The sequence below is a fragment of the Rhagoletis zephyria genome, unplaced genomic scaffold, assembly GCF_001687245.7.
Source record: "Rhagoletis zephyria isolate East Lansing unplaced genomic scaffold, Rhagoletis_zephyria_1.1 Rzeph_scaffold_02855, whole genome shotgun sequence".
Taxonomy (NCBI): Eukaryota; Metazoa; Arthropoda; class Insecta; order Diptera; family Tephritidae; genus Rhagoletis; species Rhagoletis zephyria.
The window spans coordinates 1-61,330 of NW_016159939.1; the positions used below are offsets into that span (position 1 = coordinate 1).

The following is a 61,330-nucleotide window of genomic DNA, read 5'->3' on the forward strand; positions in this document are numbered from 1 at the left end:
GAGGAAGAGGGAGGCCCCCACTGCGATGGAAAGATCAGGTGGAGAAGGACTTGGCTTCACTTGGCGTTTCCAATTGGCGTCAGTTGGCACAGAGGAGAAACGACTGGCGTGCTTTGCATTACTCGGCCAAAATCGCTTATGCAGTTGCAGCGCCAAAAAGAAGAAGAATAAGTTATTGTTACGAGTTGACCAATTTGAGTGGCGTTTGCTTAACGGTGCATTGTTGCGCGCTTGGTTTTGCTTCGTATTTTTGTTGGTAATTACGAATTACGAAGGCGAATGCAAATAGAAACACAAACACGCAGACGAGTACGAAGACCAGCTCATGACGAATACGTCGACGAAGATCAAGACGAATTCGATGACATATTTATTAAGAAGAACACGAGGACAAAGATGAAGACCAAGACGTAGATAAATACGAAGATGAATGGCAAATACTAAGATGAGTGTGAAAACGAAGACAAATACGAAGACGGTGATTAAAACGATTTCGAAGACAAATACCGAGATTAAAGCGAAGACGAACACGAAGACCATGATGAGTACGGCGACGATCTAAAGACGAATATATGGACAGTGACGAATATGAATGCGAATACGAAGTCGAATACAAATAAGTTGCTTCGGACTTCTATTGCTGTTATTTATGTTTCTGTTTCTTTAAGGACTATAGAATACTACGTTCTTTGGCGCCTTAAAAACAACATTTCTAAAAATTTTAGTTAGTTGAAAACTTAAAGGTTCAGGATTTTGTTATACAAAAACGTCTAATGGGATAATCGTGTTGTAGTCACACGATTGGTACAATGCTGCGAACTTCTATGGAAAAATTTGAACAAATTGTTTTTCGTGATTGCTATAAAAAAAAATTTTGGGCAAATGCCCAATCGTGTGACACTGCCTTAACTCGTTAAAACGCTTTGCATTTTTTTCGCTAGCTGTTCTTGTTCTCGAGATATTAGAATTTGTCTAATCTTCGGGGATAACGAAGTAGCCGTTGTACCGTAAATTTTCGGCGCTATGTCGCCATGGTCAATAACTTTTTTTGCCTGAAATTAAAGATTTTGATCTGTACGAAATGTTGCTAAAACGAGTCGTTGAACACAAGCGAAGTTGTGAGATTCGGTGATACACTATCCAGTGCTTTAACCCCTTCGGCTTTCTTTTTACGATACTATGCGAAACACCGTCTTTATGCATAGAAATTTCAAGATTTTGGAGCAATTGGAGGAAATGATACCCCAAATTATGACCGAGATATTGCCAGAATTTCGTGCAAACGTTATCGAAAATTACCAAAAAAAAGTATTGGAAGTCCTACAAATAGTCCCGTGAGAGCATTTGAATCAAATTGTATTCCACGTATGATTGCACAGTCCTTCCTTTTTATGAATTAATTATACTACCTCAAGGAGAAAATTGTTCACCCAATTACTGCCGGTGTTGAATGAAAGTTGAAATTGAGGAGCATCAACAGTTCCATCGTAGATTCCGTGAACTGCTACCAAGCGCAGAAAAGCTTACAAATTTTTTTTTTTAATGCTACGCACTGTTTTAAAGTGAAAAAGAACGAAGAACAAAGAAATAAGAAAAAATAAAAATTAATCCCAGAATTAAAAAAATTTCGTAATCATTAAAAAACAAAATTCTTAGCACAGTCAGTTTCATCTTTTATCTTAGTCTTTGATTAACTTTAATCAATTAATTTACCCTTTGATGTCATAGTTTTGCCGTCATTACAAAAACTTAGTAATGAAGCAATCGCTGCGTGCAGCTCAAATATTTTATTCAAATCGCATTTTATCAATTTATTGGGTAACTAGTTCCCTTTCTTTAAAATGTGTATGTATGTACGTTAGGGCGGTCCAAATATGCATGAGAAAAAGTAAAGTCGGAATTTTTATGCTCTTACTTCCTTATTTAGGATTGTTCTATGTTGAAAAAATATATCCCTTATTTGTATTTTGAAATCAAAAAATATTTAGAGGTCGCTCAAAGCGCTCAAAGTTTTCCATGTATTTTGTATGGGAAAAACAACTTTTCGTAGAAATGGTATGGGATTCTTGAAAATCAATATTTTTCGATCGGAAGACTCTGCTTCTCTGCAAGAGAGGGGAGCATTTAAATTACTTTTTAGTTTTTTTGATCATCCTAATGTGCGTACGTAGATACATACATATGTACATATTTGTTTATGTAAAATCAGACCTAATCGAAGCAGCAATAAATTTCCCTGAACATCACTTAACGCCCAGCGAATGTGTAATTACAAACAAATATGTTGCATTTACAAGAACAGCAAAGACATATGTGCACTGTCTGCAATTTGATAAACGAAAGTAGAAAATATTTGAGGAAATCAAAGAAGCAAAGCGATAAAGCAAAACTTTGGCTGGATCAGCAGTAGCAGCAGCACCACCTCCTGCAGTTTGGCTGCCAATTTGTTTTATACCAATTTATGTTGGCCATACGATTGATGGGTATGCTCTTACATGCGAATGCATTTTAATGGCAATCGTACAATATTATTGGCCTATAAGTAACACTTTGACTGCCCCATGGGTGGTGTTTTTGCCCTTTCCTTATAGGCACTTATGTATGTAGCCACAAACGTTCAATGTAAACAAGTTTGCTTTTCTTGATTTAGAACACTTGTTTGGTTTGGTGTTTCTACAAGGATGTACGCCAAGCGTCAAATCTCTTAACACCTCTTTACAAGCTTGAATGCGATGTTGGTATTAGTGATTTTGTTTATGTAAGCGACCAAATTGGCGGTATACAAACAAAATGGAAAAGTGCACAGAAAATGCTCCTCGAAAGTTTCCTCCAAACAAGAGGTACACAGTGGGTCGTCGATGATTCTACAGTGGTCCAGGAAATAATAGGACTGCGATGATTTGACTATTTTGCTTTTGTTAAATTAAAATTTATTGTTTTTTGTACAAAAATTATAAAAATTCTACAAGTTTTCACAATAATTTCAAACATTTTCATCAAAATCTTGAGCGTGAGTTACGATCGTTTTCCAATGCTTGGCTATCACTGCAGGCAGTGATTTTAGGTCCGCGCCACCTTTCGCCAATATTCCAGTTTACTATTTTGTATACTGCAAGGTCTTCTGTTTGAAAAACTGTTCCCATTATACTCAAAACAACAAAGCATCTGAAGTTACATCCAGATCCAGTTCTATTTGCGGTCCTGGAACCGTCGGTGTATACGGATTTTTACCGAGTTCTCCAAGATAGTATCTGGATCTTTCTAATCATTCCTTGTAGAAAAGTTAACAACGTACTCTTTTCCGAAAGGGAGTCTAGGGTGGGATCTTGTTTTTTATTAGGAGCAAAAAAAATGCATTCGACCTTCCGTGTCATTGCTTCTTCTTGGCTAAATGCAGGGCTGGCAATTTTAACAAAGCTCTAAAAACCGCTTCTGAAGCTTCCAGCCCCACTTCCATCTTTGTCACAAGTTTGTGTAGAGCTGATTCACAGAAGTTTCCACTGTGGTGTGTTTGTAGAGGGCACTGAGAAAGCAACATGTTTCAGTAGATTAAAAAAACGCCATTAAAGTCGTCAAAAGAGGCTACAGAAAACCTCTTCACTCCTCAGTCACCTCCCGTTATTTTATAACACTCTGCTTCTTATTTGTTACTACAAACGTTTGTCAGCTTGGGTCGGGACCAAAAACCTTCGCCAATAGCCCCTCTCCTTTGCGGATTTGCACCAGTTGTTCACCCCAAGTGCAGACAGGTCCGTCTGCACTTTTTCCTTCCATTTTCTTCCTGCGCTACCTGGATTTCGTTATCCTTACATGGGTGCCAATTTCGCTAGAGCCTACATACCCATGCGTACAACATGCCAAAGCCAGCGCAATCGCTGTGTTTATATGCGCTTAACTACGTCCAGAGGGTAAATTCTGGTTCTGCATTATTGTGAAGTGATAAAAATGATATGTTTACAACACATTTTTTCGGTGTTAATTTTATATCTTTCACTTCTACTTCACGATACCGCAGAACGCAGAACGGGAATTGACCCTCAGGTCATTAAAAAGCTCATACAGTTGGTCATTCCATCTTCTTCTCGTTTTTAATGCATTGTGTCACGATTTTTCGTCATCCCTTGTCAAATTTGGTTAGGAGATAAACCGGTTTCGGCATTATGCCATCTTTAGTGTAAGTTTTATCTCATTTTTGTTCGTCGTCGTTCACGTTTCGGTGCTATATAGGCCTGGTATGTTGAGAGTTTCGTAGAGCGTATAGCCTTTGTTCGTCCATGGAGATCACGCTAACATTATTGGTGGTGTTTATGCTGGATTCTAGGTAAACAAAGCTCTTCACTACTTAACATTATAACTGCCAACAGTGACGTATGTCCCAATACGCAAAGACTTTTTATGTGTTGCTAGGAGTTACTTTGTCTTGTCCTCGTTCACCCTTAGACGTGCGCTGACGTCCCTGGGATTCAGGCCGATTATGTCTCTGGCTTGTTACATATACTTTATCCGTAGAAATCTCTATAATAGCTTAATTATGACATACGAGTTTGCCGCTTATAGTTATTCCTTATTACTTTCTAATCTCTTTCTATATATCTTGTTTACTATTTCATGGTACATGGTACCCTCACAAAAGCCAGTGTTGAGTGTCATGTATGGTCTCACTGATAACTTTACGATTCTCCATAAGAGTCGTAAAAGTCTTCAGAGAAGAGTCTCGTTAGAGTATAGCGATGGACAGTTTTACTTACAGTGAAGTACAAATTTCTTAACTCCTACGCAATTGAAAATTTTTGTTTGTCTTATTTGCTCATAATTCCCACTCCAATGTGGTTTGTGTAACCTAGTATTTGGTTTTACATACCACACCTAAATAGTTGATTTCTATTTGATACTCTTGCCACCGATTTGTATAAATTTGTTGTGTGCTCCTCGTCTGCATGTCAATCTCATATTGACAACTCCGCTTAATATTTGTACATATGCAGTAGTATTTGGTCTTTTGTTTATTTATAAATTGTGCCGTTCAAATAGAATTTATTTCTAGTCACCTTCAAGGCATATTGGCGTTATGGGGACGTCTAACAAAACTCGAACGAAAAACACTAAAAAAAAAAAATAAGTTTAGGATTTTAGTTGATTTCTATGAACGAAATTGAATGTTACGCATCATTGCGTGCATTGAACTCGCAGACAGACTGTTGATCTACATTCTACCATTTGAATGCGCAACAGTGTATACGTCGAATATGACATTCCCATAATAGTCATCTCGGTTGGCGAAAAAAGCACATACATATGTAATACATATTGTAATAAAAATATATGTATGCACATACATAGTACATATGTATGGGATCAAAGGCTTGGCTGGAGGCTGCATTACCCACTGACTTTTAACAGCTCTTTACAAGCGTCATCCGTCGTGGTTGGGCTTCACTTGACAATTAGGTAATTGTGGGTGTTGGTTCTGAGTTGTATATGGTCATTTGAAATGAACTTTCAATCATTTATTTTTGCAAGAAATCTGGAGCGTATAAATTTAATTTACACAGATTTCCCTGTTTGGTATTTAATTCGGTAATTAAAAAATATGAATTTCTGCCATTTATGATCACTTTCATATTTAATAGCCTCATTCGCCATTTTTAGGAATCCGAATTTCATTGCAGTCGTGCGTTATATGCTACGTATAAAATTAAGAGTTTTTTTGTGAGAATGTACAAAAAATTATCGACGAATTTAAAGAAAGCTGCCTTTTCCTACTATGGATGAAAAGTAAATTTTCATCCTGTACCACCCTAATGCCAGTTAAATAAATCTCTCCAAAAATCATTAAACTATTGGAAATATTTGGATTAGGGTCATAACAGTTATAAGTTATATTGGAAAAACGTGGTTCCATAACAGTTATTAGATGAGCAATTTTTTATTTCGCCGATAAGAGTTATAACCCAACGTTTACTTTTTCGTTGCCTGATAACTGTTGTGCAGGAAAAATATGATTTACGTCACCATAAGAGTTATTTGCCAACGTTTATTTTTTACGTTGCTTGATAACAGTTATTTCCCTAAGTATATTTTTTACGTCGCTTGATAACAGTTATTACCCAACGTTTATCTTTACGTTGTCTGATAACTTTTATTTTCATCTTCTTCTTATTTATCTTCTTCTACATCTCCATTTTCGTCAATATTCCTATCTTACAACGTTCATCTGACAACGTAAAAAATAAACGTTGGGCAATAACTGTTATTAAGCAACGTAAAAGATAAACGTTGGGCAATAACTATTATCAGACAACGTAAAAAATTGGTTTATAATAACTCTTATCGGCGAAATAAAATAATATTTTTTATCTAATAACTGTTATAAAACAACGTTTTCGTTGAATTTCAGAACGTTTTCAATTTGTAAATTCGAGATAACAGCTACTTTTGGCAATTGGCATTTATTCAAAGCCAATATCGAATTTGCCGAACTTAGAGGAGGTCGCCTTTTAATTTTTTTGTCATATCATCGGAATTTACGGTCGGGTCTTAAAGAAGTACATACGATGTTCTTTTCTCAAGGAGAAAATATTTTTGTTCCAAAGTTCATAGACGTCAAGTAAAAAGTTGAAAATTTAGAAGCAATTTTCCAGAATTTTTATAATTTTTGCACAAAGTTTGAAATATAAATTTATATGGTTTTTGTTAGATAATGAAGTATACTTTTATAAAAAAATAAGAAATATTAAATAGCAAGAGAACAAGTAATTTTTAGCAAAAAAAAAAAACCGACTTAAAAAAATATATACATATCTCTATATATTTCATGATCCAATGGTCGGATCTAAACCAGATTAGTATGGGACCACCTCTGAGACACTATCTTTCCGATGCAAAAAGAATTATCAAAATCGATCGACGTGGTCCAAAGTTATGCGGTAACATACATAAAAAAAAATTATCCGACGAATTGATAGGAAGCACTCCAAATTTTTTCGCTCCTTCACTGCAAGGAGCCTAACCTTCCTCCCTACAAAATCCTCGGCAACAATTTTACTAAAAGGACGAAAGCTGCGTATTCTCGTCGATGGCAAACCAATTCCGACGGTGAATAACCGGAAAATTGTTGGATCAAGCTCTCGTTCCCGGCGCATACAACCGAAATTGCCAACAAAGTACAGAGCCGTAGCAAAGTCCTCAATTCCCCAATTCGGCAGTACTTGGCCAAAGGCAAATACATACAGGGCAATTGGCCGTCCGGTTCTAAATTATGCAGCGCCTGTGTGCTCGCCGGGGACAATTGGTTCGCAGTGGACGAAACTACAGACATGCTACAATATAACACCCCGGACAACCAGGGGATGCCTTCTGATGTCGCCAGAATATCACATCCACAGTGAAGCCGAAATTCTCCCAGTAAGGGGACAACATCATTCTCAGCGTGCAGTTTCTAGTAGGGTGCTACAGATTTCAGCACTCGAACTTGCTTGAGCTAATGGACCAGGTCCAGCACTACGCACAGCACCCCTGGGACTGGGACTGTACAGACAGGCTATTAACGGCATTTACAAACTCCAGTCGAGTGAATGCCGTCATCAGGGCCAATCACCACCTGTGAACGAGAGTGAGCTTCAACTGCCACGAGATACCCGCGTAATTCTGGCCCAACTCGCCTCCCAACATCAAAAATGAGTGTCCAGCATGTGCAGATTCTCCTCATGACACCAACCACCTCTTCACATGCCCACTCCATCCAACTCAACTAACATCCCTCTCCCTCTGGTTCTACCTCATCGAAATATCAAGTTTCCTGGGCCTACCGTTAGTTGAGCCTGCGGACAATTACTGGCTAAGTAAGCCCTTACAACAATAATAACAACTGTGTCTTTTATACATTATTTTTGAGTGAAAACAGAAGACAATCATGACAAAAATCCCGACAAAATATAAAAATAATTTCAAAAATCGCGCGATTTTTTAATTATTTTTATATTTTGTCGGGATTTCTTGTCTGGATTGTGTCTTGTCGGGACTATGAATGGTCGGGATTGTGTCTTGTCGGGATTATGTATGGTCAGGATTTGGTCGTGCCTGGATTATGTCTGGTCGGATTTGGTCGTGTCTGGATTATGACTTTCAGGATTCTGTATTTCGGTATTTTGTATATCGGGATTTCATTATACACCCGAATTGATAACCTCCTCTTTTTTGTAAGTCGGTTAAAAATAGAGAAAATTTGGTAAAATGTCCTGTCCGTATTTATTTTTCCACCACTATATAAAATTAAGGAAAATTCAACATATTTTCTTCTAAATTTCGAATTTTCTCATCTGAATAAAATTCACAGGACCGTTCGCAACAAAATTTAAAAAAATCAACGACAGCTTTTATAAATTGCACTAGTTATGTAAAAAAAAACGCGAAAGCGGTCACAAAAAAAATAGAAATCAGCGCGATTTTTTAGACTCCTGAAACTTGCACTTCATTCAACTAAAACTGTCTTCGCTATAAAACTGCATACCCAAAAATGGTTTAAAGGTACAGATTACATAGCTCAAAATTTCAATGAAAATTTGTTGAGTTTGCCTAATTTTGTATGAAGTTTGACCATTTTATTTATATAGTTTTGGTTAAAGCATGGACAATATTTTTATAGAAAAAGAACAATAAAATTTCACTTGAAAATCATTGTGAGGCACTATATCTCACAGAAATTCTGTCGACCTATAATTTTTATATAAGGTCTATCATTTTCATATGAACCCCCCGATAAGCCCCTTTCCACCATATCAGCCGACTAAGGATATACTTAAAAAAAGTTTAAATTGAATGTAGTTAAACGACTAAAGTATAATAATAAAATTATAGTTTAAAAAACTAAAACCTCCCTATTATAATTGCCATTCGTACTTTCATCAGGTATGTGACTTGAGAATAGAAATCGCTGCATCTTTTAGGCGCATCAATATTACATAGTTACATCTCTAGCTAATAAAAGGAAGGTAAAAAGCAAGCAATCTCTCGTCTTTATATTCAGAACGTGTAGATATACACTTTAATTCTTTAGGTTCTGTGCTCGCACTGTGAATACCGCAACAGTGCAAATATGAATGCGCGTAAATCAGATAACAATAAATAATTCTCACGCCGCTAAAATTCTGAAATATTTATTATTAAACACTTCAATGACCAAAACAGACAAGCGACGAGCATATCTACACAGTGCCGCGCTGGCTGGAGGACGTCCACAATAGTATAGGCAGCCAGCCAGCAACAAAACCAATAATAACAACTACCATGTAATTTCCATAACGAATTTTTGCAATACATAAAACCGGTTCTAACCATAGTTTTTATTGTTTTTATACCAACATTAATTCTTAATTTAACTTTTGCTGCCGACTTCCCCCAAACGCATTCGCATTGCAAACGATGCAACTTAACTTAGTACATCACATTCATCAGCGGTGAAACTACTTACCGCTATCAATATCCGTGTTCACGTAAATTTTCGAAGCGTTTATTCAATAATTTTTCATATTTAGACGCACATTAATCAAAAGCGCATGCAAATGTCGCATCAAATCGACAGTCGTCGCAATCGTCAACGTCACCAAATGTCCGCAACACCCGCGCAACGCACACTAGCGCCTTTTGTAAGTATCGCCACCGTCACCACCACAACCATTTTTTGTTGCATTTGGCTGTTGCTCGTAAACGCGCCTGCCCCCATTCAAATGCGTCGTTTGCAACGCTGTGAACTCGCCAGTCAGCTTTATATTTTGGATGTGCCGAAATCGGAGCTAGCGCTGTGGCTGTGCATCGCCCAATATGAAAGTCGCTATAACACGCATGTGGTGGGCAATCGCAATGCGGACGGTTCCAGCGACTATGGACTGTTTCAGATCAGCGGCCGTTATTGGTGTCAGCCGGACAATGGTACCAAATATTATGCATTCAATGAGTGCAATGTCAAATGTAGCGCCTTGCTGCTGGATGACATCACCGAGGCGGTGGGGTGCGCTAGGATTATACAGCGTCGTCAGGGTTGGACTGCTTGGAGTGTGTATACGTTCTATTGTAATAGGACGCTAAGGAATGTAGATGATTGTTTTGAGTGAGAAAGTCAATGAGAAAAATAAGAAAGAATAAGAACAGAAGTATCGTATGTGTTAAAATACCCAATGTGTTCTTATATTGATGACATCAAATAAATAATATGTGTGTTCATTTAAATATTTTATGGATGTTTTTTATTAGTTATACTAGTTAGTTTTATTAGTTAGACGCCTACAAAATCGCCATATTGCGATCAGGTGCAACGCGTGCTCCGTGGGATCAAATTAGGGAGCTGAAAAGGGAAGTGGGGCGTATTTTCCGTAATACAAAGAAAGAGGTAAAAGTACGTAAGAGCGAAGGGCTTGAAGTGCTGGCTGACAGGAAAAACGCCCGAAAATGTAATGAGAAAGTTAGGCGACTTACGAAAGATTTCAAGACCAAGGCGAATTCCTGTGATTACAGCCACGACGTTCTAGTCACCGATGCTCAGAATATACTTAAATTAAGGAGGGAGTACTTTTCCACTTTGTTGAACCAGTGGAGATGAATAACCCTAGACCGTAGTCATGGACGACGGAGTCCATGTCTGACTATGACGAGATACGAATAGTAATAGTTGACGAAGATAACAAAAGCTGCAGTACTGAACCGCTCAGATAAAATTTATTACAAGAGCGTACAATTAAATACTGGCGTACGCTGATGATATCGAAGTCTTTTTTGCCTTATCGAAAATAGATAGAGTAGCAATGCGCGGGATTCTGGTGCAGTTGAGAAATACGAGTTATCGCTCGACGTACGAAAAGTACACACTCATTGTGCCCGTGGCGCAAAGCTGAACATGGACATGAACGACTACGCTGGCTTTGTAATATCGTATGAATGGACAAAAACGCTCCCCTAAAAGTATTTAACTCGGTACCCGCTTTTGGTAGCAAACGATGCCTTTTCAGCGATGGAAAGACCATGTGAAGTCGGCCAAAATCGCTTAGGCGCTTACAAAGAAGTAGAACTTCTCTCAGAAGGTTCTAGCTGTCCCAAAACGCCTGGACTCTGGGTGTGCTCTTAGGACGTACCTCGTCTTGTCATTGTTCCAACATTAGACACACCTTCGGACCTCGTCATCTATGATAGGGAATGTCGAGCTAGCGATCCAAATGCTAAGGTCAATAATGCGAAGATCATCTGCATACACCAAAAGCATAAGAGGTTTTTCTGCACGTGGTGCCGCTGCGATTTCGCTGGCTGGTTCGTAATACGCTTTCCAATATCAAATTTAAAGAAGTCTTAAAGCATGAACAGACGGCAGCGTTGATCCAGATCAACTCGGGAATTAACTGCAGTTGATCCGGATTAAGTCCGAGTTAATCCGGAACAACACTGCCGTCTGTTTAAGCTTTTACGAATTTTACAATTCTGCATAGCGATTTTAATTTTGGGAGGATCGCAAATTTACAAAGATATCGCATCATATTGATAGTTTTTTTTGTTTATTTGTTTGTAAATGTCTTCCTTCCGAGCCTAAATGTTGTATAAACCAGAGCTTTCTAAAGTGGGTTCCGCGGAACTTAAGTGTTCCGTAGCAGAGTCACCAGGGTTCCGTTGAATGATTAGTGTTATTCACCAAAGTGAGCAAGTGGCCTGGCGGTCTGGCAAAAGAGTAGATCAGCCCAAGCAACGACAGTTGACAACAGTCAATTTGGTGAATGCCACTATTAATTTTTGGCTGTTAAAATTCGGTATGAATAAGCACGGCGGTTGACAATCGGTTTGAGTTGCACACACAAAGAAAAGTTCTATAAACCAGGGCTTCGGAGCAAAGGTTTTTTTCATCGCTCCACTCCGGTATTTTATTTCGCTCCGAGCTCCGCTCTTGCTCAACTGCCGCTCCCAATAAAAAACCATATTTATTTATTTACATATCAAGCCCTAACCGATAAAAAAAAAGTTAGGCTAAATTTTTTTTGAAAATTTTCTTTTTGGTGCAGAAATGCATATAGATCAAGGGTGGCCATTTCATAGGCACGCGTGCCAAATTTTTTTCTTCTGCTTTCACACGTACACGAGAAAAACTGCGCTGGTTTCTAACATATATATGAATCAATGATGCCGACGATAATGGTTTTGCTGTGATCGTGCTCAATCGATGCGAAACTTTCAACTTTGAGATTTTGTACTCACTAGTTATGGGAAACATATGATTGTGTGAGTTTTGGCCACATCTGATGTAGATGCTCTAGGAACACTTCTGCATCCAAATGAAAATTGAAAAAATTGCCATGTTGATTAAATAGAATGGAAATTCATTTAACACGCTTGTTTTCAACGACAGATAATTATAATTTAAGTAAAATTATTAACCAAACATTTTTTTGTGGAAAACACAACAATAAAACTATTTCAAAATAAATCATTACTAGGCTAGAGAATAACAAAAACAAAATATTGAAAATTTTTCCTTAAGGAGCTAAGGAGCAAATAAATATTTGCTCCAGTTCCGTTCCAGTTAAAATCCTTTGCTCCTTTGCTCAGCTCCGCTCCGCTTCGAAGCCCTGCTATGAACAGCTTGAGTATGGTATGATTGCCGTACTGAATGCCATATCTACATATGTAAATGCCCATCTTCATAGAGCTTTCGCGTTGCGTTCGCTAGTGCTCCTACAATGAACGCTTGGCGCTAATACTTTGGCCACACATATCAATAATTGCATTTAATTAAAAGGAAAAATATTTCACATAATTTTATTTATTTGTAACAGCTGACGAGCGACGTACGCTAAAAGTTGACAGTTGGCCATCTTTCTGCTTTGTATTGGTTTTAGCGTTGCCAAATGTTGGCTACATATGTGGACGCCTGCATATGAATGCATGTCTTCATAGCCAGCTGTCGAAGCGCGGCGAACGTCAAAGCTACGCGAAAGCTGTATGCATACGGACCTTAAGAGTGTTGAACGTTGCGCTTGACAGCCAAATGACCTGGATTCGAGCCCTGGTCAAAGCAATGTCGCAAAAAAATATTGAAAAAACGTCTTTTCTTAACAGCTGTCGCCCCTTGGCAGGCAATGGCAAGCCCCCGAGTGTATTTCTGCCATGAAAACAGCTTATCATCAAATGCACCTGGAAATTTAAATAAAGAAGACTGTATAATTCTCGAGGGAATCACTCGAACACCTTCTCCGCTCGCGATTTCATTTGCCCAAATCTTCTAAAGAAAAGCAATTTCTTTTTTATTTCCGTAGCATGATAATTGAAACCAAAAGTCAATGAAGTTTCAACGAAAAAGAAACACCATAAGATCTATTGCTGGCCCCTTCGAGAGTGCTGTTCTCTCCTACAAAGCGCATTAGAACTTCCGTAAAGCAATAATTAAAATGTATTTTAGCAATTTTCTTCAAGTTTTTGCGTGGCAATGTGCGGTGTCATTAAAGTGCATGTAGAATTGCGCTGATCCGGCGTGTTCACCACCACACCACCCATACTTAATACTACTCACATGCACATAGTACATATGTATGTATGTATGTACGAGTCTGAACATACATACGTAGACACATGACGTTGTGCATGTACTCACTCGCCCTCGACTACGCCCACCTACTGTGCCCCAATGTTTTGGATCTTCGGTCTCATCTAACGTTACGCTTAGATTCAATTTGTTCTTCAAAGTGTTCATAATTCACGCAGTGGCGATCACGCAGGGTGATCGGCAGATCTGTGGTGCATCCATCTGCCTACAAATGCCACGACATGGCTCGTTTATTGAAAAGTAAAAAGTAACAATAATAAAATGAGAGTAAAAATAAAAATAAAAAAGTCACTTACTCACAAAGCGAACGCATTGAATTCTCGTATGCGCTGGAGCTGATTAGTCGGGTGAACTCTAANGTGTGACGTTGTGCATGTACTCACTCGCCCTCGACTACGCCCACCTACTGTGCCCCAATGTTTTGGCTCTTCGGTCTCATCTAACGTTACGCTTAGATTCAATTTGTTCTTCAAAGTGTTCATAATTCACGCAGTGGCGATCACGCAGGGTGATCGGCAGATCTGTGGTGCATCCATCTGCCTACAAATGCCACGACATGGCTCGTTTATTGAAAAGTAAAAAGTAACAATAATAAAATGAGAGTAAAAATAAAAATAAAAAAGTCACTTACTCACAAAGCGAACGCATTGAATTCTCGTATGCGCTGGAGCTGATTAGTCGGGTGAACTCTAATGCGGGCATGTGAGTTTATTTGTAGGCACTCGTTCGAAATTGCTTGCTCCTTGCAGCAGCTTTAACTTATAAATGCACTTGTTTGTGCTGCTGTTGGCATGTTGTTTGCATGCGTTATATTCATCGTATTTTTCCTTTTTTTGCCAATAAAACTTTAAACATTTTTTTACGTTGTTTTTTTATAGTTTATTTCCTTAATTTGATCGCTTCAAGTGGCACAGTTGTAAATTGGAAAAATATTTGCAAATTCTACATTTTCACTTTTCCATCGCATGCATTTGTATATATGCACATATCTACTTTTTGAACATACATATGTATGTATGTATGTTGTACATACAGTTGTCCACAAAATAAGAGGAGTGCGATATTTTGACCCGTTTGGGCTATTTGTCTTTTGTTTTTTTAATGTTTATTATTTTTTTATAAGAATCTAGCTGGTTATACAACGAACACCATATAAATTCAGATTTCAAACTTTGTATAATTTCGCAAATTTTCACCCAAATTTCAAACTTTCTAATCAGAATCTTTAGAAAAAATTGTGGTATGCAGTTTTGTAGCCCATTTAATTTTAGTATAAGTAAGTGCAAGTTTCAAGCTGCTAAAAAATTCCGTTGATGGTTGGCAATTTTTTTGCTGGCAGTGCCCTCCATATAAAAGAAAATTTTCGAACATACTTTGTATGGAAAAAACGTGGAACAACTTTAACAAAAAAAAATTCTCAAATATCAACGGGATTTTTTTGCAACTTGAAACTTGCACTTAATTATACTAGAATTAAATGGGCTACAAAACTGCATACCACAATTTTTTCTTAAGATTCTGATTAAAAAGTTTGAAATTTTTGTGAAATCATGCGAAATTTTTATAATTTTTGTACAAAGTTTGAAACCTGAATATAGGCGAGTAGCCAAAACTGGTCAAAATATCGCACTCCTATTATTTTGTGGACAACTGTATGTGCGAATGTTTACTAAAATTTCTAACATAGAACAATACTTGAAAATGCCTCGAAATTGAAATGCTAACGTTCTTTTTTTTCATTTGCAGCACCAGTCCGAGCACACTGAAGGATGTTACAATGGAGCATACATGTAAGTACATCTGATTTTTTGATGCAAATTTATTCTACATCCACAATGCATCACCTGGTAAAAAATTTTAGCTAAAATCCCTATAGTTATGCCAAAAATTGACTGCATATTTTAACGTATGTTATAATTGCCAAAAGAATGTCCACAAGGACTGAGTAATTTAATTTCGAGAAAAGTGTATGGCATATTCGAATTCCAACGTTCCATTCTAAGCGAAAATGGTGAACAAACTATATATAAAAAATTCGTTTTTTAAAAGAAAAATCAGTGTATTATAATTTTTTTCTGAACGAAATTAATTTTTCATCTACAAAATTTTGCATTTTCTTCATGCAATATACTGCTTTTTCTTATGAAAATTGGGAGGGTCAAACGTAATTTTAGGTATATAGTGTTCGCAATTTTTGCTTAGAATTAATAGTAGAATTTGAATTTGCTATAAACCTTCTTTGAAAATTTTGCTCCGAACAAATTGCTCCGCCCTAATGTACACCATTCAAAAAATAGCAAGTGAAAGCAGACTTAATGACAAATGAAAACAGGCTTAATGACTTTTAACGTAATGCCACAGATAAATTCTGGCAAGTCGGCGCTATTTTGATTTACGAGGATTTTTAGGATTCATAGAGCCTAACTTCCACAATGGGGGAATATAAGATGAATGAAATCGCTATTTGGGGGATATAAGATAAATTAAATCGCTATTTACTAGGTGCCAGAAAACAAATCAATTGAATGAAATGAGCGAGTTGATATGCAGGGGTAACCTTCCTCCACTTATCTACATATGTACATAAGTACAGAATTACACATGGCAATGCAATCCAACGCGAAGTCCCTTTGTCAGACATAAACATGGCCAATTTCATATTCTAATATTTTCGAGGCTGGATTGCAATCTAGTAATAGTTGGGAAACTTACACGACGTTGTCTCAAACTAGGTTTTGCGTTGGTATGCGACGAAAGAAACTCCAAAGCTCACTTACCGATCTCCTGTGTTATTGTTAAGATTTTGAAAAATCGCGACTCAGCTACTTAGTATCTGGGCTCTGGTTTCTTCTCTTCGCTGTATGAAATCGCTGGCCAAAGGACTATCAAATTGCAAAAAACTCGCTAAAATGTGCAATAGGACTAAGGTTTAAGACTAGGCATATCTTGGAAACGCTGAGGACCAACTAATAGTCTATGCGAGATCTCACCATGAGTTTGTTTTGCGACTTTTCAAAACATGGTTTTGTTAAAAGAAAATTTGATTTGAGAAAATGATATCGTTCTTCTTTATGGCGTTTCTTTAATTGAATTATCTGGATGCAGCTGTCCAAAAGTGAAAAGTGTCACTAATGTCGAAAGTGAACATTGTAATATATTGGAAACAATTGACTTTATTTCGGTTGAATTTTAATAATTAAACAGCCGCGGGGAAAGGACACCACCCTGTAGAACCCGCTGTTAGTTTTTCTTGGCTTGGACATTTTATCTCGAAAAATTACTGACGAATGTCGACCACTCATGTAATTCGGTGACCACCATTTGAGTCCCCGTAAGAGTGATGAAGCCTCAATGTCTTCTAATAGCGTCGAGTGGCTGATGGTGTCAAATGCGTGCGATAGATCCAACGCTACTAGGACTGTNTGAATTAAAAGTCTTCAAGTGCTGCTCCGCTTGTGTTGGTTTACTAGTTGCTAAATCTCCGAGTGGGAATTCGTTTGCTAGAACAACCGCTTCAACTGAAAAATTTTGGCGGCTTTCCGCAATACATCCAGCGGGAATGAAGCTGTGTGGTACCATGGTCATTTGGCATCCGCGTCTGAAAAATTAAATATAAGTTAGATGGACGAAAGCAACATCGCCGCCAGAGAGTGCCAAAATGTACCCGCACCAATTGCAAAAGCCTTTATAAATTTTACGGGCATCATCTAAGGATAAACCGCACTGCTATCTTTACAATTCTCGTCTTGATTGGAGAAGCCGTTTTATGCATTGACAAAACATTTTACGTTTTAAATCTTGAGTTTGGCTTGATTAGCCGGCAGAAGAGTTATTACCGTATTTTCAGACAGCTAAGCGGCTTATGGTTTGGAGCTATCCCAATCAAAATTTGGACCAAAGACCATACTTCCTACGTATTATTATTATTTTGAAATGCCTCACACTATAGCGCACTTTGCAACTATAGCACTTCAACAAAGCCATAAAACCCGAATTCTTCTTATTTGACGCCGATTGGAAATGCCAAGTGAAGCCAAGTCCTTCTCCACTTGGCCTTTCCATTGCGGTGGGGGTCTCCCTCTTCCTCTGCTACCGCCGATCCTGTCCCCACTCTGGTGCACAGATTTTCGTTCTAAATTCTAAAACCAATAGCGGTCCTAAGATTTCACCTCAATATGTCGGTAGCATAGAAACTCCTTAAAACACCCTATATTTCGTTTCTTCCTACCTACATATTTCACTGATCTTTCGCAGTAGGTACGTAAAAATGTGAAATATTTTTGACTTTGGCTTGAAGTTGAAAATTAGTTTTGAATTGTGTAAAAAAAGAAATATAAAGAAGCTTAAAAATCATACTTTCAAAACTAAATTGATCAACTAATTAACACAAATTTTCCAACTAATTGAAATAAACTCCGTTTTGGGACCACTATCAACACAACAACAATACAGCACACACACAATAGCAGCAGCCACAACTACAGACACATAATAAAGCCAAACGAAATAGTGAAATATAGTGAAAAATAAAAATATACCGTTAGAAGAAATTTATTAAAAGCAACACCAAACGCCATGCGTCGAAGTGGATCCAGCATTGGTAGCTCACAAGACTCCAAAGAAAAGTTAATGGTTTTTAAGCGCAACTCACACTCACAGTCGCCACTAAGCGAAACGAATATGAGTGCGGATGGTAAAAGACGAGTTAATGAGCTTAAGCTGAGATTCATAAATGAGACTTAACGTTATAGGATTACATAAAATACACAAACTAAATAGATTACTACTTTAGTTAACCGGTCGCTTAAATATTAATTTTCAATCTTTCGTTTTTCTTTTATTTCTCATACAGATGGTGTGGGCTTTCCATGTGTCAGCTTGCAGGGACATGGCACGACATCGCCACCTGTACAAGGACGTTCAGTGCGCGAATTCGAGGAGCAAATGGCATCGCTACGTAAGGAGAATTTTAATCTAAAGTTACGTTTATATTTTCTGGAGGAAAGTGTGCCAGGTTATCATCACCCGAACACAGAGGGACAGGAGTCGTTAATGAAGCAGCTAATTGATACGAAGGCAAGGAAATAAAAAAATGCGTACTGTAATTTCCTTTTTGAACAAACTCTTTTTCTTCGCACAGGTTGAAATTGAAATTTTGCGTAAGGAGCTTGAAGAGAAACAGGATTTATTGAAGGAAGCCGCGCAGGCCATGAATCACATGGAACAGATACAAAAAGAGACTGAGGCTAAGGGTCAAGCATTTATAGATGAACTAAAGCAGAAGATACAATTTTTGGAGGTGAGAAAAAATGTGAAAAAAACGCAAATTTATTTATTTATGTTACTTATTCGAAAAGAAGCGTGATAAATTAAAAGAAAAAACAAAAAACGAAAAAGGCGGGTAATATTCACATGCAATACAATAATGACTAAAATTATACGTAAATCTTGAGATTTTAATTTTTGGAAAAATTTTATTATTAGAAGTGTTTACGAAATCTGTTGAAAGGCTTTGTAATATGGAAAAAGAAATTGAATAAAACATTTAATTTAAGAAAAATTAACTTAAGACCGGCAAAAATGTTAAAGAGACATTATATAGGCTTTGAATATGTTTGTGGCCCGTTGTGGCGTTTTTAAACTCCAATTTCTTTCAAATATAACTTGTGTTTTTACTAGTCTACACAAATTAAAGGAAAAATAGTTAAAATTAAAGATGATATAACAAGAGGTTGATATGTGCTAAAAACTAGTCACATTAAAGAAAATGCACTAAAGTTATTTAAACGTTTAATTAGCTATATTTTAAAATTCGTTAGATTTTAAATCGGCAATTTTTTTTTTTGAGAAGCACTTTTATATAACAAATCATGAAACTCACCTAACAACTAACATACCGATACGATTTCTTCTTCTTTTTTTGCCTATATTTCTAACAACTAAAACTAGAATCTAAGCCACAAGAAACTTTTAATTTTATCTAAAGAAAAACAAATTAATTTCGTAAATACCAGTAAAAAAAACTTTTCAACTACTTACATAGCTTCTAATTAAATCCGAATGATATAATAATTCTCCTAAGTAAAAAAAATCGCTTTCATTTCCCTCCCTATCTTCACAGATGGAACGCGATTTGGATAAAACTCATCACAGCGGTTTTATGAATGATTTGCTTGGCCGTTCAGATATCTCGGAAAATGTGAATGCTTTACAAAAAGTTTGTATAATTTTACTTAATTTATTACTGCGCATACTTTAATAAAATATAAAAATCACTAAAATCTCAAATTATTATCTTTTCTTTTCTCACTCCATCTCTAATTTGTTGGCAATCCCCGCTTTCTTTGCTCTATGTATTATGCCACTTAAATGAACCCGTAGATACGCGAACTCGAGGGCATGGTGACACAGTCCGAGGAGAAAATGCATTCGTTACAATCACAAGTCACGAAATTAGAAGAAATCATAGCAAAACGTGATGAGACAATCAAGGAGTATGAGGAAAAAGTAAAAGAGTTGGCCTTTCAAAATGCTGAGCTGCTGGAAATGATGGAGAACAAGAAAAAGATATGGCAAATGTAGAGGTGAGTTCTTATACAAATAGCATTGCTACATTTAAGCATTCATTTAGGCATAGTTGCGATAAATTTTACGTTGCATTCGAGATGTTCACAGAAGTAAGCATAGAAATAGTATTTAGTATTATATGAAAATTCGTATTTAAACACGAAACGTTGCAAGCTTTTTATCGCATACTTGCGCGTGTTTCCAAGTAAATGTTTGTCCACTAAACAATTATTTTATAATTTCCTTCAACCCTACTCTCCCTCCCACCCATCTTATTTTTTTCGTTATCTTTCCATTTATTACATTTATTCGCGCAATTCGCGTTAAAGCTTAATTTGAAAAGTCTTCGTCTGACCAATGCCGATTTGAAGGAAGATAATCACAATTTAATTGAAGCTCTAAAAGCCACACAAGATAATTTCCGCAAAGAATTTTCGAATGTGAAAGTATGTGAAAAGAGAATGCGTGAACAACAGGATGCATTAAGCAAAATGCAAGTAAGTTTTTTTTTGTCGCAGTTGCGAGCCTTTTAATGATTAGCTAGAAATTCGTAGTTGAAGTAGACTAAGTTGCGGTTGGTAGATAGTATACGACACAGCTATTTTGGATTTCAAAACGGGTCGGAATTATATGCAGTTAAGACTGTTCTCCCAGCAGCGTTCCTCAGGATTCTCATAGGAAACATTTTATGCTGCTGAGAGGGACCTACAGTTTTACGCCGACTACGATCGATCGATTTTTGGATGGCCTCAGTAATAATAATTTTAACTTAATAATTAAAGAGCACAACAACACTTTCGCCCCAGTGAGAAAACCGTCTTAGTGACATCTGATTTGTCGAAAGGCTACCTCGCCTTTTGTCATTCTACGCTACTAAAATTCTCGTGAGTTGTCGACAGTTAGTACGCATTCTGATCAAACTTCGAAGGCATGGTGAATTAAAAAGGTGGTCCCACAAGTTGATGTCCACTCTCCACTACTGTTTAACTTTTTTTACTATTTCCAAACTTCTCAGCGCTGGAGGCAGTTTCACTGATCTCATACGCTGACGACGGCTCGATATTGACGTCCGGTAATTGTATATCTCTAATATTTCTCGCTTCTTCGCGACATGGAGGCTTGGTCTATCCTCCACAAAATCAACGACGACGCTTTTCACACATCTAGAAATTTTAGAGGTTATCTTTAACATCTTGCTTTCCTTTTTCGCACACGCAACAACAATTGTCAAACAACAGACCGCCAGACAAAAACATAAAACCGCAGCTACAATGCCACTCATAATGGTGCAAAGAGCAAGTAAGTCTTGGTCGGCTGTTTCCACAGGGAATATCCGAACAATCACTTGCTGGAAGTAGCCTAGACTAGGTACACATAGAAGAAGGTATCTCTACGAACTATCGTGCGGGCTCCAGGCATATGTACATGGCACAACCACTGCACATGATGTTGTACAGGCAGTCAGTAAATGAAATTCACCGAGAGATAATCACCACTTTTACTCACCCTCGCACCTTGAATGCCGTTGTCGGAGTTCAACCACCCCACGCAGATGAAGATTTTCAGATGCCGTGAGGGACTCTGCCGAAAAAAAACGATCTAGCTGCTATAGTAGGTTAAACTTCTATTTTTCAGACTCGATCCCGACATGCCCCGTATGTGAAGGTAACCTTTTTAAACCGGCTCTGGTAACATCGCTTTCCTCGTTGCCTCGCCAGTCGGGTCTACGTAACCGGAACGACCCAGATTTGCATCTGGCCAAGGACTGTCAGTCTTGGGGATTTGTATGCTGCTCCAACAACAACAACAACAACAACATTCCTTCCTTTTGGTCCGACTCTGTCGAAACTGCACTTTTTCTGGGCCTACCGCTAGTTGGGCTTGGTGATAACGGTTGATAGGCAGCCGAATTTGGGGTCTAGTGGTGCCGCTACAACAGCGTATCACAGATAGATACAGAGTTGCCCACTTGCATTTTGTTTAGGCAAGCACAACACTGAGAACTGGTATTAAACTATAGGTGTTTCACTTTTATTACCCGGAAACATCGTTAAATTAAGATATAAAAAAATTACAAAATTAATAAGTTTATTCTAAAGCAACTCTTCATTCCTTCCTAGGCTCAGAAGTGATACTCTGCATAAAATTCTTTACAATTCGTATATGTAAACAGTGTATTAGTAAAAAATTATTTACACATATATACAAACGAAAAAGTGTCACAAAATCGGCAAATATTTTTTCAGTACAAAGGTTTACAGTAAAGCTTCAAAAGTAGTTTTGCGATGTAGAATTTTTCGGTTTCGCTAAAATGTATGTTTTTTGAAATTTTGAATTTATTCTCGCTGTTCCGCGTTCAATGGTCATTTAATTTTTCATATCCTCTTCCAAACCTCTCTTATTCTGATCCCTTCTCTTCTATTACCTGCACCTCAACATACCAGTCCACAATTTCTATTAAGACAGCAAATACCGCACGTCTACTTGAACGCATTCAAGACTACGAAAAAATGGTAACCAAAATGAGTTTCGAACGTAATTTAGCCAAACGAGAGAATCGCTTCTTTCGTGCCATTATTGGCAAACTACAGCGCAGCAAGAATGAGTGTTTCACCATCGAGAAGAAGGAGGTCTATCAGCAATATGCGCACGAGTTCGACGAGAAGCCAGTCGATTGTAACAAACATTACGAAATGAACTATCGCGACATGTTGAAGGCGCGCGGCGATTTTCAAGGTGAATATTTGCTCAAACAGAAACTGTGCGTTAATTACAGCAACACCAGCGCCAAGTACACAAAAGTAGAGAAGTGTGAGCACAGCGAGCCAGAAAGTAACGCTGTTGTGAAGCGGTGTTACTTGCACGAGGGCGTCAACCGCCATAGGTGCGGCAGTGTTGGTATTAGCTCTGGTGATGCTGGTCGCACCGGCGTTGCATGCAAAGAGCTGGTCTGCAGCGATCATGAGCCAGAGTTTCCAATACGCTACACAATCAATGATGAGAGCATGTTTGCGGGCTATGGTGGCGGCGGCTGTGGTGGGCCATGTACTTCGCGATCCAATAGTTGCACTTCGTTGCAGGCAAATTTTTCCACGTCCAGTATATTTTGTGGTGGCAAAGAAACGTCACCCGATGGGGAGCGGGAATGTACGCAGGTGAGAGGGCTTGTTAGTTAAGAGTGGAGCGCGCGGTTGTATATTTGAATTGTACAATTTTTGAAAAATTTTTTTTAGAACAATCGACCCCACCAACTCACCAATGTGGATGGCGGCGTACGCTTTGTATACTCAAAATTTGGAAATTTTCATTAAATCTAGCCTATTATTACGCGTCATTTCACACGCTGTATCTAAATATTGGACAGGTGTCACAGTTCAAAAGCGTGCATATACCTTTTCTGAGGAGTTACTCTCTAAATGTTGATCAAAATTGTTTACGCTACCAGTGGGGGCGTATGCTGAGCGGATTAAAAGGACAAAGGAAATTGTGAGAAGTGAGCGAAAGCAAGCGGGAGTGCGCAAATGGTGGTTTTTGTATTATGCATTTATTGTGTACCTTGTGAGATAATATCCGATTTGCAAATTGAAAATAGTTTATATAATTATATATATTTATGTGTGCATTTTACGACAGAATTTACATTTGAGCTTAGTACACATGTATGCACTACATATATTTTTGTAAAAAAATTGTTATTTGTGATTTTTTTAAGCCATGAAACTATGAATAAATTAAAATTTTTTACTCTTCTAAGATCAACTCGAATGCAATGCGAACGTACCGTTTTTTTTTAGTAATATTCACTTGAGGCAAGTCTCTTATTGTTAATAAGTTTTTTTTTTGTATTTCCTCGCGTGCAGCGCGAACTAAAGGAGAAAAAGGTCGAACTGGCTAATAAGCTTTGTGAACTGGACGATACTCAGCAAGAGTTGAAGAAGTTGCGCAAAAGCTATGATACCGCCTGTCGCACATTACAACAACTACTGCAACGCGAGAAAAATCAGCAGGATGGTGCCGGCAATCGCGCCTTAAGTGACTCAGAGGCTTTACAAAATCACGTACAAAAATGCGATCATGAGAATACGATTAAGAGTCTGGAAGCCGAAGTAAAGAAGAAGACTGCTGCTTTACAGGTATTATTTTTTGTATATTTTTAGCACGAGGCTTGCTAGAAAAAAATAGGAAGTTCAAAGTTATTGTCGGACTCCTCTTTAACAAAGTCTTTTATAGCGAAAACTCCAGTGTTTCGTAGTTTTTAAAAGTACTGAATTTTCTTCAGATTTTTCAGTCATTTCGACCTATGTTTAGCGAATTCCTCGCTCTAACCAAACTTCTTCAAAGATTCAACGTTTGGTTGTGACGGCAAAAAGCTATTTTTTTAGCTCCTTTATACCGGGCGCTCCTCTTACTATAACGAACTGTTTGGCTGGCTGCTACGACTTCGTTACAGAGTCCGACTGTAAATAGATAAAATATTTAGGTTCTTAACCCGTTTATAAGGTAACCACCTTAAATACTGTTCAATCGAGACATTTGATGGTGGTTGGGATGACAAAGCCACTCTCAGCTCAGTGTAGAGTCAAGTGTAGTCTATTTCAATGCACTGAAATTTATTTCAGTTCAATTGTAGAGTATCCCGTTCCGTTACATGGATCCAAGATTTATAGGTATCTTTAAGATGGATTTAGAATGAAAAAATTCCAGAGCAAAAATAATTTTGTTTCATACATTTTTAAATAGGTTCGCTTTCTCTTTATCTCACTCTCTTTCTCTTTTCACGCTCTTACTGTCTTTTATCTCTTCCTTTGCTCTTTCCATCGTTTCTGACTCTCTATTACCTCTCTGATTCTCTCTCTCTTCATCTTCATGTCTTTGCCCTTCTTACTACTTTTTCTCTTTTTCCTTTTGCCTTTCGTACTCTCTTTTCTTTTTCAATGCTTTCATCTTTATTTTTCTGTATTTTTATTTCTTTCTCTTTCCGCCCATTTCTCTTCCCTTTCATCAATCTTCTTGTGCCCTCCCCTCTTGCTCTTTTTTCTTTTTTCCTCCCCTCGTTCTATTATACTTCTGCTTTCTCTTTTTACGTACTTCTTATTGTGTTATTTCTCTTTGACTCTTCTACACTCCAACTTTTTTCCTGACTCTTTTCACTCGTGTTCCTTTTCTTTCCTTCTATTTATATGGTCTCTCTTCCATCTATTTCCTTATTTATATGTATCTCCCGTTATCGGTTCGTTTTTTTTTCTAACGCTTTTCTTTTCTCATTTTTTATTTCTCGTTCCTTCATGCCTTTTCTCTAATGTTATCCCACCCCTCATTTATCATTCTATTCTTATGCTTCTAATTTTATTTTCTCATTTCCTTTTTTTGTAATCGTCCTCTCATTTCGCTCTATTTTTCTCTCGTCGTATACATTTTGTTTGTTACCGCTGTGCGCTTTTTCATGACTCCTTATCTCTTCTCTCCTTCCGATTCTCACCAGAATCTGGTCAATAATGAGCTTTGGCAAAAGAATCGTGAAATCGAACGCCTCACCAAATTAGTCAACGCAAACGCTACATCTCCCCTTTCGCCGACAACAGCACGCAAAAATTTAGAGTCTCTCCAACTACACCAATCCTTCACTGAGAGTGACTACACAAAAGCATTGGAGCATAATAAACTGCTGCAACGCAAAGTGGACGTGCTGAATCAGCGTCTCGTCAACGAACGCACCCATGAGGCTTTGATCGAACAGCTGCGCCAAGAGGCGCGCACAGCACGCGCCGAAGCTGACAATGCCGAGACATGCCGACACGCATATGCCAAAGTCTTTGCCGCTCTATCGGATCGTCTCTACGAGTTAGCAGGATTCCTTAACTCCCTAATGAAAAACAAGGAGGTGTTGAGCTTCCTGTCGACCGAACGTCGCCGCGCCATGCGTACCGCTGTAGACTGCAGCCTCGATTTGTCTACGAGCATACGCGAGACGTTGACCACAGGCGATCAAAGCTTCGAAGGTTTAAGCAATTTATCACGGCTGCTGCTGGACGAAGAGGAGGGCGCTTTGGCCAATAAGACATTTAATTCGCACGAACATATGCGTGCCCGCCACTCGTTCGATGTGTTGCGCTCGGAGAATAAGGCTTTGCGCAAGATACTCGACAGCCGGCGCAGTTGTGGCGGCGCAGATTATGCAAAAGATTCCAAGGATCGCCGCTCGTTGCCGCCATTCTTGCTGGATAATTTGAGTGAATCTGAAGCGTGGTCGGAACCGGATAGGCAAGTGTCGATGGCGCGCATCGGACTGGAGGAGCTTGTGGCAGCAGGCACTGGCGCGGCCGCGAAGGATTCGGCCACCAAACCAGCGCCACCAACGGCCGACACAGATAGCGAGAGCGAAAGTGATGCGTTACAGCAGAGTCGCGCAATGAAGTTGCGCAATCAGGAGCGCATAGCACAGCTCGAGAAGCTCATTGCACAGCGCGATGACCGCATTCTGATGATACAATTCCAATTAGTGGAAGCAGACAATAACTTGAAGAAAGAAACACTGCGCGCCATAGCGCTGACGCAAGAGGTGGAGCAGCTGCAGCAGCGCAATGAAGAACTCTTATCAGATCTAATTGCTATTGGCAGCGAGCAATCAAGAGACAATACCACTGCGTCCGAGAGCGCCCTGCTCAACAGGTCATTGATGCAACGGCAAATCGAGGAAAAATGTCACGCCATCGAACAGTTGCAAGGGGAGCGCGATCGCCTCGCGGTGGAGGCGCGGCTGGCCGAAGTGCAAGTGGGCGCGCTGAAGGCTGATATCGAAGACATCAAACAGAAGTACGAGATACAGCTGAAATTAGCCAGCGAAAAAGAGCGCCAGCACTTGGATACACTTAAAAACGAATTGGAGCAGCTAATGCAAAAGCGCTTGAAGGAGCAGGAGCGCGTGCACTCGGAGGCACTGACCCGCGAATGGATTGCGCGCACGACATACGACGAGTGCAGAGCGCAGTTAACCGAGCTGCAAACGCAGTACATAGAGGCCCAACGCACTATCGACTATCTGACAGACAGCGAGCAGGATCTCAAGCAATCGTTGATAAACAGCGAAATGGAGGTGCGTGGACTGAAGAAGCAGTTGGACGAAAGCGTGCTGCAAGCATCCAAAGTGGTTACGGAACGCACAAAACTATGTAATGAGAAATTGCAGTTAGAGAAACGTTTGCTGGAGTTACAGCATCAGTTGAGCGCCGCCGAAATGCAACATGCGGCCACAACACAACGCGTCACAGAACTTGAACGCTTGCAACAAACATTAAGCGAGCAATTGGCGCAAGCGCAAGCAGCGGCAGTTAAGCGCCTGGATGCCAACGATATGTCACAAGTGGGCGGCTATGCTTCGGACGATGTGCAAAAGTCGAGTGCGAAGCGCGATAGCAATTCCTCGCCTGATTTGGGTATACACAGTGATACAGGCCGCGTTTCCAGCGTGGAATTGTCGAACGTACAACGCTCGCTACTCAAAACTGTGCCAATGCCAGAAGACGGTGAGCTGGCGTCCAATGAAGGTGAGTGGCGACTAAAATTTGTTATAAAAAAATAAAAATATTTCGTAATTTAATAATCACATCTTACAGAATCTAAATACAGCTTGGTGGATAAGAGTAACATGGCTGGCAAGTGCGCGCAACATAGCTCATCTTCCGACTTGGGCATTGACAGTGATCCGGGACGCAAGTTGTCCCGTGCGGATGTTAAAAAGGGTAAGTAAGGCATGCATTTTTGATGTAAAGCATAAGGGTTTAGTTAGAGAAAACTTGGTTGTGGTATTAACATTTGTAATATATGTAAGGCCCGTTAATCAGCTGTAAACTTACAGTGCTATACAGAATAAAATCTGCAGATCAGTGTCAATACAAAATACAAAATACAAATAGGCTTATGAGTACGAAAACGGGCGCAAATACTAATGTGAACAGGAACAATATAACGGCAATGGCGTCTATATATCGATACCTTTCAACGATACACGAATCGATAACTATATTAATAATTAAATCCATAACTTATCGATAACTATGTACATATCGTCGCCTGGGTAAAAGATTGTCGTATGTTATGCACGTACGTATGACGTTTACGACAATATTTTACCCAGACGACGATATGCGTACGTAAATATTTATTATGTATACATTTCGATAAAGCTATCGACGAATTCCTCGATAATTTCACTGGTAAATTTTTCGATAACTACATTTGTCAACCGATTATCAAAAATAACTTGCATTTAATTTTTTCATTTAATTCATGAGTTAATGAATGAAAAATGTAAGACGAAAGAAATTTAGTAAACATTACCATAAAAAAAAAAAGTTCCTAAAAGTATCGAAAAAACCCCAAAACAGAAAGAAAACCGAAAAATAAAACTCAAAAAAACACGAAAATATTAGCTTCCGGCAAATTCCGAAAAGCAAGAAAACAAAGTACCGAAAAGTTCCCAAATAATCTAAAAAAAAAAAAATTCACGACCATCCCTTAAAATAGGAGGGTTGTCGTTTAAATATAAAAAACCGGGTATTACCCAAATTAATAAAAGTTGTAATGCAAAAATAAATACACATTTGTGTATTAATTTCATATTTGCTTTTTAAGCAAACATGTTTTTCCCGAAGTTCTAGTGATTTTTTTACAAAAACATCGAAAAAAATTGCGATNTGGTATTAACATTTGTAATATATGTAAGGCCCGTTAATCAGCTGTAAACTTACAGTGCTATACAGAATAAAATCTGCAGATCAGTGTCAATACAAAATACAAAATACAAATAGGCTTATGAGTACGAAAACGGGCGCAAATACTAATGTGAACAGGAACAATATAACGGCAATGGCGTCTATATATCGATACCTTTCAACGATACACGAATCGATAACTATATTAATAATTAAATCCATAACTTATCGATAACTATGTACATATCGTCGCCTGGGTAAAAGATTGTCGTATGTTATGCACGTACGTATGACGTTTACGACAATATTTTACCCAGACGACGATATGCGTACGTAAATATTTATTATGTATACATTTCGATAAAGCTATCGACGAATTCCTCGATAATTTCACTGGTAAATTTTTCGATAACTACATTTGTCAACCGATTATCAAAAATAATTTGCATTTAATTTTTTCATTTAATTCATGAGTTAATGAATGAAAAATGTAAGACGAAAGAAATTTAGTAAACATTACCATAAAAAAAAAAGTTCCTAAAAGTATCGAAAAAACCCCAAAAAAGGAAGAAAAACGAAAAGTAAAACTCGAAAAAACACGAAAATATTAGCTCCCGGCAAATTCCGAAAAGCAAGAAAACAAAGTACCGAAAAGTTTCCAAAAAATCTAAAAAAAAAAAAAAANACGACCATCCCTAAAAATAGGAGGGTTGTCGTTTAAATATAAAAAACCGGGTATTACCCAAATTAATAAAAGTTGTAATGCAAAAATAAATACACATTTGTGTATTAATTTCATATTTGCTTTTTAAGCAAACATGTTTTTCCCGAAGTTCTAGTGATTTTTTTACAAAAACATCGAAAAAAATTGCGACATATTTATTGATAACAAAATCGCTGGCGATATTGGTAAATATATCGATAATTATGCTGATAACGGTATCGATACACATAATAAGTAAGTGTGGTGAATGATATTTGTATTAAGCAAACAAATATATTCCACATATGTATGACGATATCGATAAATAGCAGGGCTGCAAGTCGGGTTTGAAATACCAAAACCGAACCGGTTCAAAATCGAAATCCACTTGAGCATTTTACAAGTTTTGTAACCCTTATGATAAAACTGCTGAAATTTTTTTGTTTGATAATTTTCGATTTATAAAGCATTTAAAATCTTCTTTATTTANTATATTTATTGATACCAAAATCGCTGGCGATATTGGTAAATATATCGATAATTATGCTGATAACGGTATCGATACACATAATAAGTAAGTGTGGTGAATGTTATTTGTATTAAGCAAACAAATATATTCCACATATGTATGACGATATCGATAAATAGCAGGGCTGCAAGTCGGGTTTGAAATACCAAAACCGAACCGGTTCAAAATCGAAATCTACTTGAGCATTTTACAAGTTTTGTAACCCTTATGATAAAACTGCTGAAATTTTTTTGTTTGATAATTTTCGATTTATAAAGCATTTAAAATCTTCTTTATTTATTATGAAACTGGAAGTTAGTAATTCAAAAATGTAACTGTTTGTGCTAAGCACGCTTCCCTTCTTTGCTAAATCCTAATAAAATTTTATTTATTTGATTTCCGTTCCTATTCTCCATTCCAATACAGAATCTCCAACCCGCACAGATACCGACGACAGCAACACGGAAAATAAGATGAGTGTGGCCAATGTAAATAGCCGTCCCTCCGCCACTGCCGCTGCCTCCACAACTGCCGGCGGCACAGTGCCAATTCACGACTGCATCAAGGTANCGCTAAGCGGGAAGCGTGCTTTGCTAAATCCTAATAAAATTTTATTTATTTGATTTCCGTTCCTATTCTCCATTCCAATACAGAATCTCCAACCCGCACAGATACCGACGACAGCAACACGGAAAATAAGATGAGTGTGGCCAATGTAAATAGCCGTCCCTCCGCCACTGCCGCTGCCTCCACAACTGCCGGCGGCACAGTGCCAATTCACGACTGCATCAAGGTAGAACAAGAAAATACCGAATTACGACGCAAGCTCGTACAAACGAAGCGCGCATTCGAGGAGACTTACAAAAAGTTGCACTATTCAAATAAGCGCAAAGAGAGCTTTGAGAAAGAGGTCAAAGAGCAAATACTAAAAACGAAAAACACACTCAAATATGCGCGCTTCCATATGGCTCAAGTGCAGCAACCTAACGCACAACATCCCCATCATCATCATCATCAGGAGGAGCAAGTGCAATCATCATCAATGCACCAGGCACCTCAGCAACCACAACAAACACATGAGCAACAACAACAACAACGTAATATAACAAGTGCTGGTGTTAGCACATCTAAATCAAGTAGTGATGCACTTCATTAAAAGACTAAATCAAAGGAAGCACAAAAGCGNTCAGGAGGAGCAAGTGCAATCATCATCAATGCACCAGGCACCTCAGCAACCACAAAAAACACATGAGCAACAACAACAACAACAACGTAATATAACTAGTGCTGGTGTTAGCACATCTAAATCCAGTAGTGATGCACTTCATTAAAAGACTAAATCAAAGGAAGCACAAAAGCGAGAAAAATCAGCGCGCACAAAATCGGCGAGCACTTGCACGACGAACGCACAAATGTTCATTCGTTGCTAACATGCACAAGGCTAAATATATTAATTTTTGAAGAAAAGCGCTAGTTATAATTAATTAACTAATTACTTAGCTTAGATTAAAGTCATATTTTAGAACCTAAGCACTTTTTACATAAAGACATTTATTTGTAATCATTTTATTCACTTGCTATATATCTATATTTGTATGTTTGTATTTGCGTTATGAGAACTTGTTGAATGTAGTACAACCACGTTGTTCAAGCATAATTTGCTTATCTAACTTTAAGTGATGCAACTGTTTATTTTCATTCATATAAATATGCTGCATATGTAAATTAACTGAATATCCTCACGAAATCAGATGCTAATTATAGCGGCTCATTAGTCTAGTAAACCCATAAGGTTTTCATTACTTTTTTCATTTACAATTAGTTTTAAATTACAGATATTATACTAACTTTATGAAATACTTTTTATGCATGCTCTATCAAACATACATATTCATATGCCAAGACTAAAAAAAAACAAAAAAATTACCAACACGCATGCCAGTGCCATTTTCGCCCAACACATTCATATACATATTTTACTAAAAAGGCCATAATTTGTTAACAGTTAATTAAAAAAATATAGAAACCCAAGTACTATGGTCAGGGGTCAAAGGCTTGCAACAAAAAAACTAACCTCATGTCTAAGGCCAGTTTTTTGTTTGTTACTTTCGATGTAGTTTTTACTTGAAATATGAACATAATATTGACAACTTGTAATAAATAGTCATTTAAACTATAAGTTAAGTTTGTTTACGGTCTCTTCTAGAAGACTTAAATACAAAATATAAGTAATGTTATGCCACAAAATGAGTTGAAGCAGATTTTCATTTTGTTCACTTTTTCGTTTTTATTTAATTTAACTTTTTTGCTTGACGTCCGCACAAATCTTTGCCAAGCAAAATACTGTTNCAAAAAAATTACCATTGCCAGTGCCATTTTCGCCCAACACATTCATATACATATTTTACTAAAAAAGGCCATAATTTGTTAACAGTTAATTAAAAAATTATAGAAACCCAAGTACTATGGTCAGGGGTCCAAGGCTTGCAACAAAATAACTAACCTCATGTCTAAAGCCAGTTTTTTGTTTGTTACTTTCGATGTAGTTTTTACTTGAAATATGAACATAATATTGATAACTTGTAATAAATAGTCATTTAAACTATAAGTTAAGTTTGTTTACGGTCTCTTCTAGAAGACTTAAATACAAAATATATGTAATGTTATGCCACAAAATGAGTTGAAGCAGATTTTCATTTTGTTCACTTTTTCGTTTTTATTTAATTTAACTTTTTTGCTTGACGTCCGCACAAATCTTTGCCAAGCAAAATACTGTTATTTTTAGCAGAATTATAAAATTCTTTATCAGGCGCACAAAATTGCACAGTAATAACTCGCATGTTTCTTTACAATTCACACATACAGATTTTGCTAGATAATTACTCAGCAACAGGCTAATCTGCTTTTAAGGATTTTAATTAAACAAGAAAAGATTCGGGCGAAACCGAACTTCATATACCTAGTGTGCGTAAAATGTATATTTTATCGAACACTGCTTAGAATTGCCGTTATATAGAAACTGGGCATAGGTATTGTCCGATTTCAAAAATTTACATTTTTTTAGTGAAAAAAATAGTCAATGTGTTCATCAGTTTTTGGAAGCATCGATAAGACGTTACTGGAATACACATATTTTAAATGAGTGCGAAGTACCACGCATATTTTTTAATAAGAAGTTTTTTGCTAAAAGTTTCCTCTTTTTCACTATATAGCGAAAGATTGGAGTGTTTTCATTTTCCAAAAATACCGTCATATGAGAGGTATGCCGAGAGAGTGTCCGATTTCATGCACTTTAAGTCTTGGTTAATGACCAAGGTTTGGAGAAATCAGTAAAGCGCTTACTGAGCTACCATGATCAGGTGGTGCCACGCCCATTTTCCAAAATCTTAAAAACTCAATTTTATTTAAATGTTAGATAATTTAGCTTCTTTGTTTCATCCAAGGAGCTACGCCTCGCCTCATACTCCGATTAGTGGTACATCTCGACAATGTCCTGAAAGCACTTTGCCAATCAATTAACAGTTACCTCAGTACTCTCAACTCAATGGCAGCCAATTTGGGCGATAAATGCTGCTTAAACATGAGTCTTAGTTTGGCAACTGCCTTTTCGGACGTGGCCTTTTCATTGCCAAATCGTCCCTATATTTAATTTCTTCGTTTAACCAACAATCCAAAAATTTGTATAATTTTCTCCTATTTACGCTTCTCAAATCGTAAGTACTTAGATTACGAGATTTGATATTTATCAGCCTCATCGCGAGTATCGTGTCGAATTCAAGGCGTTTTTTCGAGAGTCGAGTCGTTTCGAGAAGTACGTGACATTGCCTAAAAATTCGATTCGACTAGTGTATTAAAATGGGAAACTTGGCATCACTGGATAGTTTTCGGCAGTTTCCGTCGTCTACATATTTCAGCATGNCTCAATGGCAGCCAATTTGGGCGATAAATGCTGCTTAAACAGGAGTCTTAGTTTGGCAACTGCCTTTTCGGACGTGGCCTTTTCATTGCCAAATCGTCTCCTATATTTAATTTCTTCGTTTAACCAACAATCCAAAAATTTATATAATTTTCTCCTATTTACGCTTCTCAAATCGTAAGTGCTTAGATTACGAGATTTGATATTTATCAGCCTCATCGCGAGTATCGTGTCGAATGCATGGCGATTTTCGAGAGTCGAGTCGTTTCGAGAAGTACGTGACATTGCCTAAAAATTCGATTCGACTAGTGTATTAAAATGGGAAACTTGGCATCACTGGATAGTTTTCGGCAGTTTCCGTCGTCTACATATTTCAGCATGACAATAGGCAATGCCAATGTTGTCGAGTCATGTATTTTAGTCTAATGCATGCAATGAGGCTGTAGATTTCTGGCCTAACAAGGGAAAAATTAGCATTGGGGTTGAAAACAGTTTTATTGTTTTTCAAAATATTCTCCATGATGATCAATACACTTTTGAATAGTTTTAGCATTTTCTTACATCGATCGAAACGAGCCTCTTTTTTTTTAATATGTGTGGGAACCAAAGCGAACACACCTTGTTACCACAAGGAGATCATACAAAATATTATTGATGTTCGTTGTACTAATGTCCAATGATTCCTCATAGCTAGTTTCACGAAAGCAATTTAAGTGAAAAATGATTTTTTATTTGAGTTTAATACGGAAACTGACAGAAAAAAAATATATCGTGAAACCGGCAGTCTCTCAACGCTTGTAACATGAAGGATCTTGCTCAATCATTTCGCTCACAGCATCGATGTCGTCTGGCACAAATGGCTTCGAATCGTCACATACGATTTCGTATTACTTGTCACGTAAAAACACATTTTTCGGCTTACGACATACGTGAACGTACTCTTTATCCCATTGCTGTTGTCATTGTTCCACATTCCTACATGATCCTGGCTGTAATCGCCTCTCAGCGCTTTGACAAAGCGCCAGCCCTTCTTATACCAGAATTAATTTCTTCACTTTTTTCGTTAAAATTTTCTTTTATCGCTTTTTGGGCCTCTTTCCATATTATTCTATGCGATATAAGATTTTCAAAGTTTTCTGGGGATGGTACTCTTTTAGCTTTTTGATTAGCTATTCTCAGGAATCTGTAGAGTTTATCAAGGTGGCTGCTCTACCAGGATTTAGGTGTTTTGCCATCCTTTACCGCCAGGTGGCATGATTTGATTTCTTGATTTCCTGAATTTTGTGTTCAAACTCTTGAAGATTTGAGTCACATTCTAAAGTCTCTAAGGATTTTAGGAGCTTATTTTTTGCAATGAAGTTATTAGCTTCGACTTAACAATTGCTTGTTTCAATTATTACCGGAAAATGATGGCTGCCACCAATTCTAGTAGCATCCACATTCCAGTGAAGTTTGAGTTTGTGAAGGAGAGGTCCAACACAGAACCACTGTCTATTCTTGGGTCTCTTTGAAAAGTGTAGTTACCATTGTTAAGGTGATGAGAACTGGATTCCTGAATAAGTTGCAACAAGTGTTTGCCTCTGCCTGAGTTTACCCTATCCCCCCACTCAGCGGCTCTGGCATTGAAATCACCTAGTATGAAAGTGTTAGTGTGTGATTCAAGAAAATCTAGCAACCTTTGAATTTCGGCTTTAAAAGTGCCGATGCTGATGCTGGGTGGAAAGTATACAGATCAAATTGTCACATTGGGTTCTAAAAACACAGTTCTGGCAATGATTATGTCACTTTGGCTATAAGTATGCAATGGCTACACCTGCGTATCCATCATTCCGGTGCTTATTTACTGTGTTGTAATTTATTAACATCCTATACTGGTTTTGTTTTGAGAAAAAAATTTCACTAAAGGTGGCTATTTCTATACTATATTTATTCATATAGTACTCTATTGTGTCTATATTCGCTTTGAGTGATTGGCAATTATATTGCAGAATCTTCATTTGAGTCTCTTGTTCAATTTAAAGATTCACTAATCTCAAGCTCGTCTCTCCTAACCAAAATCGCTTCAAATTGTTGTCTTAACTGTTGAATTTATTGAAATACACTAGTGTCATTGCTTTGTATTGTTAGTCTTTGAGTTATTTTTATCATTTCCGCAATTAACTTTTCCAATTTAGAAACCATGTTTTTTTGATAAGCAATTGTATTGTATACTTGGATTGAGGGAGCTTTGGCCCTTGGACGCAAATAATCCTGATTTTTGGACTGAAATTCCTCATCGTTTGCCAGTATGTCAAATCGATTCGTGTTTTTGGGAAAATATGTATCTAGAACCTCCTTTTTTGAGAGTTTTTTGATGGTTTTAATCTGATTTATCGCCAACTCTTTCTCCCAGTGTGGGCAAATATTCTTATCTTTCGCGGTATGGCCGTTTTTACCACAGAGGATGCACGCATTTGTTTTGCAGTCAATATTGCTGCATTCTATTTTACCACTTTCGATACACCGTTTTTTGGACTTGCATCCAAATTTTGTGTGACCAAGTCTGCCGCAGTTGGCACATTGCCTCAGCGGTGGGATAAACATGTCGACATTTAGTTTAGAGTACTCAAAGATTATCTCTTTGAGAATGTCATTTCCTGCAAACCCTAGTTTTATAGTTGTAGTGGGAATGTGTGGGTCTTTTCTCTTAAATCTCATTATAGAGACTATCGGGACTGCCGATTTCGAATTTTTAAGTATGTCATACTCGTTAAAACATAGCGGCATCCCACGCACCACTCCATAGATTTCTAGTACTGTTCTAGGAACGAGGGTTTCAGTCCCCCTTTTTTAATTCTATTGTCTAACAGACGCTGTTCGCAGCGTATGTGTCTTTAAATGTCACTTTGTAAAGTGTTTGACCTATGGCGTATATTAAATCTAATTGTTGTACTTTTAAGTCTTTAATTTGGCTGAAGAGGGTTAAGCCAGTCGTTATTTTTTCATTTCTCATTGCTTGACTTTCAGAAGAATCTATTAGAATGAAAATATCTCCCTTAAAATTTGGCGGGTATTTCACCACCAACTTTGCGTTATTTTTGTCTTCTTCATTTTAACGCGCTTTTTTGTCTTCTTCCGAATTGAGATCAACAGTTATTTTTCCATTTTCTAAATTATTCTGTATCCATGTCGCCGGGAGCCCCGGTCACCTCTCTATAGTTGTCCGTGCAGATTTTCTTAAGCCATTGCTCCAGTCACGTCGTCATTTTCTAAGATTCTTGGTTTTTTGGCCGTGCCGCACTCCACATCGGTGAAGGATGCACCTGCCGCCGCGACGCCATTTTGGCCTTTATTCAAGTTTGCGTCACAGACGCAGCTTTTAGCATGCAACTTGAAGAATTTAAGTGCACTTCACTTGATTTTAAAGATGTAGTAATTAGCCAAAATCACTTCCCAAAATCAAAGAAAAGTATGCAGCTATTCCTTATTACGCTAGTTATTAATGCCAATTTATAAAAGACAGTTTTAACTTTACACATACGGTCCGACTCAAAAAGCCCTTAGGTTTAATTTTACAAAAACGTGGTAGACTGTACGCACAGTTAAACAAATTTTAGCTCACAATAATTATCGCGTCGATCCACACTCTCTAGTGTCTAAAATCCCCCACTTATGATTATATAAATACATACATATATTTGTAAGTTTGTATCTGTGTAACCGATTTATCAAATTCTCCCACTGGGAAAATAGGTAAGCACCTTACGAGGTAAGCCATGTTTTCTTTCAGTTTTTAGTACCAAAATTGTCATCATGACCAGCGTAATCTACTAGTAAAGTACAAAATGAACACCTCCGGCGATACATTACGTTGTCAGTTGCAAAATAACGTGCAGCCGAAGTTATTTCCAAGCACCGAACTACTCCGAGCGACTGCTCTGCATTACACGTAACTTACTTTGTAAAGCGACTCAGAAGTATGTTTGATAGCAAATGTACATTCTAAATTCCTACTTACATAAGGCGGCCATGCCTTTGTAAAAGTAAGGGACGTTCGGCAGGGAAATGGTAATGACTGCCAGGTGAAGAGTAAGTTGCTAATAAGGTATTATTACGTGCTCCTAATTCCCACTGGGCTACCAAACTCGGTACACCTATTGCACAGGAATGTTGAAAATTTTGAAATCGGATATACGAAATGCCCGACATTTCATTAAAGACATTTTTTTAAGTTAATCTCTGAAAAATAAATAAGATTTATAGGTTTTTAAATTTTTTATTCAATCAAATTTTCAATATGAAATTTGACTAGGCCATAAAATAATAAAAAAAATTCCAATTATTTTTTTACTCAATGTGCAGTGGAAAACCTATTTCATCGCACCAATTTAGCATCTATGTACATCTCTTCAACCAAAAGTATTTTTCAGTTGGAAATGCCCGCCTTGCAAAAGATGCTTCAACAGTTCAAAAACCAGTTGCATAATTAAAGTTACTAAAAACAAAAAATAAATAATTATTTTAAATAAAAAAAACTATTCATACATTTTTTTCTTTCTGTTCAAATTTTTATTTCATTTTAGTTATGTATCTCAGAAGATATTGAGGACTTCATTTAACCAGCTTGGCTTTTAAACGAGAAATACCAACAAAGCGCGCAGCAATTAAATAAGCGAAACCAACAAGCGAACGCTGCATTTATGACTTATTATTTATTTATTTATGCCCTTTATACTAAAATTTCGAATTATTTGAAAATATCAATAGTTAACTAACGGCCATGAAAAAATTTGTTGCTGCCAATATAACAACAAATTAGCGTCAGATTTGTTATACGACACTTTGCTGAACTGACTCAAACTAGCTTGTAAATAAATAAGCACAATAACAAGAATCAATACAAGGCAAATAAAACGCTTTGAGAATTCTAATGTAAAAATGTAAAATATAATTAACCTTTGGGAGCAAGTTTAAATTTTTTTCATTGTTTACTACTTATTGTTAGTGGCTAATTTGTAAAAATCGTAAAATTTAATTAACGTAATGACAAACAAATAGGTTTCATATCAGAACCTGTAAGCAAAAAAATACACAGCTTCAGCGAAAAATTTATTATTTCACAAAAATACACAATACAATGTATTGCGTGTGTTAAGACTTGCATATTTATTTATTAGCAAACCTGTTTATAAAACTGTAACAAATGTATGTATGTAAATAACTCATGTTTTTATATACGTAAAATATCCCTGTTTCATAAATAAAAACGAATTTTAATGAAAAAAAGTTTAAAATACGATGCATTTTTAATAAACTTACATACATATATGTACACTGAGCCAAAAGCACAATGGTTTTTTCAACCAAGTTATGGTTTGATTTTTGCATGGTCAATAAACCGAATGTAAGAAATGTGATTCAAGTTGAGCATTTGGGAACAGATCCGTATGTATGGCAGTGGCTGAACGAGCAGAGGTGCTTGCTTGCTTGGTTGGCTTCCAGCAGTACAAATAATGCTGTAAGCGCGATACATAATTTTTACTTTTTTCTTTTGTTTTGCTTTTTCTTAATTACGAAAAAGCCTCTGCGAAGTGCAGAACTAAATCAGACGACGAAGAAAATTGATTCAAGTTGAACATTTTAAGACACATTTTTAAAACGGTTGTAGCTGAGTGTGTAGAGATGCTTGCTGTTAGTAGCTTATCCCGTCAGAGGCAACATGTTAAAATGATAATAAACATTTTTGTTTTATATCTCCGAATTATGAAAAAGCATCTGTGAAGTGCAGAACATAAATGTATTCAAACGAAAGATCGTCAACGAAAAGTTTGGTTAATGTAAACAAAATTGTGGATAATATTACCAAATCATTGTTGAAAATATCAACCAAGGCATTGTTAATATTAACCAAAAATCACATTGATTCCTTTTCAAGTTTGAGTTTGGTAATATGAACCAATTTTTGGTCTTTCAGTCTATATGCTCAGCTCACTTCACTTGAACAGGTACACATATTTTCCTCAAGATCCAAGCTTATATCTGGACTTAAGGTCATCAGAGGAGTTCCGTTTTGACGATTTATTTTGGAACGAATCTCCGTCATCCCTTGTCAAGCTTGGTTTGGAGACAAACCGGTTTCGGCGTTGTGCCATCTTCAGTGTCATTTTTCGTTTATTTTTGACCTCATTTTGAAGAATTATTAATTTCGAAGACAGGTGGTGAAAATGAAGAAAAAATCTTGATTACTTTCGATTTTATTCCACTTTTTATCAAACTACACGAAAATTATGGTTATTTTTTTTATTCACTTTTTTTTGATCCAATACTAAGTGTTACAGCTAAAATAAATGGTTTGCTTTTATTGGTGCAATCTAGTCCTTTCCTTGTGTTAAAGCCACTGTGCCTATTCAAGTGAATCGAAATAATAAGCATAAATTTCGTGCAGTTTGATAAAACGTTGAATAAAATCCTAAGTAATAGAGGTGTTTTTTTCCTCTTATATATGTAGTTATAAGTGGGCGGTATCACGCCGATTTTCCATAATTCCATAATAATGCTACTTCTTTTCAAGGGATTTTTGTTAGCATGATAAAAACATAGAAAGGTAGAACCGTTCTCTCAATTTGTCGGCCATGATTTTTTTTTGAAGTTTTCCAACATTTTAAAATCATATAAAAGTGAAAAAAAATTGAAATTGTTGGAAATTGTTGTTGCTTGAGATTGAAAATGAAAATGTGTGTGTGAGTTTGTGAGTAAATTTAAAAATTAAATTGTTTGGAAACGTCAGGAATTTCAAAAGTGACTCTCAGCGGTTCTACCTTACTATATTTTTATCATGGTTGTTAGTATCAATTTTGAGTAAATTAACTTTCCTCTCTGAGTCCTTAACTTTCGAAATATGATTTCGAAGTCTGATTTCTGTCGCAAGCACAATAATCATACCGAGTTTTGTCCAAATTGATCGAACGGTTACCGAGAAACACATATGTGGTCATAAGTGGGCGGTGCCACGCCCACCTTCCAACATTTTATCATAAACGTATTTTTTGCTAAAGGGCCATTCCATTGTGACTTGTGGGACAATTTACTCCAGACTGTGATCAATTGTTAGTTTTAACTATGTCGTCGGAATTTATGCAACAGCGAAATATATTTTTTTAATATAGAACAATAACTAGTGTATAAAATTGCTTTAACAAAAATACCCAACGATTTCTTAGTTTTATGTAACTATCATTTGAATGAATGTGACTGGTGGGACACTGAAAATAACTCTATTTTACCCTTGTGCACTCAAAGAATTAGGACATATTTAAATTTATGTCGTTTTCCTCCTTTCAATGGAATGACCCTAAAAAATTTTTGGAAACATCAGTTTTTAGCTTCAGTATTTACTGATTTATCGAAGATTTCGTATTTCTCCAAATTACCGTTATATGGGATAAAGGCGTGAATACTGTCCTATTTAAAAATTTTCGGCCGTTTGGTATGTTGTATGTTTTCCAACGACTATGCCAAGGTTGGAGGAAATTGGTGGAGCGGTTACCAAGGTATACACATGTAATCGTAAGTGGGCGTGGCTACGCCCATTTTTTTTTAAATTGACATTCTTATTTTTCATCTAAAAATCAATGTAAATATCAATTTTGAGTGAATGCTACCGTTACGCGGGAGATAGGCGCGATTATTATCCGATTTTGCCAATGCCATCCGTCCTACGCTGGAAAGAAGTTCACCCACCAAGTTACATTAAGATATCTCAATTTTTACTCGAGTTAGCGTGTGTACAGACGGACGGGTGGATGGTCGGACGGACAGGCAGTCACCGCTTAATCGACTTCTTATTTCATTCAGATTATTTATGCACATATTTGTCTATATCTATCTCGATTCGTTTTGGCTTTTACAAACAACCGTTATGTGAACAAAGTCATAATACCCTTGTTCACAAGTGCGCTCGGGTATAAAAGAACATGATTTTTTTTAATGATTAGCATATATATATTTCCCACTTTTTTGCAAAAACAAAATCTTAACCCTTGACGAGCAATGGGTCTATTTGTGGTTTTATTGAAAAAATTTGAATGCAGTTTTTTCTAAATATTTGTATTGAAGAAAACAAATTTATTATAAAATACAATTTATACAGTGGCTATTTTTGAAAAATTTTGCCAAATTATATTAATTTCAATTGAAAATCTGAAAGGTGTGACTTTCTTAATTTTTTTGCGGAAAAGTTAAAAGAAGCAGCCTTTGCAGAAACGAAATTTAAAAAAGCCTTTTGTTTCTTCTTTTTTATTGAATTCTCCCCTCCAAATGGTAAATAGTTCACTACTGACAGTATCACGAATGCCTCCAAAAAACCATTTTCTCACGAATCGCAACACGAAATTACCGAATTAAACTCAAATATCTTCATTTGTACGTTCTAGATAGCCTAAACACGGCCAAATGCAGCCCACCTTTTAAGGGCTTTTTCAAATTTAGATTTTTAGAAAAAGAATTTATTAAAAAAGAATTTAGGAAAAGAATTTATTATAGCTTAAGTATTTTCTCTCAAAAAAAAAATAAAAAAATCCGGGTTCGAGTTGTCACTACGATATCGTACTACTCGTCACGTAAACACACATTTTTCGGATTATGACATACGTGAACGTACTCTTTGTCCCATTCAGCTTATACTTCCTGACGTATCACGTAATTTTCTTTTGTATCGTTTTTGATCCGTGAACGGATGTTACAATTCGAGCCTAGATAAATACCAGTTACCCATAGGAAAAGTTTCTTCGTTTTTCTTTATTTTGTTCGTTTAATATTAACCTAAGTATGGTTGTTTGAAACCACAAAATCGAATTTTTCACTTATGGACAACGACTTTGACCTAAGCAGTTGTAGTTATTTAAACTGAAGTTTTTTTTATCAAATACCAAGAAAAAAGTTTCTTGTAAGTGCGAAAAGCGACTTTTTGCACACAAAAACTTATGAAATTATGGATACATAATGCATCCGCTGTTCGAATTAGGTCAAGACCAAAAAGCTTCGTCAATTGCCTCTCTTTTTTGCGAAGTTATGCCAGTTGTTCACATTGAGTGAAGACAGGCCACTTGGTGTTCTTTTATTATATTTAGAGGGGCCCTGGCTTTCGTTGTCCACCTATTGGGGACAAACCGAAGGATCTTTTCCTTGCTTTCAAAAATAAAAATGAAGAAATCGCATGAAGGTGATTCGCCTTATTTAACCCGCATACATCGGAAATTCTTTGTAACACAAAGTACGTTGTGCATCAATTTGATACATATGGAAAATAACCCAGTATTCAATGAAACCTTGGGTATTTTTTTCATTTTTCATTAATGATCAACGTTTGTTTATTCATTTTCTGATAATAATAATAAAAATACTTGAAAGATCTATACCCATTAGTCGCAAACACCCAATTCAAAACATTAATTATTTTTATTAATATTTTAATAATTTTTCGAAATTTGCATTTGAGCAATTATTCATCAGACGAAACTGTCGGTACACTGTCGGCTCTGAAAACTTAGTTGTTTTAGAATAAAAAACATAAGTTTTACCTGAACATCCCAATCGGAATTATGCTAAAATAACGAAAGTCTTACGAGGCAACTCGGCTCTTATGGCAATAATTGACTCCCGATGATTGCCGTTTAAATCCTATCTGAAGTACTTTTTCAGTGGATAACATATGTACGTATGTATAGCAGAACTCTGTATTTAAGAACCATGCTACTGCCGGTGGGGTAAGTCCTTGGCCAGATATAAGTCTGGGTCGTTTCGGTTACGTAGACCCGACTATTGTGGGAGCATAAGCGACAGATTAATGATCTCGATGAGGTAGTTTACTATCGTAGTCCCCAGATATTTTACCATCTGTATTAGACCATTCAGACTAATGTTTGTGAAGGCTTCAGCCTTCCTGCTTCCTTCGGCGCTGCTTTTTGGCAGTTTGCTCAGCCGTTTGGTGATAGGTCGATACCTCTTTTTCTTGCACGCACACTTCTTCGGGTCTGACGTATTATAGTCACCGAATGGGATGGACACCCGGTCTTTGTATATCGTCGATTTGGGTAAGGACCTGATAGGAGACCTTAGCGGCGAAGTAAGGCTGGGAGTTCTATCCGGATTTTATGAATATCTGGATAATCTGGATATTCGAAAATAGAACGGATATTAACCGTATCTCTGGATTTTCATTTCATTTTCATTTCATTTCATTTATTAATAATTTTTCCGTAAACATGAATATCCGACTGGACAACCGAATACACGGATAGTCCTTTGGCGAAGTCAAAGGTTTTTAGGACCTTGTAGCGGCTACAACAACCCCGCCCAGGACGGTTGGTATCTCAGTCGTTGTCGTCAAGTTCCACTAACGGCAACCTAGGAAGCGTGCAGCTTCTGTGGGGTTTGTCCACAGGGACAAGGCCGTTAGGGTTGTCGGGTTTTCCGGGCATGCGAAGAGATGTTTCGAGTCATATGGGGTCTCTCCGCATGCCGGACACTCATTCGGCACATCCTCATTCAACCTACTCAAGTAGGATTTCAACCTGCTGCAGGCGACAGCCGGTTCTACGTACCGGAATGACTCGGGTTTCACATTCCCCCGACATCCGGTTCTACATACCGGAATGACTCGGGTTTCACCCGACCAAGGGCTGTTGTTTCGGCGATCTAACCCCGTTTAGGTCGGCGAAGTATCTCAGAAGTTGTCCGTCCATAGGGCTACATTCACTACGTATTTCGCGAAATCTCGCTCGCAGCTATCAGTTAACTCTGGTGACCAACGTAACCTAACCTTAACTTAACACTTACAGCCAGTTTTACGAATGCAATTTTAGTGAAAAATGATTTTAATTTTTTGAATCTTATATGGAAATTGACGGAAAAAAAATAATTTTCCATTTAAATTGCTGGTGAAACTGGCTATTAACCTATGCAACAAAGGTTAATAGCCAGTTTCACCAGCAATTTAAATGTAAGTAAAATATAATAGTAATTTCATCCAAGTTCTAAGAAAAAACAAATTAAAATTATTGAGTTGTATGTATTTAAAATCGTTTATTGGCTTCTTTATTTAAAACACCATTTTTCGATTGTACGGAAAGCGAATATTGTATGTTTCTCACGATAAATTTCGACGATTTTATTATTAAACTATGTGCGAAAGCATTGTTTTTCAAAATGTGCTGAAATAGTTTTTGTATGTTCCCATTGGTTTAGTGTTTTTGTAATGTATAAATTTATATTTAATGATTGTTAAAATATCGTGCATTACCATTAAAGAAAATAAATACTGTGATTAACTTATGGACGTAGCATTGAGATTTGAAAATATTTGACAATTTTTGAAAATACTGACAATTTCTGAATGGTTAAAATTCATTTAGTTAATTTTAGTTTTCTTCGTAAGCTAACTAAAAGTTTTTTGCCTCTTACTATGTACATTAAAACTTAATGTGACTCTTCTAAGATCTAGAGTATCAAGCGTTAATTGTTTTTGGTTTCGCTTAAGTTTTACATTTGTGTAGATATGAACCGCATTCCAAAAATAATTCAATTACATCTATACGCTTAATGTGATACCATATTTTTGCTAGAAAAGCCTGCCACTAATATTAAGTCTGTGAAACTGCTTAAAGTACTACATAATTAACTAAATTTGGCGCCTAGCAAAATGTCGAAATTACTGACTATTTCATATTTTCTTCTTTCTGCACATGTATTTGTATGTATGATCGTACGCGCTAAAATTGCACTTTTACATATAACTACTACTATTAATTTTAATTTTTGGTTTTAGCACTTAAATTTTTGTATGTGTGTGTGTGTATAAGAGGCTTTTTGGCGCGTGCTGTGCGTTGCGTAAAATTTTTAAGCTAATACAAAACTGCTTGTTACTTATAGCTTCTTTCTCTTTCCACGCTTCAGCTATCAGATATTTTTCGTTTACTTTCTTTGGTGTAATATTTTTACTATAAGTAATTTAAGTAGTTTTAAAATTATACATTTTACTAAGCTAATTGCAAACGCTTGCTATGGCAATTTTTAATTATTTACCTTTTTCACCGCCATTCATTCATTCATGTCATAAGGTATAATGTGAATGTTGTGCGCATGCGCTTTAAACGCTTATTTATTTAGAAACTGCACGCTAGCTTATAGTTTGCTTTTCGGTATATTATTGACGATTACTATAGAACTGATTGATGCCTAGCACATGCTTCTCTTCGTGATATTTCTGCAGGATATGTGTAATTACAGATGTGGTGTCATTGTCGCCACCCCAAACGCGTATGGAATTCTCGTTTTCGAGTATGGACAGAAAGGCTAAGAAGAGAGTAAGTAAGTAAGTGTTATAAAAGGTTTAGAAAGTTTTTAAAAGATGAAACATTTTGCAAATGTGTGTTACGCTTTTAAAGCTTTTACCAGCTAAGACCATTTTAACAGAAGAATTCGTAATTAAAGTGATACGAAAGTACACCAGAGTCTCACCATCACCAGAAATAGAACAAAACTTAAACTCACCTATTAGTATTTTTGGGTTACTTAAGTTCATTTGCACTTGTGGCATTTCGAGTATGGCCTTAAGTATAGGCGAATCTTGTGATAGACCTTCGCGCAGCTCAATCAAACTGCCAGTACGATTTCCACACAACCATTCACACGCTGCTGCTTTGTTATTGCAAGTCTTTTTTAAAGCGTTCAGCACTTCAGTTTCTTCGAAACCCATTTCCACCAACGAACTAATAGTCTCAGGTGAAGGCGGTATATCACGATGGCTATAGATGCGTACTATCTCTAGAAGCGCTTCTGTGTTTTCAACTATGCTCTGATGAAGAAATTTATTTCGTCAATAGGGTAACATTCAATAAATTGGGTAATTTTTACATCATTAGTGATTATGCCAGAAGGTGAGAGTACTGATAAACTTTTCTGTAAACCCATTGCTGCTTCCTCCTCTGAACCCTCCTCACTTTGATGTTGTATGAGCCATTCGAGTGCTGCTGAGTATACACCTCTGCATAAAAAACACAATATTTGCATATAAAGCCAACCCTATTATATGGGCGTATATCAACCAACTTACTGATTAACTTTAAGCGCATATTCGGCTTTCTCCTTTTTAAACCCCATATCGACAAGGCACTGTAGTGTGTCATTCTGATAATTTCGCTTGTTGATCAGCTTCTGTTTAAGCATCGCTATCAGTCTTGTCGCATAAGGACCAGCGCCTATAATGGCTGCAGATGCTTGCGCCAGTGAAATGAGAACTTTACGCACATCGAATTGCAGCTGTAACGAAATAGCGAACGTATCAGTAGCGAATCAGTAATTGTAATTTACACTCACATTCGATTGCTGAAATATTTCGTTGATATCCACCAATGGCATATCCGCAGTGTGTGGCAGAATGTTACGGGTGGCAGCACTGATTTCCACTTCCCGCGGCGGTTGCACTTCGCGCGTTAGTGCCGTCATTTGCTGCAGGTTCTGCCGCCGGGGCACCAGCACCAACATGGAATTGTCCTCAATTTTCAGCTGTGCCAGCGTCATACTTTCATTCAACTCGGCACCNTTGATTTCCACTTCCCGCGGCGGTTGCACTTCGCGCGTTAGTGCCGTCATTTGCTGCAGGTTCTGCCGCCGGGGCACCAGCACCAACATGGAATTATCCTCAATTTTCAGCTGTGCCAGCGTCATACTTTCATTCAACTCGGCACCCTGGTACTCCGCGCGCATGATCCGGTAACGTGGCCCAAGCTGGCGCACATCGGGCGCAAATAGTGTCATAGCCGAGGGGTCATCGGATAGCTCCAACATTACTTCGTTTTTCAACTCTGTGATGCGTTTATTTACGTCCGCTTCGAAAATAAGGACACGTGCACTGGGACAAATTACTCGCACTTTGATTCTTTCTTTGGGCGTCTCTCGATCGATGTTATCACTGGAGGCGGCAGTAGCACAATCTGAGCTCGATAGGACCGCAGAACGGCGCGAGCCTCTTCTGCGAAGGGAAATGTTAAAATTTCAAATGTTTACTTTGTCAGCGAATGCTGATAACGGAAAACATTTACATAAATGGTAAGCGTACTTTGAAAACAAATTTCTTAACTTCTGCATTTTAAGTTGCTACAGCTTTTTTTGGGAAGGTCAATTACTTTCAAATATAAATATAAATTTTGACAGCGAATTTAGAAGCGAGGAAAACTGAATTTTAATATATTTTATTGCAAGGTTACTCACACTCTTGACACTCTACGTGGCTGCGGCGTCACAGTGGGACTGGCTTGCTGCAGCTGCTGTGACTGCGATAGCGATTGCACGATAGGCGGCATATGTACCGCACGTCCATTAGGATGAAGTATGACGTGTCGTGCAGGGGATACCGGGACAGCACTTCGGCTACGTCGTTGTGGTGGTGCGCTGTGACGAGCGGGTGAAGCAACATGCTTAGGATGTGATTCGCATGCCACGGATGTCGTAGGTGCAGTTTGTGTTCTGGAATTGGCACTTGAGGCGCGTATACCGCCGTCACGTACCGCTTCAACACAAGTGGGTTGTGCCGTATCACTTTTCTCCTCATTGGCGGTTCGTTTATTGCGTGCCGCCCATCTGGCACGCATCCAAGGGATCATCAAAATGGATATTGGAGTTTGTAGATATGATGTAGAAGATAAATCAACGCAATGCTGAAAAGTTCAGTTGCTTGGGCAGCGGTCGTCAAAGGATTCCATGACATGATTCAGAGATTTATATAGGGGCTGTTGAATGTAAGCATGTTTTCCCACGAAAATATTAAAGTGTACTTCTTTGTAGTGCTGCATAGCTGTTTGGACAAGTCAAAATAATAAAACTACGAGCTTATAAGAGTAATACGGAATTCGCGAGAGGCGATTTTACAGGCAACTTTTGGTTGAAAGTAACAATCGCCTGGTGTGAACTAATCGCTTCCAAAGAATTTGGGGGCAGCATTTTGATTCAACCAGTCGCCTTTAAAATTGCCTCATGCGAACACCGTTAAAGCTCCGCCAGCTTACAACTCCATATATTAAATTAAAAAGATTTAAATTTATTTACTTTATACACACTTTTTCTAGCACCGTCTACAAATAGCATTTAAAAGATACGTTTTATTTGGCATTCCGCTTGTGCAATTAAACCTTAATTTTCTTTGAATTAACTTTAATTTTCTTTTTCACCTTTGTTTTGCTATCGTAGAATTTTTCTTATCAAGCATTACTATTGCGCTGTCATACAACATTAAACGACGGCGTTGAAATTTCAAGCAAACCAGCAGCTGTTGTTTATAGGCGGCATACATAGTGCGTCTGATCGTGATTAAAATTTAATATAATTTTGATTTGATTAATATTTAAATTTATTTACTTTATACTCTCTAGTTCTAGCACCGTCTACATATAGCATTTAAAGATACGTTTTATTTTGCATTCCTTTTGTGCAATTAAACTTTAATTTTCTTTGAATTAAACTTTAATTTTCTTTGAATTAAACTTTAATTTTCTTTGAATAAACTTTAATTTTCTTTTTCACCTTTGTTTTTCTATCGTTGAATTTTTCTTATCCAGCAAAACTGTTGCGCTGTTATAGAACTTTAAAGACGACTTTGAAATTTCAAGCAAACCAGTGCTGTTGTAATTTATTTATTATAAAATTTTAACTCAGAATTTTACATATCCTAATGTTATAATAAAATGTTATTGGGCCTCCGCACACTAGCCTGCTCAGTCGGACTGAGCAGTCCACCACTCGAACGCTCACTGGACTGGGCAATCGGCCGTAAACAGGTTTCAGTTTAGTATACATGAGCTACGCTTGATTGCGCTAGTGCGTGTGGCAAATGCAGAGGGTCAATTCCCGTTCTGCGTTATCGTGAAGTGATAAAAATAACACCTTTACACCGCATTTATTTCGGTGTTAATTTTATACTTTTCACTTCACTTCACGATAACGCAGAACGGGAATTGACCCTCAGGTTAAGATTAATGGTTTTTCGTACAATGGCGCTGAAAATATTGACTTTTCCTGCCAGTCATTTTAGAATTTCGTTAAATTTTGGAATAGAGGCAATGAAGTAAAAATGCCGCTGGTGCTGGTTGTAGAAACTGCCTCGCTAAAAATTTCAAATCAGTATTGTCCAGGAAAAATAGTAAGATAAATACATATATTTTATTTAGGCACAGAAAATGTACAGTATAAATAAAACAACCATAAATTCAAATGGAAAAATATTTAAAATTTTTATGGGGAATAGTAGAGGCAGCAATGCAACCCTGTGCTAACTTAACGACAATTTGACGATGGAAAATTCGATGTGTGTTTTTCGACTTTTCTGAGCGAGCGAGCGTTGTTTTGTCTGCGGTGATTTTGTTATAGAAATTGACTGGAAAATCGGTGTTATTTATAACTTAATTTATTAAATTGCGAATAATAGAAAGCAAGAGTGTCTTATAAAAGTGGTTATTTGAGAAATAGAAAGTGATTATAGCCCAGGGAAAGTTTTGCATGAGAAGCAAAAGCGATGGTTACATGTGTGCGTGTGCGATGAAAGCAAAAAGAAAGAGCCAATAAACGAATGGAAAGAATAGGAGCCGACCAAGGGAGAATCACCAAAACCGTCAACAGCGCTGACTACGACGACGGCGACGACGACAACGTAGAACTAGCAGAAATGTTATAATGAAAATTATAATAACACACATTTATTAAATGCGACGCACAATTGTCTTACAGACAAATGTAGCTGATTACCAGCAAAGAAGCACTGTGCAAACATTTAGCGCATGAAATATACACATGCTTATTTTTAAAACTGCTTGCTTAGTACTGGATGGAGCTGCAGTAAAGCAGAAAAAAAATTTGCTGAGCACGGAAAAGGGATACATAGGTGTTCTCGAACACACGTTCACATATCCGGTAAGTAAGCAGGTATTTTTTATATACATATGCTGTGGTGATTCTCCGGGCATCCACAAGAAATGTGAGTCGACGCAAAACCTGACCGAACTGCCTTTTTTTATAATTTTTTCGCTTCTGCCATCACAAATGAATAAGAGCTTTTTGTATTGCAAGCGTGTTTTTATATACATACGTATGTATGCTTGAGTTTAGAGAGTTCACTGCATTTTTTATGTCTTTTTTATTTGTGCTCGTGGCATTTACCTCGAAAATCGCGTTTATAGGTTTATACTTTCAATGGAATGTTTTGTATGATTCGCGTTATATTCCGTTAGCGGTTGAAGTCTCAGTAGCAGTCGCAGTCAGTGGAGTATTTGGGTGCCGTCTTCGATATTCGATGTTCCAGATTCACTTCTTGGCAGTTTAATACCTATACATAGTTGGTTAAATAGATAATTCAATGTTGTTTTGTTTTTATGTAAAGGTTGGAGCCAAGAGGCCCATTCCGTGTAAAGTTCTCCCTCGTTTTATATATAATACCACTTTATTCCTTTTTATAATATACCTATGGATTTTCTTATCTTGTTTTATTTTACGGAATGGTGTAGGGCACACAGTAAATAATTATACAAATAATTAATAAAAAAATATGTAGTTTGATTATATACTATGTACTAGCCTGAACCCGCGGCACTGCTCTCGTGGTAGCAGAATATGGAGTCCAGTTTTATAGCTATAAAATAAATGCAATAATAACTTTGGTAGATATGACTACATACCAAATCTCAAGTTCATGTATAACCATCCTGTGAGCAAAGTTTAGTGCGATTCCGTGTCGCGGTACAAAAGTTATAAGATAATAAACAAACAGACATTCACATTTATATATATAGATATATGCATGAATTCTCAACTCGCCCCGAAAGTGTCCCGTCTCAAACGCTTACATTTTCTTAAATATTAAAAAACAACTTCTTTAACTAAACTGTCTTAAAAGTAACGCATTAGTTCTCCTACTCAAACTGCTTAAAAAGTTTAGTACGAGTATCTCAAGAGTAAGAAGTTTTTGGTGTTCAACCAATTACGCAATTTAAACTTTGTAAAAGCATAATTCACTTAGAGGCAATTTCACGAAAGTAATTTGTGAGAAATAATTTTAATTTTTTGAATTTTTATCCGGAAATTGACAGAAAATAAAAAATAATTTTCCATTTAAATTGCTGGTGAAACCGGTTGTTTACATGTCAAACATCTATGTATTCATTCTCTATTCAGTGGATCCCTTTGTATTATAAAGTCTTTGAAATATTTAAGTATTGGTCTAAAAACGAGTGAAAATGTCCCACCCGTCACAACGGAATGCCCCTTTTGGAACTTTCGTTTCTGCAAACAAAGTGCATTTGCATTCCCCCTTAGTTTTGTTCGTATAGCGTAATCAAAAGGAAATACAATATTTTGCTGGAAACAGAAGCCTCTTAGCTATGATTATCTTAATTTTCGACTAGCATAGTTCCAAATATGACTACCTACTCTAAATTTTTTTTTATTCAAAATGTTATTAGCTATCTAATATTACGTTCAAATTGGCCCCATTTAACTGGTTAAATGAAAAAGAGCTTTTTAGAAAACGCAATCGTCCACATTGAACATTTGGAGTTAACTTTGACGGTTGTTTTATTACCAATAAGGATTCGAAAAAANGATTCGAAAAAAAGATTTAAAATCAAGTTTTTGTGTTTCAATTTGTTTTGTGCGAATGTCCGCTTCATGATATTAACGCATACGGATTACTTAGAGACTTTAAAATATTTAGTTCGTATGCACTATTTACCTCTGCGTACGATGAGACCTCATGGGAAATAACTAATTACCGCCTTGGCCTCTTTTTTGGCGGGCAGACATGCATACAATTTTGATAATTTTTAATTTTCAATATTTTTCAGAATATAAATTTTTTGAACGTTAGCGGGTCAAATGAAAGCTTTTGTGTCTTTCTGATTGGCCGGAGCAGAAAGCTTTCCGATACAACTCTGCGTTGAACTGGTTTTCAAACGAGCTCAATTTTCCAACAATTTCATGCGATATAACTTGTTTATGAACATGTCTTGTTCATTTAACCGGTTCAAGCCCATTAAACATGTTTAGCTCGTCAATTTGAACGTAGTATAACTCAACATTTGGGCGGTATCGGGAAGGTCTGTAAAAATTTTGTGGGTGTACGGAACCAAAACCCTTTCTCGACACACCCGATAAAGCCGCAGCATCTCGCAAATTCAGGAAATCTTCGTTAAAAACGATGTAAGAAATATCAATTTTTTTACTGTGACTAGAATGCAAAAAAAGAAAAGAATCGGAATTTTTTTTTTTTAATTGATTTGAAAGACATGTGAATTTTTCTTAGTGATATATTTCGGCACTCGCATATTTTTAACCGACTTCCAAGGAGGGGGTTATCAATCTGTCGGAATATTTATTTTTTTTTGCGTGTGGGTTACCGCATAACCTTGGACCACGTCAACCGATTTCGAAAATTCTTTTTGCATCGGAAAGGTAGTGTATCATACTAAGCGGGTTTAGATCCGATCATGATCATGATCATGAAATATATATATATTTTTTATATGATGTATATACATACCACTTTAGTAGTAAACCATGGTTCCTCTTTGTTGTAATCTAACATTTTTATATTTTTTTTAACTTACGAGTTTTTATTTTACTCTTGTTTCAGTGACCTGCAGATGCAGATTATTTCTCGATACTTAAAAAAAATTAGGGTACCAAGAGCTAATAAACGCCAGGTAATAAACGAGAATTTACATACATATAGAGGTAAACAAAACAGGATTTCAAAAGCCAAGAATCGCCTCAGGTAGCACAGGCAATAAAATTTACGAAAAATACAGTAGTTAAGTATTAATTCGGAAGTCGCTTTGAACAGGTAAGTCCAAAATCATTTGTTCGGTGTAATGAAAAAGAATATAGTTTTAGTAAAGCAACTCACAGTGCAACGTTAGGAGCGAAAATCGTTTCGCCGTAATACATATTTTACGTGTCCGAAAAAGAAAAATAAATATTTAAATTATAAATTAAATTCTCTTCTACTTCCAGATTACATACTCCTAAAATGTGGAATTCCGATTCGCGTTCACCGAATGGTGTAGCCACCTCATCCGCGGGTTCGCCCAGTTATGGAAGTTATAATTCCAATAACGGTAATGGTAAAAATGGTTCACCGCATGCGCAACAGCAGCAACAACCGCTTCTTAAACAGCTAGGCATGACTTCCGCTATCAGTTTGGCTGAGCCTCGTTCTGAAGATTTGCAAAAAACAGAAGAACTGCGCAAAGCATTAGAACCATTTAAAGTGTTTGAAAGTCAAGATGAACTCAATCATCGTATGGAGATTTTAGCAAAGCTCAATACTCTTGTCAAGCAATGGGTTAAAGATGTCTCAATGGCAAAGAACATGCCCGAGGTAGCTGCTGAGAAACTAGGCGGCAAAATTTATACTTTTGGTTCATATCGTTTGGGTGTACATCATAAGGGCGCCGATATAGATGCGCTCTGTGTGGCACCACGTAATATTGAAAGAACAGATTATTTTACTTCATTTTTTGAACTGCTAAAAATGCAATCAGAAGTGACGGAATGTCGTTCAGTGGAGGAGGCATTTGTTCCAGTTATTAAAATGAATTTCGATGGCATTGAAATTGATTTGTTATTTGCGCGTCTATCACTCAAAGAAATACCAGACGACTTCGATTTACGAGATGATAATCTACTTAAAAATTTAGATCCACGTTCGGTGCGCAGTTTGAACGGCTGTCGTGTGACCGATGAAATATTGGCGCTAGTGCCGAATATAGAAAATTTTCGCTTAGCGCTGCGCTCCATTAAGTTGTGGGCGAAAAGTGAGTATGATTTGAGTGAAAGTTTACTTAGGCTTGAAATATATTAATTTGTTCTCATTTTGTTGCAATTGCAGAACATGGCATTTACTCTAATTCTTTGGGCTACTTCGGTGGTGTGACGTGGGCTATGCTGGTGGCGCGCACCTGTCAGCTCTATCCGAATGCAACAGCCTCTACGCTTGTGCATAAATTCTTTTTGGTATTTTCACGTTGGAAGTGGCCAAATCCTGTGCTGCTAAAGCACCCTGACAATGTTAATTTACGGTTTCCAGTAAGTATTGAGAATGCGCCTGAAGGCAGATCGTTTAGAAAATATGTACTTTAATTAATATTTTTATTTCCCATTGCTTTAGGTTTGGGATCCACGCGTAAACGCTTCGGATCGTTATCACCTAATGCCCATCATTACGCCGGCATATCCACAACAGAATTCCACATTTAATGTATCGGAGTCAACAAAGAAAGTTATACTTAATGAATTTAATCGCGGTATGATTACCACAGATGAGATCATGCTTGGGCGCGCTACATGGGATCGACTATTCGAAGCACCCAGCTTCTTTTACAAGTACTATCAATGCTCTTTTTCACCGCCATTATTTTTTATACTTATATACATTGTAAATTTTTGTCTTGCAATCATTTGCAGATATCGTCACTTTATCGTGCTTTTAGTTACATCGCAAACTGGTGACGATCAGCTGGAGTGGTGTGGCTTAGTCGAGTCAAAGATTCGTCTATTAGTTGGAAATCTCGAGCGTAATCAACACATTTCGTTAGCACATGTAAATCCGACATGTTTTGATTTTAAGAAAAGCGCTCCCAATACACAAAATAACAGCGGTAACGATGATGAAAAAACACAAACCAATAGCAATCCACCAGTTTGTACATCGCCATTTTGTTCGATGTGGTTCATTGGTTTAGAATTTGAACGCACAGAGAACTTGAATGTGGATCTCACTGAGAGTATTCAAAATTTCACAGAACATGTTATACAGCATGGAGTGAGTTGAGAAAATTGTGTAAAAAACAAGCAGTTTATCATAATTTTCTCTTTTGTAATTTTCTTAGGTAAATATAAAAATGCTTAAAGATGGCATGCATATTGAGGCGCGGCATGTGAAGCGTAAATCTCTTTCGCAGTATTTGGATACGGACTTTTTGAAGCGTGAACGCAAGTCTATGGAACAACATAACAATTTTAATAACTCAATTTTAGCTAATCGTAAGCGTTTATCGACGGAGCTGTCAACNACAGTTTATCATAATTTTATCTTTGTAATTTTCTTAGGTAAATATAAAAATGCTTAAAGATGGCATGCATATTGAGGCGCGGCATGTGAAGCGTAAATCCCTTTCGCAGTATTTGGATACGGACTTTTTGAAGCGTGAACGCAAGTCTATGGAACAACATAACAATTTCAATAACTCAATTTTAGCTAATCGTAAGCGTTTATCGACGGAGCTGTCAACACAAACTAAAAAGACGCGATTGAGTGAATCGGTGAGTAAAAAATTATAGGAATTACATTACTTCTTTTTATTAATGCTACTAAATGTTCACTCTTTCCTGCAGCAAACGGAAGAAAACTCAAATACGAGTGATACTGGTGACACAACGCCGACCACTCAGCCTACTACGGCGCCGAATTTCACACCCGATGGGAAGACCAACAAAAATGGTGGCTCTGGCTCTAATTCGCCACGTAACAGCATTGACAACAATAACAGCAGCAGCAGTAGTGTCAATGTCAACAACCAGAATCAGAGTAGTAATAGTAATATCAACAGTAGTAGTAGCAGCAGCACACCGGCTGCAACTGCCGCAGCTACCGCGGAAGTGGCCTGCTCGTGACCGACGCTAAGTACAGCACCGAATCCAACACCGCCGCCGCCTCCGCCTCCGCCGCCGCCGCCGCCGCAGCCGCAACCACAACCACAATCACATTATATGACTCATTCACTTCATACTGCACACTCTACACACTCCACACATCATACACATTCATCCATAGTTTCACATTCACAGAAATTNGCCGCCGCAACCACAACCACAATCACATTATATGACTCATTCACTTCATACTGCACACTCTACCCACTCCACACATCATACACATTCATCCATAGTTTCACATTCACAGAAATTTCGTAAAAACAATAACGCCGCGGCCGCTGCCAATTCAAATAGTATATTTAGTCAGCGCGCAACTTCAATCCCCAACCACAGCAGCAACGCGGCAATGGCATTCAAGCAAGGCTTGCCCACAGCATCATCGATTTACCAAAGGAACAATAGTCGCCGGTTGCAGAATAATATGTCTGCTGGCGGTATGATGAGTGTGGTGCGTGCTGGTGGTGGTGGTGGTGGTAGTGGCGGTGTCGTCGCCACAACCAACGAGAAACCGCTTACCTTTTCCACTTCAAAATCGACAACTGCAAATGCTAACTCCAATCAGAGTCATCAGTTTACAAATTATACAAATTGCGACAACTCTAATAGGAATAGTTGCTATAATGCCGCCACCAATGTCGCCGATACCGCTGCCGCTGCCGCTATCACAACCACAGCTACCATTTCCAATCCTAATAACGACAACAAAAATTATAGTTACCATAATTCATGTAACACAAATGCTGACATCAATAGCCACCAAATGAATGCCGCTGATGACGTTGATGACAACGCCGACGACGATCTGTTGATGATGACCGATAACACTACAACAACTATTAATTGTAAGTTTTTAACACAGCAATACTATTTATTATTGGCTTTTAGCGACCAACAAAACAAAACTACTCTGACTGGATATCGATTTTTCCTCTATACTCCTAATTTTCCTTTAACTGTACCTATTTATGTATGTATTTTATCAATTTACTTTGATTTACATATTACTTTTATTACGATTTTACACGTAAAATTTTTTACAAAAAATATTTCTCAGTGAAAAAAAGAAAAATGAAATAAAAATATTAATAAAAAACAAAAAAAAAAATGAAAGAAAAAAATAAAAAAATCATAGTAAAAAACAGGAGATATATTTTTTGAAAAAAAAAATTATACAATGGCAATTTTACAAAATAATAAAAATAAAAAGAGATAAAAAATAACAGGAAAGTACAAAAAAGAAAATGAGTAAAAAAAACAAAAAAACGAAAAACTTATTTTATTATTAATTTCTATTGATTTTATTTCACTGATTGTGCATATCTGCGATGGCAAGCAAAACGTTCAATTGCAAAAATCTTAAACCGTTTTAAGGGATCATTTACCTTACCTTTCGAGTCTAAAGTGTTTTTGCAAGGCAATTTCGAAGAGTGGCAACAGCAGTTTTCTGTTTTGAGTACTCACAAAGGCATGCCATATGGGCTACATTTCTTTATTCATTTTGAACGTTTGGAATAAACCTTTTTGTTTACTTATTCTTTAGAACATTCTTGGTGATATGTTAACGTATATTTCAAATGCATTCTGTTTATTCTGGCAGTGAAACGGGATGATCTGGAATTTATAAAGAAACGCAGCCATGGTGTCATGTTTCCAGAAATTCTAAAAAACGCTCTGGTTCAATAAAAAACATTAAAATTCAATTCAATTGAAATTAGGCAATTAAACCGAATTCTGTCTAATCACTTCTTGCAAGAATGAATGTTGAATCTAATTCAAATTGTTATCAACGCCTTACCACGGAGGATAGTTAGTANAATCTTAAACCGTTTTAAGGGATCATTTACCTTACCTTTCGAGTCTAAAGTGTGTTTGCAAGGCAATTTCGAAGAGTGGCAACAGCAGTTTTCTGTTTTGAGTACTCACAAAGGCATGACATATGGGCTACATTTCTTTATTCATTTTGAACGTTTGGAATAAACCTTTTTGTTTGCTTATTCTTTAGAACATTCTTGGTGATATGTTAACGTATATTTCAAACGCATTCTGTTTATTCTGGCTGTGAAACGGGATGATCTGGAATGTATAAAGAAACGCAGCCATGGTGTCATGTTTCCAGAAATTCTAAAAAACGCTCTGGTTAATAAAAAACATTTAAAATTCAATTCAATTGAAATTAGGCAATTAAACCGAATTCTGTCTAATCACTTCTTGCAAGAATGAATGTTGAATCTAATTCAAATTGTTATCAACGCCTTACCACGGAGGATAGTTAGTAATCGTATATTATTCAATTGCACCAAAAATGAAATTTCAAGGTTTAAGTACTTATTTTTAAGATCAGTTTCATCGCTCGGAGAATTTTATCAAAATGATCAAGGATTTACTGCATTAAAGGATTTTTTTTAAAAGAAATTAAATTGTTATAAATTTTTAATATTTATATAATTTTGTTAATGGCGCTATAACTTCTAGCTGGGCCAAATAATTATCCTTTTTGTTTAAACATGGTAAACTTTTCTGGAGTAACTTAAATACAAAAAAAAAGATTCGAAAACAAATATTTTTTTTGCAGAACGTAGGGGTCTCCCTTTTACATTTTTCTTCAGACCTTCGGCATTCGAAGTCGGACTTTAAAGTATGACATATCGATGTACTTTTTTTTTTATTCTAAAATTCATGGACATCAAGTACTCGGTTCTAGTACATACCACCAAATCTCAGTTCGTATCACTATAAAATATCCCCCTAATGTAAGTAAATTAAAAATATTCCAGTAGAACTATACAAATATTTATTGCCGAATGCAGGTGTCACCGAACAATGTAAAAAGCCGTGCCAGCCAAATAAAATACGATTTTTTTCGAAATCGCCTTGCAAAAATAATGTAGACTCAGGGGTGTAGAGCGAACTTTTTTTCGTTTACTTGCAAGGTGGTACGGCCTAATGTATACACATGTATATCTCTGTCATGCGAGTGTTTCTGCACAACAAATTTAATACTCGGAGCATTACACATTCGGCCGCATGTCGTATTATATTATACCTTGCCATCACAGAAATGTACATGTATTATAAGTATTCGTATATCTTACTGCACACCTTATTTCTCTAAGTGCGTTTTAGGGACCAATTCTGAATATAATCTCTTAGGATTCTCAAGGTTTTTTTTACTTTCGACGGAAATAGATTTTTATCAGTAGCAGTTTACCATTTAGAAAAACCACCGTTTNAGATTCGAAAACAAATATTTTTTTTTTTCAGATCGTAGGGGTCTCCCTTTTACATTTTTCTTCAGACCTTCGGCATTCGAAGTCGGACTTTAAAGTATGACATATCGATGTACTTGTCTCGAAGAGACAATTTTTTTTTATTCTAAAATTCATGGACATCAAGTACTCCGTTCTAGTACATACCACCAAATCTCAGTTCGTATCACTATAAAATATCCCCCTAATGTAAGTAAATTAAAAATATTCCAGTAGAACTATAAAAATATTTATTGCCGAATGTAGGTGTCCCCGAAATCGCCTTGCAAAAATAATGTAGACTCAGGGGTGTAGAGCGAACTTTTTTTCGTTTACTTGCAAGGCTGTACGGCCTAATGTATACACATGTATATCTCTGTTATGCGAGTGTTTCTGCACAACAAATTTAATACTCGGAGCATTACACATTCGGCCGCATGTCGTATTATATTATACCTTGCCTTCACAGAAATGTACATGTATTATAAGTATTCGTATATCTTACTGCACACCTTATTTCTCTAAGTGCGTTTTAGGGACCAATTCTGAATATAATCTCAGGATTCTCAAGGTTTTTTTTACTTTCGACAGAAATAGATTTTTATCAGTAGCAGTTTACCATTTAGAAAAACCACCGTTTAAAGTCATCTGTCTGCAATTTAGAAATTTTTTAAGAGGGTTTTAAGTGGAAATTAACGAGATAAATCTGTCGAAAGAAACATTTGAGAGACAAAAAAATGTTTTTTTTACGTTTCCTTGAAAAAATTTATTTAAAAAAAATCCGACAAACAAACAATTTGTGCCGTTCAGGAAATACCCTGTAGAAATGAACAATGGGCACGTTCAGAAGGCGCAACAGATCAGTAACTGTTGCGATTGCACCTTTGAACGCGTTGTTCTGTACGTCTGATCAACTGAAAAGTTGCGTGTTAGATGATCGTAATATTTTTCTAATCATTTGAGACAACAGTTATTGACAGTTATTCCAGGAGAGGAGAAAACTTTTTATTGAATTTTTTTCAAGTATTTTGGAAAACTTTGAATATACCATTTTGCCTTTTTAAAGAAAAACAAAACTCCATATGAATCAGAGGGATTCCGATCTTTATTAAAAGATTTCATACTATTTGGCCTTATNAAGACAAAAAAATGTTTTTTTTACGTTTCCTTGAAAAAATTTATTAAAAAAAAATCCGACTAGGCGTTGAAATGACAAACAATTTGTGCCGTTCAGGAAATACCCTGTAGAAATGAACAATGGGCACGTTCAGAAGGCGTAACAGCTCAGTAACTGTTGCGATTGCACCTTTGAACGCGTTGTTCTGTACTTCTGATCAACTGAAAAATTGCGTGTTAAGGTATTGGCCCAATGC

At 37.0% G+C, this 61,330-nt stretch overlaps 6 protein-coding genes across 8 annotated transcripts; 5 read left to right on the forward strand and 1 right to left on the reverse strand.

Annotated features, from left to right (window-relative positions):
- Positions 1-8,998: 8,998 nt before the first annotated feature.
- On the forward strand, positions 8,999-10,223 carry LOC108367911 (lysozyme 1). Its single transcript, XM_017622613.1, has 2 exons — positions 8,999-9,287; positions 9,437-10,223. The coding sequence occupies exon 2, from the start codon at positions 9,555-9,557 to the stop codon at positions 10,107-10,109; it is 555 nt and encodes a 184-aa protein (XP_017478102.1). The 5' UTR covers positions 8,999-9,287; positions 9,437-9,554; the 3' UTR covers positions 10,110-10,223.
- Positions 10,224-15,266: 5,043 nt separating this feature from the next.
- On the forward strand, positions 15,267-32,388 carry cnn (phosphodiesterase 4D interacting protein centrosomin). The gene is given in 11 exon segments (XM_017622610.1): positions 15,267-15,363; positions 18,426-18,649; positions 18,714-18,872; positions 19,695-19,790; positions 19,955-20,129; positions 20,132-20,157; positions 24,001-24,273; positions 25,623-27,684; positions 27,754-27,879; positions 30,716-31,210; positions 31,386-32,388. Coding segments are annotated over 11 exon segments (3,717 nt in total). The 5' UTR covers positions 15,267-15,290; the 3' UTR covers positions 31,394-32,388.
- LOC108367907 (uncharacterized) lies at positions 22,464-23,805 on the forward strand. The gene is made up of 2 exons (XM_017622609.1): positions 22,464-23,295; positions 23,374-23,805. Exons 1-2 carry the CDS (start codon positions 22,651-22,653, stop codon positions 23,449-23,451), a joined length of 723 nt encoding a protein of 240 aa, XP_017478098.1. The 5' UTR covers positions 22,464-22,650; the 3' UTR covers positions 23,452-23,805.
- A 12,629-nt stretch (positions 32,389-45,017) lies between the features above and the next one.
- Positions 45,018-49,377, reverse strand: Kpc2 (Kip1 ubiquitination-promoting complex subunit 2). Of its 3 annotated transcripts, XR_001848306.1 has the most exons (9): positions 49,060-49,377; positions 48,226-48,808; positions 47,558-47,986; positions 47,332-47,410; positions 47,069-47,274; positions 46,870-46,999; positions 46,507-46,810; positions 46,039-46,308; positions 45,018-45,953 (listed from the first exon to the last, which is right to left on the reverse strand). XR_001848306.1 is itself a non-coding variant. In XM_017622607.1 (8 exons), the coding sequence occupies exons 2-8, from the start codon at positions 48,615-48,617 to the stop codon at positions 46,160-46,162; spliced, it is 1,689 nt and encodes a 562-aa protein (XP_017478096.1). In that variant the 5' UTR covers positions 48,618-48,808; positions 49,071-49,377; the 3' UTR covers positions 45,018-46,159. The 3 variants fall into 3 exon arrangements, 2 of the variants coding, with proteins under 2 accessions (XP_017478096.1, XP_017478095.1); XM_017622607.1 differs by having other exon boundaries at positions 45,018-46,308; positions 49,071-49,377; XM_017622606.1 differs by having other exon boundaries at positions 45,018-46,308.
- Positions 49,378-50,300: 923 nt separating this feature from the next.
- hrg (poly(A) polymerase hiiragi) lies at positions 50,301-56,934 on the forward strand. The gene is made up of 9 exons (XM_017622611.1): positions 50,301-50,916; positions 53,630-53,839; positions 54,010-54,812; positions 54,887-55,083; positions 55,166-55,380; positions 55,462-55,819; positions 56,107-56,319; positions 56,392-56,717; positions 56,851-56,934. The coding sequence occupies exons 3-8, from the start codon at positions 54,026-54,028 to the stop codon at positions 56,668-56,670; spliced, it is 2,049 nt and encodes a 682-aa protein (XP_017478100.1). The 5' UTR covers positions 50,301-50,916; positions 53,630-53,839; positions 54,010-54,025; the 3' UTR covers positions 56,671-56,717; positions 56,851-56,934.
- LOC108367910 (putative uncharacterized protein DDB_G0291812) lies at positions 56,662-57,736 on the forward strand (the record flags this gene model as incomplete). Its single annotated transcript, XM_017622612.1, has 2 exons — positions 56,662-56,836; positions 56,952-57,736. Coding segments are annotated over exons 1-2 (855 nt in total), but the record flags the coding sequence as incomplete, so codon positions are not given.
- Between the last annotated feature and the right edge of the window lie 3,594 nt (positions 57,737-61,330).

Coding starts and splice junctions, on each gene's coding strand:
- LOC108367911 (XM_017622613.1), top strand. CDS start 9,555: ATGCAAATGTCGCATCAAATCGACAGTCGTCGCAATCGTCAACGTCAC.
- hrg (XM_017622611.1), top strand. CDS start 54,026: ATGTGGAATTCCGATTCGCGTTCACCGAATGGTGTAGCCACCTCATCC. Junction 55,084..55,165: donor ATGTTAATTTACGGTTTCCA/GTAAGTATTGAG, acceptor CCATTGCTTTAG/GTTTGGGATCCACGCGTAAA. Junction 55,381..55,461: donor GCACCCAGCTTCTTTTACAA/GTACTATCAATG, acceptor AATCATTTGCAG/ATATCGTCACTTTATCGTGC.
- LOC108367907 (XM_017622609.1), top strand. CDS start 22,651: ATGGTAACCAAAATGAGTTTCGAACGTAATTTAGCCAAACGAGAGAAT. Junction 23,296..23,373: donor GGGAGCGGGAATGTACGCAG/GTGAGAGGGCTT, acceptor AATTTTTTTTAG/AACAATCGACCCCACCAACT.
- Kpc2 (XM_017622607.1), bottom strand. CDS start 48,617: ATGATCCCTTGGATGCGTGCCAGATGGGCGGCACGCAATAAACGAACC. Junction 47,987..48,225: donor CCACGTAGAGTGTCAAGAGT/GTGAGTAACCTT, acceptor TTCCCTTCGCAG/AAGAGGCTCGCGCCGTTCTG. Junction 46,811..46,869: donor CTGGCATAATCACTAATGAT/GTAAAAATTACC, acceptor TTTCTTCATCAG/AGCATAGTTGAAAACACAGA.